The 72,089-nt window shown below is 36.2% G+C and overlaps 1 protein-coding gene and 1 non-coding gene across 2 annotated transcripts; both read right to left on the bottom strand.

Annotated features, from left to right (window-relative positions):
* Positions 1 to 26,212: 26,212 nt before the first annotated feature.
* LOC141676474 (phospholipase A1-IIgamma) lies at positions 26,213 to 28,339 on the bottom strand. Its single transcript, XM_074482128.1, has 2 exons — positions 27,464 to 28,339; positions 26,213 to 27,045 (listed from the first exon to the last, which is right to left on the bottom strand). The coding sequence occupies exons 1-2, from the start codon at positions 28,115 to 28,117 to the stop codon at positions 26,437 to 26,439; spliced, it is 1,263 nt and encodes a 420-aa protein (XP_074338229.1). The 5' UTR covers positions 28,118 to 28,339; the 3' UTR covers positions 26,213 to 26,436.
* Positions 28,340 to 55,326: 26,987 nt separating this feature from the next.
* On the bottom strand, positions 55,327 to 55,433 carry LOC141682045 (small nucleolar RNA R71). Its single transcript, XR_012559450.1, has one exon. It is a non-coding gene; the product is annotated as a small nucleolar RNA R71 (small nucleolar RNA).
* Positions 55,434 to 72,089: the final 16,656 nt, after the last annotated feature.

Genomic DNA, 72,089 nt, shown 5'->3' with positions numbered 1-72,089 from the left:
GGTCTTTGTTGGTTGATCAGCAACTGCAACAGAGAGCTTGGTAGGCTTATATGGTCCTTCATTAATTCTATCAAGTTATTCTGGATCTGTAGCTTCCAGAGACATAGCCATCTTCACTTTCCATATAGGATACTCATATGGTCTCAGTATGGGAACCATAATAGTCTCAAATCAACTGTGGGTTTGAGTGTTTTGAGTATCTTGGGTTTTAGTGGGCTTAGTTTGAGTTTGTGTTTCTTCGGGCATGATTGATTGTTTGGATCTTACTATATGTGTGTTAACAGAAAGGCTCTGATACCACTTGTTAGGTCACACAACACTATAGAAGGGGGTTGAATATAGTGTTTATACAATCAAATCAATTTCAAACACAAGTATGTAACAGTTATTAAGTATATTCAATAAATTATGTTACAATAGAATAGTTGTTCTCTCTCAATGATGAACAATATCACTAAGAGCTGCTAGGTTACAATTTATAATCTTTCTCGTGAATGATAACACATATAGTGTAAACCCTAAGTTGTCTTCCATTATTCTATATAGTATTCTATCAGTTCAGACCGTATTAAAGAGGTTCCTGAGACACGGCATGGTAGAGTCATAATATTAAGAAACGAGGTCCATCCGGATTCCCGGTTTCTGAAGGAGTAGCGGCCTCTATCTCCGGCTCTGGGATCACCTTACCTATAGCTAACCTAGACTAGAGGAGTCCGTCAACTTATATAGTACACAGTTACAAGATATCTTCTAATTGATATGGAATATAATTCTGTCTCCTAAAATATATCAATCAGATATCTTCTACAAGTCTTCTAACTCTTCATGCATATCTTCTATTGTTTTAGTCACGATCATTTCCTGTTAATCAGCTGCTTTCCTTATCTGAAGTATCCGCATTTAAGTCCTGATATAAATCCCGACGACCTTAAATTATGTTATAAGTCTGACTTCAGTAAGTTCTGATTTCCAGTAAGTCCTGATATTAAGTTCTGAAAACTAAACACCACAGATTAGACATGACATCTCAAATATATCTAACAAATGAATATTCAATTCTAATCATTGCCTATCAGTAAACTTGATTCCTTATATCATTTCAATTGATCATTGTTAATCTCAGTTACTGTCTTTGTGACTTGATGAGCTAGTTAGCTCACTCTTGCAAAACTGTTTATATTCTTTTCCAGTGAAAAGGAAACTGATGGTAGCGATGATCCCCAGACAAGTGTGCGAGCTAGGTATCCAGGTTGAATTGGAATAGACTAGCAGATGATGTTTGACTTGGTTGTGTTGATAGTTTGTAATAAAGTTTAAACTTCAGTTGTAAGATAAATAAACTGGGATTTGGTACGTTTGTGTAATAAATAAGATTGTGGCTTGTGGACATACTTTAAACTGCGTCGATCCGTGGAATATGGTAAGTAGGGTCATTGCATATATATTATTAAATTCATAAATAGGTATAAATATGGTGTGTGTTTGTGTGTGTTGTGGACCCCAAACTTCTGACCCGAGTTTGGAGGGCGTTAAAGTTTGGCATCAGAGCTACGATTTAAAGTCACTGCCGCAAGCCTAGATTGTCGGGAATAGGTAGAGGGTTAAGATTAGTATTAGGAAATAAAGAAATAGAGCGTCGAAAGGTTGAGTGCGACTAAATAGTAGGTTTTATTGTGATTCATGCCGAGATTTGATATTTTTATCTAGCAACCTGATTTTCATATAGCAACGATGGCAGATTCCTTTATTTCGACATCATCTGATTACTCGGAGCCTTTCGTCGGAGGACCGTCATTTGATCCACGTCCTGCTCTTCCGCTGGTGTCAGCCATAATACCTGTTGCGATGGATGCACCAATGTGAACTATTCCACCTCCAAGTATGAGACCACCTATTCGAGGACCTCCACTGCTAATTCTGACTCTACTGGACATTCAGTTGTGGGCGCGTCTTAGGATTTTGTTGGTTCCATTATAAATCAGATTCTCTCCTTCCCTATTTGTGAATTTTTTAATCTAAACATTGTTTCTTTTCTCGGTGATTCTATCAGATTATTGGGATAAACAATGCATATGCGCTGACTATTTGTCTGTATGACAAAAGAGTCCGGTGGGACACCACCGAATTATGTGTTGTAAACTATGCGGTACTAAGATTGGCCATCTTATGTACTTGTATGGTTGCTCTCAGTCATATCTATATCTTTTTCACTATTCCTTCTCATTCAATTTCCTTGATTTTGAAATTTCATTTGGAATTCTATGATAATGAATTTCTTCAGTAATCTCTAGTAAGAGGCTCTTCTTTTGGAACGAGAAGCCATGTTAGCATGGATCCGGGGATTTCAACACATTATCAGGACTATAGATGTCGACAGGAATGTGAGGGAATTTCGGAATGAGATTCAGGTGACCCGGAGAGTACTTGAAACTACACGACGGAGATGATGTGACAGCTGATATGTATAATAACGTGAGATATGTAAGATCAGACTTCTGGTGGGAATATAAATAAACAAGACTTGCTGACTAATGGATAGACCTGTTGCACCTTTGCCTTCAATAAAACGTTCTGCGCTTGTACCACCAAACTTTGATATACACCATTTCCTTTTCAGTATGATCATCTTCTTTACTATACCTGTTTTATCTTACTGCGCCAGATGTGAACTTTTGTGATAACATGTACCTTTTCCCTTAACTGTTTACATTCTGTAAAGAAGCATGCAATTTACTTAGTTCAATGATTGAAAATGTTTTCAAAAAGAGATATTTCTGTTTTATAAAAATCTTTTCAGAAAAAGGGATTTGATTTAAAGGCTAAATAAGTTGTTTGATTCTTTACAAAAAATGCCTCCTAGAAGAAACACCCGTGCTACCAACCAAAATGAAGAAACCAACAACAACAACAATACCCAAGACAACAATAACCAGAATGTGAATCCAGGTCCCATAGACCCAGCTGTAGCCCAGATTCTTCAGATCTTGGCCCAACAGACAGTCCACCTGACTCAACAACAGCAGAGGCAGACTAACCCTCAGGTAACCTTTAAGACCTTTCAGACGGTAAATCCACCAGAGTTTAAAGGTTCTGTAGATCCGATTGAGGCAAGGGTCTAGTTGAAGGAGATTGAGAAGGCATTTGCCTTAGTCAAGGTGAGGGAGGAACAGAAGATAGGGTTTGCAAGTTACTATCTGAAGAATGAAGCCACCTACTGGTGGGAAATTGTTAAAGTGTTGGAAGGTACTGATGATGTTGTATGGGATAGATTCAAGGAGTTGTTTCTCGAAAAGTATTTTCCTCAGTTTGTTCAGGACCAAATGGAATTGAAATTTCTGGAGTTAAAGCAGGGGGTATGTCAGTGACGGATTACGAAAGCAACTTTGAGGAATTATCTAGGTTTGTGCCATCTTATGTGGACACTGATAGGAAGAAGGCTAAGAGGTTTCAGCAAGGACTCAAGCCATGGATCCGAGGGAAGGTGGCCATATTTGAATTGGACCGTATGGGTGAGTTGTGCAGAAAGCTCTGATTGCTGAGACGGAAAGTGAAATGTCCCAAAAATAGAAGGAAGGTAAGAAGAGGAAGTTTGAAGAAAGTGAAGGATAGTCTCAAGCAGGGAAGTTTCCAAATTTCAATCAAAGGAAAGGCAATTTTCATCCCGAAAGAAATTTTAACAGGCAGAATCCATGCAATGGAGGAAAAGGTAACGTGCAGCCACTGGGAACCAGCCAACCCAGCAGAGGCCATCTATACCAGATTGTCAAGTCTGGGGGAAGAAACATGGTGGAGTTTGCAACAAATTGAATGTGGTATGCTATAGATGCAACCAGAGGGGGCACTATTCAAGGGAGTGCCGTAATCAGCCAGCCAGAGAGCCGGCCAACAAGGATTAGCCTACCAGAAATCAGGCAGGAAAGGTTCTAGCAATTGAGTATACCTGTTTCAAGTGCGGAAAGCCGGGACACATAGCAAGGGATTGCAAGGCACCAGTTTCAGTTAATAATACACTGCAAATCATGGGAGCTCCTCTAGTACTAAATGAACCTCCCAGAGCTAGAGTTTATGACATCTCTGTGAAAGATGCAATCATGGATACTGATGTTGTGGCAGGTACGCTTATTGTGAACTCTTTATGTGCTAAAGTGCTAGTAGATTCAGGAGCAACTCGATCATTTATTTCTCGAGATTTTGTTGATAAGTTGAATTGCCCAATTGAATTGTTAAGTGAGATTACGACGGTAGAATTAGCAAATCAGGAGCGTGTATTTGTGAACCAATGTGTAAGGACTATATGATTGAGATCTCTGGCAATAAGTTTGACGCTGACTTGGTACCATTTAAGCTAGGAGATTTTGACATTATTTTAGGAATGAACTGGGTATCTAAGCATGATGCTCAGATAGACTGTTGTAACAAAAAGGTGGTTTTGAAGATGTTAGACGAGAAAGCGGTGACGTTTAAAGGTCAAAAGCAAGCAAAGAAGTTCCTGACGATGATTCAAGCTAAGAAACTATTACGACCAGGATGTGAGCATTTCATTGCCTACGTGATAGATATAAGTCAGGAGCCATCAAAACTGGAAGACATTCCAGTGGTAAATGAATTCCCAGACGTATTTCCAGACGAACTACCGGGACTTCCTCCAGATAGAGAAATTGAATTTGTAATTGACTTAGCACTTGGAACGGAACCAGTATCTAAGGCCCCATACAAAATGGCGCTAGTTGAAATGAAGGAGCTAGCAAAGCAATTGCAAGAATTATTAGAAAAAGGAGTGATTCGACCCAGCATATCCCCATGGGGTGCACCGGTATTATTTGTTAAGAAGAAAGACGGAAGCATGAGATTATGCATCGACTATCGAGAACTAAATAAGCTTAGGATCAAGAACAAGTATCCATTACCACGAATCGATGATTTGTTTGACCAGCTGAAAGGAGCCAAGTACTTCTCTAAGATTGATTTGAGATCCGGATATCACCAATTGAAAATAAAACCTGAAGATATACCAAAGACAACTTTCAGAACAAGGTACGGTCATTATGAATTCTTAGTGATGTCTTTTGGATTGACCAATTCCCCAGCAGCATTTATGTATTTGATGAACAGAATTTTTAAGGAATATTTGGACAAGTTTGGAATTGTGTTTATCGATGATATTTTGATCTACTCCAAGCCAACGGAAGATCACGCGAAAAATCTAAGGACAGCTTTGGAGATTTTGAGGAAGAAGAAGTTATATGCAAAGTTCTCAAAGTGTGAATTTTAGTTACAAGAAGTCCAATTTTTAGGACACGTAGTAAGTAATGAAGGAATCAAAGTGGACCCGGTAAAGATTGAAGCTATTACGAATTAGGAAAGGCCTAAAACACCAACGGAAGTGAGAAGTTTCTTAGGATTAGTGGGATATTATCGACGATTTGTTCAAGATTTCTCGAATATTGTGATGCCTTTGATAAAGCTTAGCAGGAAAAGTGAGAAGTTTATATAGAAAATGCGAAGAAAGTTTTCAAGAATTAAAGAAGAGATTGATCACGGAACCTGTTTTGTCACTTCTAGATGATCAAGGGAATTTTGTTATCTATAGTGATGCTTCTCATAAGGGATTAGGTTATGTTTTGATGTAGTATGATAAAGTTATTGCATATGCGTCGAGACAACTGAAACCTCATGAGCAGAAGTATCCTACTCATGACTTAGAACTAGCGGCAATAGTATTCGCCTTGAAGATTTGGAGACATTACTTATATGGAGAAAAGTGTGAGATCTATACTGATCACAAAAGTTTGAAGTACATATTCACGCAAAAGGAGCTCAACATGAGACAAAGAAGATGGTTGGAGTTGATCAAGGATTATGATTGCACGATTAACTATCATCCTGGAAAAGCGAATGTGGTGGCAGATGCATTAAGCAGAAAGGAAAGACTAAACATGCTGACGATACCTGAAAAATTATACAGGGAATTTCAGAAATTGGAATTGGAGGTCAGAATTTGCAAGCATAGTGAAATAAAGATGTATAGCATGACATTTCAGCCAGAATTACTAGAGAAAATAAGAAAATGCCAAGAGGAAATAATGGATCAGGATATCAATTGTTTGGTTGGTGAAGAGTTATGCACTCAGAAGGACGATCAGGGTATTCTTAGATTTTCATCCAGAATTTGGATTCCACCAGTGACAGAACTGAAGAATGAAATTCTACACGAAGCTCACAACTCAAGGTATTCCATTCATCCGGGAAGTACCAAGATGTACAGAGATTTAAAAGAAAATTATTGGTGGCCAGACATGAAGAGAGAAATTGCGCAATGGGTCAGCAAATGTTATACGTGTCAGAGAGTTAAGGCAGAGCACCAGAGACAAGCGGATTATTACAACCATTAGAGATTCCAGAGTGGAAATGGGAGCATATTGCTATGGATTTTATAGTCGGATTACCAAAAACAAAAATAAACCACGATGCTATCTGGGTCATAATGGACAGACTAACCAAATCAGCTCATTTCTTACCTATCAATGAAAGGTTTTCACTGGATAAGTTGGTTCACATGTATTTGAAGGAAATAGTAGTTCGTCACGGAGTCCCTATGTCTATTATATCTGATCGAGATCCACGATTCAATTCGAGATTTTGGGAAAGTTTTCAGGAATGCTTGGGAACCAGGTTAAACATGAGTATGGCTTATCATTCACAGACGGACGACCAAAGTGAGAGAACAATCCAGACTATAGAAGAAATGTTACGTGTTTGTGCTATTGACTTCAAAGGAAATTGGGACGAGCATTTACCCTTAGTGGAATTTGCTTAAAATAACAGTTATTATGGCAGTATCGGAATGCCTCCCTATGAAGCTCTTTTTGGACGCAAGTGTCGATCACCAGTATATTGGGACTAAGTCGGAGAGTAAAATACTTGGACTTGAATTGGTACAACAAACAAAAGAGGTTGTGAATGTCATCCAGAAAAGGCTAATTGCAGCACAGGATCGTCAAAAAAGTATGCAGATCAATCCAGAAAGGACATGGAATTTAAAGACAGAAATCTGGTGTTATTAAAAGTGTCACCGTGGAAAGGATTGACTAGATTCGGAAAGAAAGGAAAATTCAGTCCTAGATACGTTGGAACTTTTGAAATAATAAAACGTGTCGGCAAAGTAGCTTACGAATTGGCATTACCCCCACACATGGAGTACATTCATAATGTTTTTCACATACCAATGCTTAAGAAATATAATCTAGATTCTAAGCATGTAATCGAGTATGAGCCGATGGAACCTCAGGCAGATTTATCATATGTAGAGAATCCGATAGAGATTTTAGAGAAGAGAGAAAATATATTGAGAAATAAAGTTGTAAAGTTAGTAAGAGTATTGTGGAGAAACCCAAAGGTTGAAGAGTCAACATGGGAACTAGAAATTGATATGCCAGAAAAGTACCCTCAGTTGTTTACTTAGCAGATTCTGAGGACAGAATCCTTTTAAGGGAGGGAGGACGTAATATCTGGGATATCGCGTGTAATTATTTTTATCAATAAATGATTATTATGTGATTATTATGTGAATTTTGGTGAATTATTTGTTGATTGATAATAATATTTAGATGTATATATGTGATAAAATGTGAGTTTGTTAATTTTATTATGTCCAGAATAAAATATAGATAATTAAGGTATTTTCTGGTAATTTTTGGAGTATTATATGATTTTATATTGATTTATGAATTTATTAATTATTTTTTAAATAATTATGAAATTATTTAAAAAAAAAGCCGGGAATCGTCCAACCTCAACCATTTTTACGTTTTTACAACCCGAAACTCTTCCGAAAACTTTTTCCTAACCTAATCTGGTAATTCCGGATATTTTCCGTGTTTTGACTTTTTCGATCCGGATTACGGTTTGACCCGTGCGCGTCCCGGCGCATAATTTTCGATACGATAATTATTTCAATATACCAATAAAACCCTTATTCTCAAAAGACGGGATAATATTACATTATTTCCGTATAAAGTGTTTTATAAAAGACCTGGTTGGGATAATTATCCAATACGGGTATTAAATCAGATCATTTTTGCAGTTACTTAGCGGCTAAGTAACTAATTTAACGATCCAAAATGATCCAACACGAACCAATATTCCATAAATATATATATCCTTTTATTATTTCATTTTACTCGTAATAATCATAATCGATCAGTAAATAAATAGGAAATACAGAGAAAAACCCTAAAAAAATGATATGTTCTTGAGATTCAAACGTACGAACGAAGGCGTTATCGAATTCCGATTCGGGCGTGCAACATATCAAAACGAAACTCTCGAAAACCTCTTTCTAAATCCACCATCTGTTTTTGGACAGAATTCAAGGTATTTTTCTGATTTAATTATTTTAATTCGAATTAATTATGGATTAAATTATGTATTTTTGTTCTTGATGTTTTTGATATGATTTGATGGCATAATCGTGTAGATAATCTTTTTCTGGTCATTTTGATATATTATACTTCAAATTTAGAGTTCAATAACATATAAAAATTGATGTTTAATTCTGGGAAATCAAAATTAGGGTTTTAATTCGATGAATGTTCTTAATCAAAATTGGGAACTTTTGATTCGTTGATGCTAGGTAGATTTGAAGGTTGCAGATGTGTAGATCGTGAAGTTTTGAGTCGATTAATATATTTGATTGTTGTGCTAGCTGTCTGTATCGATGTCGCCGGAAAATCAACTCATGGCGGCGTTGGAAAACTTCCGCGAGGTTTTCCGGCCGAACCACGGGTTGATTGATCGATTGGAGTGCAGAAATGGGTTCCTGGGAATTAGTATTACAATTCTGCTATGTTTAATGTTGTTCTGAGCAAGAAAACGTCGACCGACGACGGCCCGCGGCGGCACGGCGGAGCTCCGGCCGGCCAGACTCGCCGGGGAAGACGACAGGGGTGCTAAAGTGTTGTTTGCCCCCTGAAGTTTCCCCTGGCTTGCAAAACTAATATTATAGTTTTAAAAATTTACGAATTTTGGATTTCTGTTTATAAATTTTATAAAAACTATATTTCTGTTTACATTTTATTTTCAGAAAATTGTTTTAATTTTTTAAAATCCCAAAAATTCATTATTTAATTTCTGAAAATTATTTTTTTTATAAAAATAAATCTTAATTATTTAATTAATTAATTTTAGTTGATAATTAATTATTTAATTAGTTAACTAATTTAAATATTAATTGATTAAGTAATTTAATTAGTTATTAATTAATTTTAATTGATTATTTAATTAGATTTAATTATTTATCTTTGATTTAAAAATTCTGAAAAATATTTTCGAGCTTTAAAGTATTATTTTAAATTATTTTTAAGGCTCGATAATTATTATAAAATTATTTTAAAGTCAGACTCGGGTGTTCGAACTCTATTATTTAATTATAAAATGATTCGGAGTTCCGTTTTAATTCCGAAAAATGTTTAAAAAATTCATATTAAATACCTGGAAAATCATTTTAACCCCGAATCTTCTTTGAATAATTATTTTAGTTAAATATCTTACGTGCTACGTGTTATATGTGATCTGATTGATGCGTAATATGATTGTACGTGTATTGTTTGACTGTCTTATTCATAACTTTCAATCCGTACGTCGAATTTGGGTAAAATGAAGGGTAGTTAGAAGCTTGAAATGAATAGTATGTGATGAGAAGTAGTATTGATAAGTACATGTGATGTGTAACAGAGGAAGCGAGATGTAGAAAAGGAAAGCAGATAGTCAGTGAGTGGGAATCACTGGATAAGTGAAAGCGAATTGATAAGGCAAGCATTTCTTCTCCTCTTGATTATATTGCAAGTATTTTGGAACGTACTTCATTACATTGCAATTACTCTAAATGGTTATTATTCTATATTGCAAGTACTTTGAAGTACTTAACCCAAACCCTGATTTTTATTGATCTCGAGTCATAAGCCTGTTTCTTCATAAACCGTTGATTGTTGAATTCACATATACAAACCACACCTATACGATACTACTCCACAAATACATACCTACCACATATTGATTTCTGATACGAAATTGCTTATCATACCAACCCTTATATCTTGTGTAACAGAAGACCAATTCTTGTAACTCTTGAACCCTTGAGTCTTCTACTTTCTATTTCTTTCCTTGATTGAAACCCAACCTTTATGATTTCCTGGTCATTTCATGGAATTACAAACCATTCTATGTTTCAAAATAAATATTGTTTATGATTCAACTATTGAGTTACATTATTTATCATATTGTGATTCTAGAATTGGATTGTTTTTGAATATGGACCAAATTCGTGGTCACAGTAGGCCAATGTGTGCCTTGGATCCAGTATATAGAGCAAAGCTGGGAGCCTCGCTCGGGGTTAGTGCGTGACTGATCAGCAGCCTAACCTTGTTTTTCTTTAAAAATAAAAATAAATATCCAATTCTAATCATTCCTTATCAGTAAATTGATTCTTTATATCATTTCAATTGATCATTGTTAATCTCAGTTACTGTCTTTGTGACTTGCTGAGCTAGTTAGCTCACTCTTGTAAAACTGTTTATATTCTTTTCCAGTGAAAAAGGAAACTGGTGGTAGCGAGGATCCCCAGATAAGTGTGCGAGCTAGGTATCCAGGATGAATTGGAATAGACTAGCAGATGATGTTTGACTTGGTTGTGTTGATAGTTTGTAATGAAGTTTAAACTTTAGTTGTAAGATAAATAAACTGGGATTTGGTACGTTTGTATAATAAATAAGATTATGGCTTGTGGACATACTTTAAACTGCGTCGATCCGTGGATATGGTAAGTAAGGTCATTGCATATATATTATTATATTTATAAACAGGTTTAAATATGGTGTGTGTGTGTTGTGGTCCCCAAACTTCTAACCCGGGTTTGGAGGGCGTTACACGTCGGATATAAAATAATCCAGAATAGTAATTTATTTTTACTAAGCTATTCTATTTTGATGGATGATCAAACTCGATGGATAATGAACATCCGTCAAGATGTAAATTTTTACTTAGCCAAAATTTCATCTAAATCAGAAAAATCAATTAAGTTTCTGGTTGCATTTCAACTTGCAAAATTTTCAAAAACGATTTAAGAACAATTAAGCATACCTAACTCAGTTACCAATCTAGTAAAGGTGGATTCATGAAGTGGCTTGGTAAAGATAGATATCTGCAAGTTGCTTCTTACTTGGAACAAAATGAAGTTCCACAGTACCATTCATCACATGCTCCCTAATGAAGTGGTACTTGATATCTATGTGTTTTGTTCTTGAATGTTGTACTGGATTTTCAGTGATGGAAATTGCACTTGTGGTATCACAGAAAATAGGAATTCTGTCCACTTGTAGACCATAGTCCAACAATTGGTTTTTCATCCATAGAATCTATGCACAGCAACTGCCAGCAGCAATATATTCAGCTTCAGCTGTAGAAGTAGAAACTGAATTTTGCTTTTTACTGAACCAGGATACTAGCCTGTTTCCTATAAATTGAAAGGTTCCGATTATGCTTTTTCTATCAATTTTACAACCTACATAATCTGCATCTGAATAACCAGTTAGATCAAAATCAGAATCTCTAGGGTACTAAATGCCAAGTTTTGGTGTTCCCTTGAAATATCTGAAAATTCTCTTAATAGCTACTAAATGAAAATTCTAGGATCAGCTTGAAATTTGGCACAAAGATAAGTATCAAACATTATATATGGCCTACTAGTTGTTAAATATAAAAGTGAGCCAACCATGCCCCTATAGCTTGAAATATTTACAGACTTTTCAATAGTATTTAATTCAAGTTTAGTTGTAGTGGCCATGGGAGTTTTTGCAAATGTGCAATCCATTAGATCAAACTTCTTTAAAAGATCATAAATATATTTGGTTTGACTAATGAATATTCCATCACTAACTTACTTAACTTGTAAACCAAGAAAGTAAGTTAATTCTCCCATCATACTCATTTTATACTTACTTTGCATCAACTTGGCAAACTTTTTGCAAAGTTTTTCATCTGTAGAGCCAAATATAATGTCATCTACATAGATTTGAACAAGTATACTAGAGCCGTTAACATTTTTAAAGAATAAAGTTTTGTCAACAGTACCTCTTGTGAAGTGATTTTCTAAGAGAAACTTTGACAAAGTATCATACCAGGCTCTAGGTGCTTGCTTCAATCTATAAAGTGCTTTCAAAAGATAATATACATATTCTGAAATATTTGGATCTTCAAAACCAGGAGGCTGACTGACATAGAATTCCTCCTCCAAATCTCCATTTAGAAAAGCACTTTTTACATCCATTTGATAGACTTTGAAATTGGCATGGGCTACATAGGCTAAAAAAATTCTAATGGCTTCAAGTCTTGCAACAGGAGCAAAGGATTCATCAAAATCTATTCCTTCTTGTTGAAAGTAGCCCTTAGCAACCAATCTAGCTTTTTTCCTGACAATTATGATATTTTCATCCATATTGTTTCTGAATATCCACTTGGTGTCAATTGGATTCTTTCCTTTAGGCTTGGGTACCAGCTTCCATACCTTGTTTCTTTCAAATTGGTTTAGCTCCTCCTACATAGCTAAAACCCAATCAGGATCCAACAGAGCTTCTTTTACCTTCTTTGGTTCTTCCTTTAAAAGAAAGCTGTTATATAGACATTCTTCTTAAGTTTATTTCCTTATTTGAACTCTAGAAGATGCATCACCAATACTGAGTTAAAAGGGTGATCTCTAGTCCATTTTCTCTGTTGTGGTATATTAGCTCTAGATGAAGAGGCCTTATTGTTGTCTTGATGATTAGTAGAGTTTTGATGATCGGAAACTCCCACTGAGTTTATGGATCTTTGACTTGAAGATGGGTTTCTTTCTGACTGTGATCTTACTTGACTTCTAACTCCTATTGAGGGATCAATGGATGTTGTTCTTTTCCTGTCGACGAATGATGTTCTTTCCTTGTCGACGGATGATGCAGATTGTCTTTCGACGGATGATGCACTTGGTCTTTCGACGGATGTTGAATTATGTGCTTCATTAGGTATAGACTTTTCTGCATTTGATGAGTTGAAATCAGCTAGATACACATTTCCTTTTCTCACTCCAGTGAGAACCACTTTGTTGCTCTTCTTGTTGGTCACAACACAGGCTTCTGAATTGAAAGTGACTGAGTTTCCCTTACCACAAAGCTGGCTGATACTCAACAGATTATGCTTGAGTCCATCCACAAGGGCAACCTCTTCAATAATGACATTATCCTTTAAAATCAAGCCATATCCCATAGTATAACCCTTGTTGTCAACTCCAAAAGTGATACTTGGGCCAGCTCTTTCCTTGAACTCAGTGAGCAGAGTAGAATCTCCAGTCATGTGCCTTGAGCAACCACTATCCAGATACCAAAGATTCTTTCTGTTTCCCTGCACACATCAAAATCAAATCAAGTTAATTTTGGTACCCAAGTTTCCTTGGGTCCTGCCTTGTTAGCCTTTTTCTTTGGTTTCTTAGGTTTGACCTCATTTGACTTGGGTATTTCAGATTCATCCTTTATCATTTGAGTTGGACCTTTGAAACCATTCATTGAAGCAGAATTATCATGCACATTTTGGTTAGCATGAAATGGCATGCTATTTGCAAACATGTTATTCCAGTAAGGCATGCTAAATGGCATTTGAGGCATACTAAATACAGCATAATAAGGATTAAGTGTAAATGACATATTAGCAAATTGAGCATTTAAATTTTGTGTAGGAAAAACATTCATAGGCATTGCAGGCATGGAAGTCATGTTGGGAAAAGAAGAAGGTGCAGACATGGGAGTAGGCATAGCAAGTTTGCAATTAACAGACAAATAATTGACACTACCACACTTAACACAGATTTTTCTTGGTGCATATTTATCAGGTATGTAGTTGTTATGTTTGTTAATACCTACCTTCCCATTTCTATTATTTTTCCTTTTTGAATCTATTTTAACCTCAATCTTTTCCAATCTGTCATTCAATTGCATGATAGACAGATGCCCAACATTAACTCTCTTTTCTTTTCTCACTTGACTTGATTCTCCTGGAATAATGTTTTTAGAAACTGATCCATACTTTTCATTTAACTTAGCTAACTTAGCTTTGCGTAACTGGCTTTTTCTCAATCGACGGATGTGGTTCCTTGTTGTTAGGTCCCAATTTGTTTGTAGAAGGGGGGGTTGAATACAAACAGTACCGAATAATCGAATTAAATGCGGAATAAAAAATGTGAAACAAAATTCAAGTTAAATAAAAATATTATTAAACTTGAAAGGTGTTACAACAACTGTATCGATTACAAGGTATTAATCTCAAATCAATTATCACAAATCTAGAATAAATTCGACATGAACTTTTTCTATTTTTGCAATAATTAGAATCAAATGCTAAACGCGATTTGAGATTAAGTTCTAGGGATTTTAATCCGCTAGATTGATACACACGAACAAAAGAATGATTTCTAGTTGATTGGATTTAACTTTACAAGCTAGAAATTGTGATCTTGAATTAGCAGATAAGATGAAATATTTGGCTGCTTTTTCTCTCTGTTTGTTCTTTTACTTGTGTATGGATGGATGAACTTCTGCTGCTTCTTTTTCTTTTTAAGTAAACAGCCGAATGCAAATGAACTGCAATGATAATCCTGTAAGCTTGCATGACAATCGGTGAGACTATCCTTTTGAATTATCAAGACAATCATTTGAACCAGCATGACTTTCGGCAGGACAATCTATTTGAACTGGCATGACTTTCGGTATGACAATTGATTGTCATACCGATTGTCACATAAGTACAATTCAGATTGTCTTGCAAAGATTAATAACAGATTTTTAATCTAATAAAAATTCTAACAAGACAATTAAATGAATTAGCATGACTTTCGGTATGACTATTGATTGTCATACCGATTGTCATACTAATACAATCAGTTTGCCTTGTTTCAATTTAAATAGATTTTTAAACCAATTAAAAACCTGAAAATCCTTAATATTAATTCTGAATTAATTAATCAATTAATTTAATTAATCAATAAATTAATCTTTGCAGATATAATTTATTTTCTTAATTAAATTATATGACTTAATCAATTAATAGAGAATTAATACTAACCTTGAGCAGCATCCAATCTTCTGATAATCTTCTGAAAATCACTGAGACTTATGAATCAATTCCGTCACTTCAATGTTGACACTCGATGTACTGTCTGGTTCATGAGTGACTAACTTCCGTGACGTTTCTTCATGTCTTGACTTTGATACTCTGATTTTCTTCAGATTGAATCCTTGTAATTAATGATACTCTGACGAGATCTCTGTCACTTGATTAAATCCACGATCTTGATTTATATCACTGAGGCATGATCAACTTCTTGAACTTCTTCCAGTGAATTAACTCCTCAAGTCTGTAGATGAACCTTGTCTCTGAATCCTTTGACAGATATTACTTTGCGAGATCTCTCTGACGGTCGATCCACTATTTACTTATTACATTCTTATTTGAGTTGAGTTGAATCCTCGAATATACAAATAGGCTATGACATATGACTTACAATCTCCCCCTATTTGTTTGTTAGACAATAACACACAAATACCTAGAGGATAACTCAACTAACAAATAAGAAAAAGATATAAACATACATGCAAAGTAAATAGTAGAAAAGTTCTGGACTAGATTTAACATTTTCCAAATTCCAAGTAGATGTTCCTCTAGACTGAACATATCTTCAAGTAGTTCCATCTTCATTTGTACAACCACATTTCCTGTTGAGAAGCCCATATCTCTTGCTTCTCCCCCTATGAGAATCAACTGATTAAAGAAGATCACCTTCGTTTTACCACCTCTCCCGTATAATAGGATCCGCAGATAAAAACCAATGGTACTCCCCTAACAGCTTCTTCCCTTATCAGAAAATCACCTTGTGTTTACCACCTCTCCCGTACAATAGGATCCGTAGTTAGAAACAACAATGGTGTGGTGTAGTGTACATTTTTAGGATCTTTTTCTTCCTCCCTGCTATTTCTCCCCCTTAGTTGAGGAATCCTCCAAACTATTTCTTAAGCTTTTATCTCCCCCTTAAAGAAGGAATGTATGCCGTCGTCTGAAGGAGTTCTCTTATTTCACTTGGTTGGAAAAGAAATAACAAGTAGTTTCTCTTTCTTCCTCACTGTGAGTGTGTGATTGTGTTTTAGTGTACCTCACATGTGTTTCACTCTTCTCTCCACTCGTGTTTACACTCATTCTCACAAGTGTATCACTCTTCTCTCATAGCTCCATAATCCAGCTGTACCTGCAAGGAAAATCACCTTAGCCATCCTTAAAGGAGGTCACAGGTGGTGCAATGGGAGTTCACAAATCCCCATCCTTGTTAAACTCGTCAGATAAATCTGAGTCATAATCTACAAGTTGCTAGTTTCCCTTTTAGGGTTCAAGATTTGAATTCTGGGAAGGTAAACAATGATCCAACGATTTTAGCATAAAGATCAAAGTTCCCTTCTAATGTCTGTGAAGACACTTCCTTGTGACTCATCAGGTAATATCTGAATCATTGTCAACAAGTTGCCGATCTGCGCCTATGTCAGATCCACTATCCGCAGATGCATCCAGGGGATTTAAGCCTGGGGAGGTAGACACTGACCACTGACATATGGCTTTTGGATCAGTATCCTCTCCTAACACCTGTAAAGGCAATTGGTCCACTAACGAACCTTGAACAATCGAATCTGACCTTAAAATGGTCGAAACTCTTGTTTCCGTCAACTCATCTTTTGTGTGTGTAACCTCTCCTTGTGCATCAAGAATTGATTATGTTTGAAGTGGTGACACTACATCGGATACCTTGGCCGACAGGCAAAATTCAATAGACGCACCCTGTTGAGAGAATGAATCTAGTAACTGATTTAGTGCCTTTTCAGCCATTACATCTTTTTGAGAAGATGTATGGGGGCTAGCAGTTGTCTCGGTTTAAATACTACTCATCTATGTAGGAGACAGAGCTACTGGGTTGACTACAAAACCTTCCTTATGTGGTGCACTAGGCACTATCTCCCTCACGCTCATTCATACTACTTTTAGTGGTAAAAGAGTGTTGGTTGGTTCTGTTTTTGTGTTTGTCTTTACAGTCTGGGATAGACGTTGTGGGTTTTCAACCTCATGACTGTCAATGAAAGAAAGTCATTGGAGACTGAACCTGTATCATAGAACATATGGTAATAGAGAGAAAATGATTTACAATAGTGATTTCAAAAGATTTTACATGAAATAAGAAATCACTAATGTAGAAAGAAGTTTGATTTTGTTTTTCAATATGAATGAGTTTTTGATAAAACATTGATCACTTAGGGTAAAGTCTAAGTAATTCTCATTCATATCAAAAGCTTACAAATATCTGCAACATAATGTTAACAAGATATCATTGACCGATACTTGTCAAGTACTTTAGATACTAATTGTTATGTTGCATAACTATGACGACTCTACTAGTTCATATAAAATTACAATTTCTGTTAGAGTGCCATACCATGTCCTTGACGATTGCTTGAGCAGTATACTAGTTCATACCAACCTGAAGTGAGATTGTGAAGAAGAAATTGCATAGTCCAATAGATCTGCAGCTGCAAAGTCCATGAACTGTGGTGCACTGACTTCCTCTTTTGACTCACCAACCAGGAGTACACTTGTACACATCTTACTAGAGTACAATTCCAAGTGTAATGTGCAGCAAGTGCCTGATATGTCATAATATTCTCAAGTCTCGTCACTGGTGCTATATGTTAGATACTGCTTCCTGATAATAACCTAGCACAATATACAAAATTACAATGATAACATTCCCAGCTTGCAAACAGCCATATCCCTCAGATAAACCTTTGCTGTTATCTCCAAAGGTAACCAGGGGGCCAGCTTTCTCAATCCTCATTTGATAGCAGGGCTCTATCTCCGGTCATATGTCTTGATGATCCACTGTCAAGAATCCACACTACCGGTTACACCTGTATACTGCCCTGCACTTCAAATGGATTAGACCTTCTTCGGAACCCAAACTTGGTTGGGCCCGGCATACTTGTAGAATTGTCCTTTGTCAGGCAAAACAACATTTTTAATTTTAACGATCTCAACATCCTCAATGACTGAACATTTGACCTTGTAAACAGCCTTAACAAATTTCTGTTTAAGCTTAGGCACAAATGTCTCCTTTCTAGCCTTAGAAGGACTAGCAGTCTTAGACCTATCATGCTTCTTGTTATTCACATGCTGACGAGGAGTAGTCTTATCATTAGACACATGCTTACCATTAAAATAAGCATACATCATATTAAAAGCACAAGACATACAATTAGCAACACCACATGCTTTATGAGAGTGATTAACAGCAGGCAATTTATGCATGGTAGACATGGCATTATTGTTATCCAACTCATGTGTGTCTGAGTTAGTCTCAGTTGCTTTCACAACTTTGACTGGAACTTTCGACTCACTTGACTTGGAAACAATCTTCTCATAAGCATGATCCTCAGCACGCATTTCTTCTTGAATAACAGAAGAGGTCGCATCAAATGGTTCAGCAATTGATGCTTTATAGAGGGGTTCATCAACACCCTTAAGCACATGTGGTACTTCCCTCCCTTTAGCACAGACATGAGGAGGGGAGTTTATGCCTAATTCTCCAATAGCAGCATTGTAATCATAACCTATTCCAGATGTTTGATTAACAGCTTGCTTACTGTAGAACTCTTTAGCCTTCGAACAAGAATTGAAGTAGGCTCTAACCTTAGTCTCAAGACCGGTGATCTTGTCTTTGAGAATAGTTTCGAGTTTTCTATAACAGTCAACTCTATTCTCTAGAAAAGATACCTGTTCTTTTAATCTGTCTTGATTAATGTGCACAAGTCTTAATTCATTGACCTCTTTCTCAAGGTCTGTGATCTGTAAACTTAACAGTTCATTATCACGACGTGCACAATCTAAGTTACCTCTTAGATGATAAACCATTTCAGCATCAGAAAGTTTTACCTCTATTCTTGACGATGAAGCTTTTCCATCAATAGCCATAAGAGCAAGATTTCCTTCATCTTCATCTTCACTGTCAGTATCATCCCAGCTTCTTCCCTTTGCCAGATAAGCCCTTTCAGAGTTCTTTCTTACTTGCTTTGGCTTCCTACATTCTGTGGCAAAGTGTCCCAACTCATTGCAGTTATAGCATCTAATGGTGCTTCGATCAACCATCCCTGTTTTGTACCCACCACTGCTGGTGTTAGAGGATGAAGATCCACCTTTCTGGAATTTTTTGTAGTTGGACTTGTACTTAAGCTTGGGATTCCTCCTGAATCTGACATGGGAGAATCTCTTGACAATTTGGGCCATTGATTCATCTTCCAATTGCTCCAGCTCTTCCAAGGAATAAAAATCATCACTTGATTGATTTGTAGTAGGAGGATCATATTCTGCTACTAACTCATTTTCCTCACCCTTGGAAAACTGTACCATTCTTTCTAACTGTTGAGATTGTTGTTGTTGTTGACCTTCAGCTACAAGTGCAGTAGATGTGCTGACCATTCTATCCTTCCCGTAGACTTCCTTCTGTTGAATCTGCTCCAACTCATAGGTTTTTAACACTCCATAGAGCCTGTCCAAAGAAATCTCACTCAGATCTCTAGCTTCTCTAATGGCAGTGATTCTATGTTCAAGATGAGCTGGCAGTGTTAAAAGGAACTTTTTGTTGACCTCCCTGATTGAATAATACTTTCCATTGATGTTCAGGTTGTTGATCAACGCATTGTACCTCTCAAACACTTCAGTAATTCCTTCTCCTGGATTTGATTTGAAATGTTCATATTCAGAGGTTAGGATTTCCAACTTGTTCTCCCTAACTTCCTCTGTGCCTTCATTAATCACCTCAATAGTTTCCCACATGTGTTTGGAATTTTTACAGTTCATCACATGTCTGTTCATCAAGGGATCAAGGGAATCAATTAATATTAATTGAAGGCTGGCATCCAAGGAGGCTTCTTCCTTCTCAGCAGGAGTAAAATCTTCAGGCTCTTTTGGATAGGTTCTAGCTTCAGTAGTCACCACACCATCTATTATTACCTCCGGTTCAATAACCATCGGAGTTTTTATACCCTTCTTTAACAAGTTTGAATATTTGGGATTTGCAACTTGTAAAAATAATAGCATCTTCTTCTTCCACATGATATAATTCTCTTTATCAAATTGTGGAATTTTAACGGTTCCAACTTTATGTGAAGTCATTATGAATTTTTGAATAAATAAAAATTCAAGGAGTTGAAAAATCACAAAAGTCTAGGATCTTGATTTGTTCGTTAATCAGAAGGCTCTGATACCAATTGTTAGGTCCCAATTTGTTTGTAGAAGGGGGGGTTGAATACAAACAGTACCGAATAATCGAATTAAATGCGGAATAAAAAATGTGAAACAAAATTCAAGTTAAATAAAAATATTATTAAACTTGAAAGGTGTTACAACAACTGTATCGATTACAAGGTATTAATCTCAAATCAATTATCACAAATCTAGAATAAATTCGACATGAACTTTTTCTATTTTTGTAATAATTAGAATCAAATGCTAAACGCGATTTGAGATTAAGTTCTAGGGATTTTAATCCGCTAGATTGATACACACGAACAAAAGAATGATTTCTAGTTGATTGGATTTAACTTTACAAGCTAGAAATTGTGATCTTGAATTAGCAGATAAGATGAAATATTTGGCTGCTTTTTCTCTCTGTTTGTTCTTTTACTTGTGTATGGATGGATGAACTTCTGCTGCTTCTTTTTCTTTTTAAGTAAACAGCCGAATGCAAATGAACTGCAATGACAATCCTGTAAGCTTGCATGACAATCGGTGAGACTATCCTTTTGAATTATCAAGACAATCATTTGAACCAGCATGACTTTCGGCAGGACAATCTATTTGAACTGGCATGACTTTCGGTATGACAATTGATTGTCATACCGATTGTCACATAAGTACAATTCAGATTGTCTTGCAAAGATTAATAACAGATTTTTAATCTAATAAAAATTCTAACAAGACAATTAAATGAATTAGCATGACTTTCGGTATGACTATTGATTGTCATACCGATTGTCATACTAATACAATCAGTTTGCCTTGTTTCAATTTAAATAGATTTTTAAACCAATTAAAAACCTGAAAATCCTTAATATTAATTCTGAATTAATTAATCAATTAATTTAATTAATCAATAAATTAATCTTTGCAAATATAATTTATTTTCTTAATTAAATTATATGACTTAATCAATTAATAGAGAATTAATACTAACCTTGAGCAGCATCCAATCTTCTGATAATCTTCTGAAAATCACTGAGACTTATGAATCAATTCCGTCACTTCAATGTTGACACTCGATGTACTGTCTGGTTCATGAGTGACTAACTTCCGTGACGTTTCTTCATGTCTTGACTTTGATACTCTGATTTTCTTCAGATTGAATCCTTGTAATTAATGATACTCTGACGAGATCTCTGTCACTTGATTAAATCCACGATCTTGATTTATATCACTGAGGCATGATCAACTTCTTGAACTTCTTCCAGTGAATTAACTCCTCAAGTCTGTAGATGAACCTTGTCTCTGAATCCTTTGACAGATATTACTTTGCGAGATCTCTCTGACGGTCGATCCACTATTTACTTATTACATTCTTATTTGAGTTGAGTTGAATCCTCGAATATACAAATAGGCTATGACATATGACTTACACTTGTCTTTCGACGGATAGTCCTTTTGGTCTTTCGATGGATAACACTCATCATCCGTCGAGTCCACATCCGTTGACAGTCCTTCAATCAAATTGGAATCAAGCTTTTCTTTGCTCTTTTTCCAGACTACATCAAAAAATGACTCTATACCTTGAACCTTAGTGATTTGTGTGTGGACATCTCGAGAAGATTTCCATACTTTAATCACTTCTTGTTCTCGTTCATGCTGCTTCTTTAAAATCTCTTCTTTCTTTAAAGATTCAGTTAATTCATCCTTAGCAGTTTTACATTCAATTCTCAATTTTTTAAACTCAATAAATTGAGACTCTGACACATTATTCCTCTCACTTAAAAACAAATTGTTTTCTTTAATTTTAGCATTTTCCTTAGTGAGGGATTTAAGAGTTACACGCAAATGATATAGCTCAGTAGACATATCATTGATGGCATCATTGCACTCAGATTTAGTTAAATGTGCTAGGTTAGTGGTGATTACCTAATTGCTGGATGAACTAACTTCTGCTTCATCTGATTTAGCCATTAGGGCTAGATTGACATAGTTTGTTTCCTCATCTTCATCTAATCCATCTGTAGCCCAGTCATTTTCTTGTATGATGAAAGCCCTTTCCTTTTATTTGAACAACTCAAAATATTTTTGCTTGTAGTCAACAGGCTCAAACTTCTTCTTACTGAAATCAGACTTTCTACACTCACTAGCAAAATGACCAGCCAAGCCACATTTGAAACACTTGAGTTTAGACTTATCAACCATGTTTCTGTTTGGCTTAGGTGCTCCAAATTTTTCTTGAATTTGAGCTTGGCAAATCTCCTCGATAAGAATTCTAGATGCTCATCTATATTATCCATGTCATCTTGGCTCAACCGTTCTTCATTTTCAGCTACCATCCCTTTACCCTTGCTTTCACAAACCCTTGAGTTCGAAACAGATTCCACAACTTCAACCTTCATCTCTTTTTCCTTCTCTTGCTCAGCAACAAGTACAATGGATCCTCCTTTCTTCCTTCCTTTCTCCATCTTTCCATCTTGCTCTATTTCAAGCTCCCATACAGTCTTTCCAAGGTGAATTCCTTGTAATCTTGAGAGTTTCTTAAAAAGACTGTCATGGGCTTCCATTCCTTTGGTAGAGATCTAAGGAATTTAAGATTTGATTCTTTTATTTGGTAGACCCTTCCATGCAACTTAAGAGCATTCAGTAACTTTTAAAATCTACTCAATATGTTAGTGAGTGACTCACTTTCTTCACAGTGAAAATGCTCATATTGCTGAATCAAGAGGTGCATCTTGTTCTCTCTTACTTGCTCAATTCCATCACAGATAATTTGAATTGTGTCCCAGACTTCTTTGGCTGTTTTGCAGTTGATGATGTTATCAAACATATCACCATCAACACCATTAAACATTATGTTCATGGCCTTCTTATCTTTCCTGACTTGTTCAATGTTTGGATCAGACCATTCATGTCTGGGCTTTGGAACTGATGGCTCATTTTCTGTAGCAGCTCTCATAGGAACATGAGGACCTCTTTCAATATAGTCCACATAAGCTTCACCTTGGGAAAGAAGATGTAGGTGCATCTTCACCTTCCAGTGGTGATAATTGTCTTTGTGCAGAAATGGAATTTTCACTCCAACATCCTTTTTGATCATCTTGCTAATTATGGTGATCTTTATACTCTTTGTACTTCAAGAGCTTGCTCTAATACCAATTATTATTCCCAAATAATGCAACAAGAATTACAGAAGGGGAGGTTGAATGTAATTCTGGCTTCTTTTTCTGATTTTAAGAATGTTCATACTTAATATATAACTGTGTTTGATTTTGCAAGAAGTGCGGAATGAAAGTAAAATAGAAATCAAAACACAAAGTAATAAAACTCAAGACTTTAAAACTTTCTGGTGGATTTGAAATTATCCACCAGATATATATATATATATATATATATATATAAAGTTGAGAACTCTGTGATGCTTGAATAACACACAGCTACTTACAAGTTGAACAACAAGAACAACTGAGAAATTCTTTACAAATTTTGCTTTTTCTATTTCTCTAGTTTTTCTCTCTAACTTCAATAATTTTCAACTTGCTACTCTTGGTTTATATATTACCAAGTTACATGATATTAAGACAAGACAATAAGACAAACTAAATCTAGTCTAACTTCATGCCACTACATTACTCTATCCAGCATCTTTCAATATCTTCATAATTGCATGGAAATGGTAATGCTTCTTTGTTCTCTAAGTCCTGCAATTAGGTTGCCACATTCCATTTGCAAACACCCGACGCATGTGACTGTGTTGTCACTATCAACTGCTCTTTTGAATTTATGATCATCCGTCGCGACTATGTTGGTCATCCGTCGGGAGCCATGTTGATTATCCGTTGAGAGCCTTGTTGATTATCCGTCGAGAGCTTTTGTAGATCATCCGTCGGTAGCCTTTCTGTCACTTGACTCTATTTCACGTATACAGAATTACAAGACATCTTATATTTACAATTAGCTAACCTATTTTGTATATCAATCTAGAGTCAACATGACTTAAGGATTCCTACAGCATCTACTCAACTGAACCATTGTTGTTTGTAGAAATGTGCTGCAATACTTATTGTTACATAAGCTACACTCTCAGTGGATGTTCAGTTGTCATCCGTCGGAACTATAAAGTTCATTCGTGGGACTATATTAGAACATCCGTTGAGAGTTACAAATACACTAAGTTAAATCTACTAAGGTGTTTTGTTCAACTTATCATCAAGTCCACAACATAATCCTAACATCCCTCGCATTCTTTTCACTTTCAGGTCACGGTTGAAGACATATTTACATAGGCCGAAGACTGTTCATTCAGTCGAAGGAATCTGGGCATAACATGCAATAATCAGAATAACGCCAATTGCCACATAAATTGCCATATCACAAATGAGGCTGATGAAAATGGCTAACGTTGGTAGAAAATATAGCAACCGACCATGTGAATATTATTTCTTAGTGATAATTTCTTACTACAATTTTATTATTTCCTATCAAATATTTTCTATTAGCACGGTCACAAAAATATATTTTTACACGTTTTTAGTGTAAAAGTTTACTCCAACTCATCTCTACAAGTCACACCATATAAAAAATTGCACGAAATTTGGTGTTTCAAATATTATCCTTATATTTTTTAATTAAAATAAATTATTTCATTATACCCAGAAAAGAAGAAAAATATGCTTCCAAAAAAAAAATTCTTTTTCAATCTGAAATTATTAAGAGTGCAAAAAAAATATGCCATTAGATGTACCACTGTACACCAAAAAAGAGTGCAAGTCGGACATCTTTACATGCTTATTAAGAGAGTCTTCAACGACGGGTGTCAAGAAGCGTGCAAATGTTGTAACTTTACATTTTTATTAACATTTTTTATTGAAGTTATTTGATATCATTGGAATATTAAGTGAGTTGACATATCATACTAATTTTGGGATGTTGAAAATTGGCATCGCATAAAATAGGATAACAAATACTTTAATTTGTGATATTAATGATATATAAAATATTATATATCCCTATTATATTATATTATATTTTTTTTTGTTATTTTAGTCAAGTTGGCATACTGGGTGTACCGCTAATTATTAGAATATTTTTTATAATAAAGGTGTTAAGAATGATACGAAATAAATAAAAAATGTAAAAAAATTAATATTTTTCATTATTTTTTTAAATCTGGGCACCCTTCATTAGAGATGCTGCATTGCCCCTAATATCATAAGCACACACTTTAATCATAAACCAATATTAAGTACTTTTGGGGAATATTATCCCTGTGCCCTGGTGCTTCTTCTTTTGAGATCTATAGATATTACCATGGTGAGCACTACAAGAAATAGAGTTTAAATGGACCGTTATACGATTCAATTTTTCGGGTCAATTTTGTTATGCATATTGGTTGTTTTTGTCGGTCTCATTAAATGGTTGAAATAGACGATCACTTTTATTTGACATGAAAGAAGTCAAATTTTTCCGTCCCAAAAATGAGCCCGAAAGAAATTTGAGTTGATTTTATTAGTCGATTTAAGACTAAAATATCCATGACAAAATACGGTCGGGTTTAACCCTTGACTAGTAAGGATCGATTGCGTCTCATCAGTTGAAGTTTTGTTTCTTAATGCAGGGGATGCATCGATGGCTGTTTTTTTCCGTCAAATTCATCCACACTTTTGATCGGTGTTGAGGGGGCGTTAGAGCATAATCACTCTCAAGAAATATTCAGCCATCACTCTCAAAAAAATATCGGGTGAAATGCGCCTATGTAGCACTCATTTTTATTTATAAATAGAAAGCATTTTTAAATAAATACCAAACAAAAATTTATGAAATGTATATGTTTCACGGGCTCAAACACATGCTAAAACATAGGAGACACAGTTAATAGATATTTCATATATTTGACATGTTAACAAATAGTACAGCAACACATTTTATGATATATGTTAAAACTATATGTTTGCGGAATGCAACACCATTTGGCAATCAAAGAAAACTCTGGACCATATCTTCAACCCATAAATAATAAAGAAAAGAATGATTAATGAAAAAACAATATCGACCTTCTGAAATTAATGTTTACAGTGCTCTCAAGCAAGGTCATGATAAATCATCAATTTCATGATCCATCAGTTTCCACGAACCGTCATCTAGTTGAACCATTCCCTTGTTCTTTTCGATCCACCACGATACAGGAACACCGTACTCATCTTTCAAAGATTCAGTGCTCTTATTAACTAGACTGATATCTCGATCAACTTCCAACTTGAATCCTCCTTTGGACCCTTGCGTTCCTGCAACTCCGTGCATATAACCCTCCATGTTGTGCCAGCTTGATAAGTTTCCTGGGCTCTTCAAGTAATGAGATTTAGTAGTATCGATAGGTAACTCTTGGCCTACATCTGAGTAACCTATAAAAGGATAGTTTGGAACAACATCTAAGCTATTTTTAACACGGAGTGCTCGAAGATCACTCAAATTTGAGAAAAACTCTTTGAAGCTTGAATCTCCAATTCGAGGACTGGCAAAGACTATAGCTGTCACCGGACATGATTTATTTGGCTGGCCTTTAGGCTTGTTGAACGCATTAGCAACTATGTCAACTGCATTCAGAGTTGCAACTGCTGCCCCTAGACTGTGACCTGTGGTGGTTATGCTTATTTCTTCATTCTTGTATTCTTCAACTAGTCTCTGAACCTCTATAATAACCTATAAAAAGATTTACCAGCTAGGAATTTAGTTGTTCCTTTATTATAACCGAATATATGAACTTGCTTTGATTAAATTAATATTCGGTCATTTTCACTAAGTAACTTTTATTCGTCTTTGTTGTGTTGTGAATAAAGTACACATATATCTTACCAATGTGATAAAGTTTTAGTCCAATAATTGCATCAAATGACAACCAAACAAATTTGCATGCATGGAAAAACTTTAAGAGTAATGATATAGTTAACCAAAACTTTTCCAAAATTAGTTATACAATGATATAGCCTGATAATTAAAGAATTCTAATTCGTGTACGCATATGTATGAACGCGGATATTATATTATAACTAGGAAAATTACCAATATTTGTAACAATTTCATCACCAAATTAATTTAAATAATCCATAATTGAACTAACCTGATCCCTGGCACTACTCTTATTGAACTGTGATTTAGGATCAGCTGAAGTATAAATAGAGTGCCATCCTTTGTGAACCTTGACATCATTATCATTACCAAATATTTTGGGATCCGAAACTAAAACAAATTCAAAATCATTCACCCACTCCAAGGTTCTAATAGTTCCTCTCCAAGCAATAACAATGTCCCTCCTCCCAATTGCCTCCTTGCCTTCATCCGTAGCCACCGCAACATAACCAATCCAATTTGATTCCTTGCTCCAAGCCTCTCGTGAAACCGGTATAGTTATGAACGAATCAGGCACTGGAATCGACGAGGTCGCGTACAAATATTTAGTCACCCGATACTTAAAAGGATTGTTCACATCAAGCCCTACTTCTGAGAAGAGATTTTTCTTGGAATATCTGCTGCCTCCTTCGTATTTGGATGCCTTCTGCGAGTTGAAATTGTCGTAGGCTGCTTGACTCATTTCGCCATAGTGAATAATATATCTACGAAGATCAATGTCCAATGGATCCAAGAGGTGGTTCCAATTGCTTTCACCACTTAAAATCCTCCATCTTTTTGCAATAATGCTGGACTTTTTTGGTTTTGTTTTGCCATGAAATGTTCTGTCTTTCTTTCTGAAACATTTTATTATAAGTGACTTCATGCATGCCTACTTTTCTCAATCGATGAACTGTTTGCATTGTAGTTTCAATTCGCTAGATCAATATATATACAAGTAGATGAGGATATATAATAATTGGAAAGTAGGGTTTGGACAGGTTGTCATGACTTGCGGTTAACTTCTACATACACACTTATCTGGGTGCTACAGAAGTGTGTAATAATAATACAGGCATAATGAATGATGATTCAGACATAATCTGAGTAGTAGAAATTATAATGACTTGAAGAATTATAATATGACTTATATACACCCAGGAGTGTGAAGTGTGTTAGGTTAGTTGATTTGTCTTGAAGCAAGTACTTATATTACGTGGAGGGTTTCTTAATAACGCTAAGCCTTTCTGTCTTTCAAGTTAAGACTTTTATTGGGGGTTCATGATCCCGAATAATTTGTATAAATATGATATCTCAAAGCCTAAATATTTAGTTTAAAAACTAGCCAGATTATATTATACCCTCGAATGAGTTTTTAGTATTTCATTAATTGGACCCAAAAGATAGGATTTTCTTTTGTAATATATACTTTCAATTAATTAATATAATTATTGATGCCAAGATGAATTTGCAATAATCAATTTCGACAGGATTTTAACGTTAATTGATTTACAGCGAACCCCGTTTTAATAAGTTAAAGTTGAAATTGTGTTGTCAAAAGTGTGGGACTTGCCTTGTAAAGCTAGGCAAGCATCTTAATATTCTTTCAGTTTTTAACTTTGAAGCAAAGAATATCTTATTGTTTGTCCTGCATTTTATCTGCATGGTTGCTTCATCTTATATATTTTGGAGTTTCATATATCATAGATTCATTATGTAAATACACCAACGCTAAAAAATTTCCCATTCCAGAATAAGCTTCTCAAGTTTTTTTTGCTAATTTATTAGACACGTGCAGATAAGATATGGAATTCTAGACCTCCCAAAGACGTATAAGAGTTCAACATGTACCAACACTTTGTTGGCAGAATAAGCTCGAGTTATTATTGTATAATTAAAAGCAAAAACTTCATGTAAGCGGGGATATAACTTGTTGATGTCTGCACTTGAAAAAATATTAAACATTTATTATCGGATTTGTTTTATTCATAAAAGGAATTAGGATTCATGTTTAATGGTGTTTATAAGAGGTAAGCAGGGGTATTTATAAGAGGTAAGCAGAGTCCGCCATTTTTATAACTGACGGTACAAATAACTGAGAGGATGAAAGAGGCTAATTTAGTAACCTCGTTACGGGTATAAAATCTTTCACAACATTACATGTGTCAGGTTATAATTGGAAGAAGATTCTTTGTATTCATATAAATAGCTCCAATTATAATATGTCACATAATTCACCATTTTATTTTATACAAAAAAAATTATTCTCTCAATTTCATTTTAATTGTTTCATGACTTTTTTACACACATTTTTAAGTGCTTTAATTACATAGTTAAAATTATAATTTTCAAAACTTTCTTTTTAAGAACAAAAATATATAACTTAAGCTTTTATATACAAAAAATAAACTTTTAAAAATGATAATTTTTACTATGCGATAATGCATCTTGAAATATGTGTAAAAAAAGTTAAGCGACGGTTAAAATAAAACAGAGAGAATATACAATTTTGTGCATTGTAGCACTACACTTGATATGGAATAAAAGTGACCTTAATTGCATAATAAAATGTTGAATTAATTAGACCAGATTTAGTCTGAAAGAGAAGTCCAATTAATGAGGCCCGAAACTCTACATATTTATCAATTTTGTAATTAATAAATACGGATAAAATCAACTTGTAAATAATATTTTACTAAGGACATAATTCCACGAGTATCGACCACTAATCCTCCATTTTAAAATTCCAAAGTCCAATACAGGTCTGAAACTTGTCCACAAAGTTTCCAACACTAATTTGTAGGTTGTCAATACCAATATAAAGGGTGTCACCCCTACCATTCAAAACTACATTTTTTGACTTGATCCTTGATATAGAGTAAAGTATGTAGGCATCTTGTGAAGGCAGAATCGAGTCATGAAACACGAGAGCAGTCAATCAAGGGCCTTGAGCTCACGAACTCTAACATTAATTACAACATATTTTTCTACTTATAACATTTTCCGCCGGATGTGGGGAAAAAACATCAACCATGATAATCACACGAAGCAGAAACAATGATCCTGACGGAACATCAGCTGAAGCTACTTAAACGATCTCATCTACCGTTGAGATTCCACCTCACTCGACTTACAATACTCAAGGAACGGATAATTCCCTCATCCCACCACCTGGATCTCAGCCAATCCTGACCCTAGGGACAAATTCTCGAAATTCAACTCTAAACGTTCCTTTGGGAACACAACCTGTTGGTTTTGAGATGTCAACCGTGATGCACCATAAATCAGTAAACCCCACATATGGGATGTCATTATACCCTTAGGTTGAAGGAAGTAGGTTGTCTCCACCTCCTCAACCACAGCAATGGAACGACCATAATTACATTAAAGGTTTTGGCTCCACTCATTGATGGACGAGATTTTTATGTACCACATACCACTGAGGAGAGCGATCAGTCAACTGGCGAAGACTCTCATCACATGAGGAGGCGTAGGGATAAAGAGCCCGTTGGAGGGAGGCGCCCCAATTTTCAGAAAACTCAAGGGATGGAGTCCCAAACTTTTTAGGAAAGGATATATGCTCATGAAACGGAGTTCCTGAGGCTTAAGAAGGACATGGAGATTAGTCAGGCCAGGCAGCCACCAAGGCCCAACCGGGCTGGAAGTGCTAGAGGAGCTACTTAAGTCATTGACTTGGAGAAGACTCATGGGAGAAGGACGGTGGACGCTCCTCGAGGTAACCCTATTGAATATTTACCCTTGAAGATCTTGATGATCCAACTGCCCTTCACCATAAAAATCATAAATACATATATCACAAGAAAGTTTAAGATGCCCATCATAAAGGCCTATGATGGGACTGGAGATCCGGAAGATCATGTGAGGAATTTCTTCAATGCACTACTATTGCAACCTATAACGATTCTATCAAATATCGAGCCTTATCTCAAACCTTGTCAGGCATGATCTGCCGCCCCCTGCCAATTCAATTGGATCCTTCAGAGATCTAAGCCAAGCCTTTATTAAGAAATTAATCAGTGGTAGAGTACATGAAAAGAGTTCAGTATCTCTCATGGGCATTGTGAAAGGAGTAAAGGAGTCCCTTTGAGACTACCTAAATCGACTTATAAAAGAAGCCTTGAAGGTCTCAAATCTTGATGATAAAGTGGCAATGATTGTCCTGCAGCAAGGAACTATGGATGATTTTTTTTCAAGATGTCCCTGGCCAAATTCCCACAGGAAAGCATGTTACAGCTTCAAAACAGGGCCAAGAAGTATATCAGGGTTGATGAGATTATGAAGAAAACAGTCGTAAGCAACGAGCCCACTGGCAGCAAGAAGCGCAAGATCGAGAGCTACTATGATGCGAAGGACAAGTATCCTCGGGCTAACAAAGATTATGATTCACCTCCAAAGAAAGGTGGACCCAGGAAAAATTCACTTAATATGCAAGATTGAATGCTCCCGGGAGTTAAATTTTGATGGAGATTGAGAAGGATAGAGATGTTCGTTGGCCAAAGCCTCTGAAAGTCGATCCTGCCAAATTTGATAAAAGTAAATATTTTTGATTCCACAAGGATGTTGGTCATAACACCAATGAGTGTCGATAACTGAAAGACAAGATCAAGTTCCTTATTCGAATCGAAAGACTGAGCAAATACACTGGAGATGGTGAAAGGTGTGAAAGGAATAATAACGGGTGAAGGAATTACGAAGAGAAAAGGAGGGATTATGATGACCAAAGGAGAGACCAAGATGATCAGGGGAGAAACACCTAACCGCAAGGCCCGGTGATCAATATAATCTTTGGACGACCAAATGTTGTTGGCTCCTCTAAAAATTCAAGAAAGGGTTATGCTCGAGAAGTCATGCACATAGTTGGAGAAGCCCCGAAATGGGCAAAGACTGGAATATCAATATCGTTCAATGACTTTGATTTAAAAGGGGTGAAGTTTCCTCATGACAATCCTATAGTCATAACACCTATCATCGGGAACAAAACTGTAAAGAGAGTCCTTGTAGACAATGGAGTGTCGGTGGATATTCAGCTTTATGACACCTTTATTAGGATAGGATACAATGATTCTTAATTGACTCTGACTGACATGCCAATTTATGGATTCTCAGGGGTTGAATGTCCCGTTGCGGGAATAATTAAACTTCCATTGGCAATTAGAAAGGAGCCAAGACAAGCTACACAAATGTTGAACTTTGTGGTGGTTAAGGATGTATCAACTTATAATGCAATTCTTGGAAGGAAGGGAATACTCTCCTTCATAGAGGTACCCTCTTCCTACCATTCGGTAATCAAGTTTCCCACCAGAAATGAGGTAGGAGGGGAAAGATGAGACATGAAGATGCCAAGAAGTTGTTATGTAGCTTCATTGAGGGTAGACGGAGCTGGGAGCAATTTTTGCTTATTGAAGACATAGATGTCCGCGAGAATGATGGGAAACGAGGGAAGCTAGTGGAAGACTTAATCTCGGTCCCTTTGGCTCCCGAGGATATCGAAATGACAACTTTTATTAGAGCATCGTTGGAGGAACCCCATAAAGGGAAGTTGGTAAAATTCTTACAGGAAAATAGTGGTGTTTTTACATGGTCAGCAGTTGATATGTAGAGTATCGATCCTGAATTAATAACTCGCAAGTTAAATGTTGATCTTGATCGGAAGACGGTGAAGCAGAAGAAAAGAAGTTTTTTCCCCTGAGAGCCAAGACGCCATAAAGCAAGAATTAAAAAAGCTCTTCGAAACTGGTTTTATCGAGTAGATACAATTCCCGGAATGGTTGACAAATACTTTAATGGTAAAGAAGGCGAATGGAAAGTGGAGAATGTGTATTGACTTCACTGATCTGAATGATGCATGCCCAAAATTGCTATCCGCTGCAAAAGATAGACACTTCGATAGATGCCACTACGGGGCACGAGATATTAAGTTCCATATGTTAGATATTGAGTACAACACATATTGGGGGTGAATGTGTTTCTTTGGATATTTATCCTTTTTAATTTTTTTGGATATATGGTGAATAAAGCAGTTTCTAATTTGTAGAGATATTGTGTTAGCAATAATAAAACAACAAGCACATTATTTCAAAACTCACTTAATTTGTATTGATTAAGTTTATCTTCCTATAAATTATGTGTTCTTAAAAATATAAGAACTCAGCTTCTTCCTTGAGAGAATACAAAAATATATGAATCTATTTATTACACTAAACTAAGGACCGGTGCATGCTTTATACACTAGCAGCACGGGTTTACAAAACTTGCACTAAAATATACTAAACTCTTTTCTAAAGCAACCTTTTTCTATTTCCATTTCTAGCTTAGCAAATCTGTGCAGAATTTTGCAGGTCTGTGACCATCATTTGTCTAGTTAATCTTGGCCCTTGATCATATATTCTTTTTAGCTACTTTGTAGACTTTTCAATCTAGTTGATAGATCATTTGTTGACTGATAATCTTGAATCTTAAATTTGTTTGTATTCTGTATTTGAGAGGCATATCGAGATCTCTAGTTTGTTCTATAGAGAAGTGATATCTCGATAAGTATAATGACTTATCGAGATCTCTGAGTTCTCTATAGGTATATTTGACTTGTCGAGGTCTCTTGATCTTTGCCCGTTAAATGACTTGTCCAGGTCTCTTGATCTCTACATGTAGAATTGACTTATCATTATCTCAGGGATCTCTATATATATTTTGACTTGTCGATATCTCTGAGATCTTTAATGAGAAATTGACTTATCAATATCTCCAGTCTTCACATCTTTATTTGACTTGTCGATAACTCTGAGTTCTCCACATGCGGAAATGACTTGTCGATTATCTCCAATTTTCACATCTTCATTTTGACTTGTCGATATTTTTGAGACTTCTCTATAATCCATTTTAGACTTCTCGAATGACTTTTCTATATTGCTTAATTTGTGACTTGTCGATATCTTAACTTGAATGAAGTCTTTGTTGGAGGAATGAATGAAGATAGGTTTGTGATTTTCTTCAGTGTGATATGGCTTTATCTGATAGGTATTTTCAGTAAGGTGTTTGTAATTTACTTATACAAGTATTTTGGCTTTTGAGGTAGGTTTGGTTGAGATAGTATTTAGATAGGCTTGGTGGTTTGAGTTTGTGAGATTTGGATTTATTAGACATGTTTCTTGATACTTTCTTCTCTCCCATTTTCTTCCTTCTGCTATCATACCCCCTCTTCCTATCATCCTTCTTCTTCTCATCTTGTTGTCATCCTTCTTACTGCCAGTTGCCTTGATATATTGACTTGGATTTGATTTAAAAGGTTTTTGTTCATCATTTTTCTGCTCATCATCATCCAAGTCATCTTTGGTGTTGAATTCAGTGTTTAATAATATGGTGTCAGCATTTTGTAGGAATCTCCCCAACATTCTTATCATTTCCTCATTTTCTTCAGTCTTGTACTTCTTTATCTTGAGGTCAATTTCCAATGTCATGATCAATCTTAGATTACCCCTCACACAATTTTTGGGGATTGTGAAATATTTGCACTTCTTGGTTTGAGAAAAGATGTAGGCCACTCCTTTGCTTGGATGAAGATAGGCTTCTAGAAAAATAGCTATCTGAGCTTTCTTGAGTTCATTAAGCAACCGAGTGTCCTCTAGAATGACTGGATTAACTCTATCAATTATTACATCCAGCTCAGATGCTATCATGGATTGAAGATTTGAGAGAGACACATGTAGACACATGTCCAAACCACGGTCATTAAAATTGGCCACTATCCTTTTCTCCTTGAAGTTTTCAACCTTTACAATCACCACTCTTAGAAAATTGATGTTGTTGGCCAAGGCTCTCTTGTAGGTGATGTAGTTGTTGTGAAGAGAGACTATTAGAACTGTTAGTAGATCATTAAACTGCTTGTCTTGACAGGGTCCTTCTGCAGCTTTCTGGAGTCTGTCTTTACCCATTCTCTTGAGAAATTTTTATTTGAGTAGAGCTTTGACCAGAGTGATTAGTAGATTTTCTAGCTTCTTTTGATTGTGCATATTTTCCAGCTTCCTTTGATTGTTGAATTCTAGCTTTTATCTCCCCATTAGTCTTGATAGCAGGCAGGAGTAGTGGAGTTAGAATTTCTGGCCTCACAGTTTCAGGCAAGGCGGGTAGTGAAACATACAAGGCACCCATAATAGCTCCCAAAGAGACAGAATTCTGCATTTGGAGATGTTTGTGGAAGCCTACTAGGGTCCTTATGTCATTTTGTTGACTCTATACTAGAGTAGTGAAAGCTGTGACCTGAGTTGTGAGTGAATCATTTGAGGCTTGAAGATTTAAGACATATTATTGTAGAGACTGGATTTGGAGATTTGTTGAGGTTGAGATTGGTTGCTGTGAGCTTGAGAAGAGAGGAGCACCAAAGGTGGAATAGTTTCTTTTATTCTTTGCATCAGTAAGGCTGATGATTCATATCTGGCTTGATGAAGTTGGTCCAACTTGATTCTTGTGTCATTGTTGCTAGTGATTTGATTTTGGATAACATCATGAAGAGCCAAAAATGATTAATTTAAGTTCTTGATACTTTACTCCATACTTGTCATATCAAACCTGGTCATCTGCTCAGCAAATTTGTTGAATTAATTTTTGATTTCTACCCGAGTGGGCACAAAGTCATCCAATTTATCTTTCACCAATCTCCTGATACCGTCTTAATGACTATCTGGTGTTTTTTGCAATGCTTTACCAATTAGGTGAAAAGCTTTGAGTTATGCCTTGTAGATATCTATAACAGCATTATATACTTCATGTGGACTGAGATTCTTGGAATTTCTTCCTAGGATAGTGGCATACTCTTCTCTAAACCTAGCCAAAACCTCATCCATTTCCAAGCTGAAATCCTTAGATAGCCAAGCATCTACATTCACATCCTGCTCAGCTTTATTTTCAATCTTCTGTTGCTATTTTTCAACATCTTCTTTGTAAGATAATAAGATTGTCCGATAATTCTGATTGGACATATCATTTATAAGTAACTGTTGGGTAATGTTAGCAAGACCAGATATTTGGTCCACAAGAAGATTATTCATTGTTATTGGCTGAGTCTGAGCATCCTGCAACCATTGTGAGATGAGGAGTGAAGGTTGTTGAGTAGGGTTGGAGGTAGATGGTATATCTGTTTGGTTTGAGGTAGAGGGTTATAAAGAGGTAGGTGACCTTGTGATTGGAATTACAGTTGAACTCACAGTAAAAACTGTGATTTTGACTGTGTGTTGCTCACCAGTAATGGGAGCCTCCATTGGAATTGGAGAGGATTTGACCAGTTTACTGTCATGTACCATGGCCTCAAACCTTTGTTCTTTTTGCAAAGAACTGGCACTTTAATGTGCTTGACTTGTCTTCCGAATAACTGGATCATTGACAATTGGACTCCTAGCTTCAATTGACAAAGCAATTTCAGCTAGGGTTTTGAGGGGAGTTGCCCTACATGAGGAACCTCTAATTGAATTGGAGAGGATTTAAATAGCTCCCCCTCAAGAGTACTACCCTCAAACCTTTAAATATGTGAAGATTGATTTGCACATGAAGGTGTATTTGGTACTACCACAGGGTCTTCAGTAAAAACTGATGAAACCCCTGTGTTAGTGTTAGTGTCATCAAGGTCTACCCCAGAGTGTAGCCTCTCACCAACTGAATGTTGTTCCCGGGTGGTGAGCACAGTTTCATGAACTGTGTCACTTGATTTTGACAACACTTGAGAAGTGGATTCAAGTCTCAAGTGTTTCATTGTAAGTAGAAGAAATTTGAGAGATTAAATTAATGATTTGAGAATTGAGTGTTGGCAGCTCCCCCTAAATATATGAGGGAGCTTCAAATGATGTGCTCTCAGTGTGTGTGTCATCCTTATTTCTTCTTTCATACACTTGAGTGTGCTCAAGTTATGGTGCAGACTCTTTACAAGATGCACTAGGAAGAGTGCTTTGTTCAATAGAGACACCCTGTTGAGAGGATGCTCCTAGAGTCTGTTTAAATCCCTCTTTTCCAACTACATCCTTTTGGGAGGCAGAGGTGGTCGATTGAGTGGTCAGCTCAGCTTTCTTAGACTTCTTCGGTTTCTTGACCTGGTTAGACTCTATTGTGTTTGGTCATCACCACTCTAATTAATAACAGTTAGGGTTTCCTACTTTCTCTTATTTTTACTCACCTCACCCTTTTGAGAGGATGAAGTGGTTGTTTTCCTAGCTTATAATGGTAGATAATGAAGGGTCTCAGTTGTGGAAGGCCCCTGTTAGTGTTCCTTTGTTTGTACTTCCACGGGTACATGAGCCATAACTGTACTAGTTTGAATATTAGACCTCATGTTAGGCATTGGGTAAGGGTAAGTCCTATATTTGTTCTATCAATACCATTAAGTAAATGAATGTCTTGAACTTTATAATTTAAAGTAGACATTATAAACCTAGGAAAGAAAATTTCCTTACCTATTGTGGCCAAAGGCAATGTGAGCCTTGTGCTAAGTTCCTCTAGAATCGAGAGCCCCACATTAATGTGTCTGTTGTGAGCCATGGAGAACACAAGCTTCTGGACCACACTTTAGATGTTGTCATGCCCTGTCTTCCTGCAAGTAAAAGCTCTCATAATGGAATCAAATAGGAATGACCATTCCCTCATAAAATGCTTCTTATTCAGGCTAGCAAGGTTGATCCTTTCACTATAATTGATGAAGTCCATGAATTCAGCTAGTTCCTCTTGAGTAGGTACCTCCACCATTCCATCAATAGGGATTCTCAGAGCCTTGTTGACATCATCCTCACTAAACTCCACATGTTGGCCTTGAATTGAGAAGTTCACCATTAGAGATATAGCTTAAATCTCATGCACAACTGTCCTAACCACAGCTGAGTTCCATAATTTATTGATAACATCCATGTACAAAATGGGATTAGCAGTTAGGGCACCTGCGAAGTATATCTCAGACAAGAGCTTGACAAAACTCTTGAAGTTATCAGGAGCTTGATTAGCATCTTTGAAAGCAAGGTAGTCGGTGCCCTCCTTTGGGATGAAAGCTCTAATAGTGTTTGATGCCATTGATATTGTTTGAATTGGATTGGATAAGAAATTTGAAAGAGAAAGAGTTTAAAAGGAGAGAGAACGATTAAGATTAGCAAAAGCTAGGTTACTTGAGATATCGAAAGCGTAAAGAGGGGTTATGTTGAGATGTCTGGGTATTTATAGTAAAAGGTAAGTGACTTGTCGAGATGTAGAAATAAATGTTTAGAATTTTCTTATCGAGAAGTCAGGTGAAAGAATAGATAGATATCGTTAATATCATTTTCATGACTCTTATCGAGAACTAGATAATTGAAAGAGATGTGTCCTAAGTCCAATCATGTATGATGATTTAGGAATAACTTTTATGTAATCTGTTTTGATTTCATTGATATTAATAAAAGACTTATTTTGGTTTTATTGCGGGCTTTATCTATTTAAGTATTTAAATAAGATGTACCATAGTTTAGAGTAAAGCTTTTTATGGATTATGATGAGATCATAATAATGAGACCTAAAAGATGATAACTCTGAACTTAAATAGTTCCTGGTCATAGGATTACTAACTGGTAATTAGTAATCCGCAAAGATCGGTACATACTCTGTTTGCTTCATTATGGAGGATGTCTGTTCTCATAGACATTTGTGTGGTGACACTATAACTAGTATGCATGTGCTTATTATAGAATAAGTTCACTGAACATGACTCACACAGCTGAACAACTGATGGAGTTCACTCACGTGTCAGCAGATGCTCACATAGTGATAGTTGTACAAGTATCCTTAGACTTGAGGTCATCATAGTCATCTTGTGTACACTGAACTATATTTTGGTTTAGTTCTTAGTCTCCAGGGACAATAATAAGGGCTCTACTAGGTGTAGGAATTTGTACACGAAGATAGTGTATGATCAATAAAGGATCTACCCCTTCCAGTGAAAGGAAGAGAATGTTCAATGCTGATCCACTTATGCTAGTTCAGGAATCTCTGGCCAGAGTGAATGAAATTAGAAAGGAGTTTCTAATACACATTAATTAGAACTAAGCATATTGAATGGGAAAGCATATGATTAAATAAGATAGGCTTGACACGAGTTCCATGCCTTGTATTTAATCATGACATTGCAGGATAGAAGGAATTAATTATACGGTAACTATTCACTGAATAGGTTCTTGGTATTCTAAGCAGTGAATTCGTATTATCCGGATAATCGCGATATGCTGAGAAGTATCCCTCACGATGTAGAATAAATATGATTAATTTATTAATTAATCATATTTAATGAATTAGAGAATTTATATAAATAATGATAAAATAGTTTATTATTATTTATTTCTACTACCGGCTTAATATTGAACCTACAAGGTCACACCATAAAAGAGAATGATTTAATGGTGGAGGAATTAATTAATAATGGCTGGTAATTATTTATTTGTGAAATAAATAATTAATTAGAAAATTTAATAATTGATTAAATGAAATTTAATTAATTATAAATTAATTAAGAAAAGTTCTTAATATTATTAATTAAGAATTTAATTTTTGGAAATTAAATCAAGTAAGAGAATTATTTTTCTAAAGTATTTAGAAAAAGGATTAATGATTAAAAGGTGTTTTAATTATTAGTTAATTGGTTAATAAAAATAATCAATTAAAGGGTTAATAATAATAATATTTTATGGGAAAATTTTCAGCTGAAATTTTTCCTATAAATATACAATTATAAACCTTATTTGCCTCAACCCAAATAAAAACCCTAATTCAAAAGAAGAAAAGAAAGGGAGGTAACTAATTCTCTCAACCTCTTCCTCCCTCCATTATTTTGATCTCTTGGTGGATACCAGTGGAGTGCTTCACAATTGAGGAGCAGCTGCTAGGGATCTCCATTCATCGTTCTTGGATCGCTATTAAAGGTTAGTAATCGATCCCTCGATTAATTCACGATTTGTATGCAATTATATGGATTTTATATCAAGAAAATATTTTACCATGATTCTATGATGTATAAAATCCTACAATGGTATCAGAGCATAGGTTGTATGCATATAGATCTGTGATAAAAATTTCAGAATTTTATGATCTTGTATGAATTTATTATGATTTTTGCAAGTTATATCATGGATTAATTATGATTGATTAGAAATTGTTTCTCAAAATTGTTTTGACTATAGATTTGGGTTCTACAAGTGTTGTAGATCGTCTGAGTATTTTTTTCATAATTTTCTGATGTGTGGATTAATTATTATGAATTTTTAAAGTTGTTTTAATTAAAATTCGTAATTAAATATGTATATATATATGTAATATGTTATGTATATATATGTTGTATCCTGCTGTAAATAAAGGAAAGGGTGTTCTGATGTTGATGTGTGGCACGGCCTTCAATGATGGCGGCGGCTGTTGATTAAAAAAAAAGCGGCTGAAGATACCGCGCGGCTGGCTAGCGCGCGTGGGGGTCACGCGCTCCTGTGTCACGCGCAGCGCGTGTAAGACACGCGCGGTCAACTGGTCAGCACTGATGATAACGTCATGCTGACGTCATCAGATGACGTCATGCTGACGTCAGCTCAGCTGTCAGGGCGCGTGAGGCGCGTGTGCACGTATAGGCGCGTCAGTTTTCTTCTTGAGGCGCGTGGTAGGTCCGTTTGGGGCGTTCTTGGTGCCGTTGGATTCGTCTTTTCGAGACGCATCTAATGGTATATTATATTATATTTTCTGAAATTGTTTCGTACTGTTTATAGCTAACAGTAGTGTATTAAAGTTATTTTTAATTGTTTTAATTACTTTTAAATGCTTCATGTGATACATAGAGATGTATAATGCTTAGAGTAATATGCTACATGATTTAACATGCACACCTTTATGTTTATTCATGCTTATATATGTGATATATGCTTAACTTATCATGCGATGATAGATTTAGGTGAACTTAATTAACATAAGGCGTATGTTAGACAATCTAGTATAGTGAAATTGTTTCATGACCTTAATATAAATATTATGAATACAATCATGAGATTCTTGTGTTTATGAAACACGTAATTAAATATGAATTTTCAATATTGAGAGAAAGGATGATTCTATCAAAATCAGATTTCTATATGTAAGAAATGGGTATTAAGTGACGCCTCTTGACAATGCTCCCCCCGATCTGGGAATCATCTGATTATCGATTATTGATTTGAAATATTTAATTTAAAAGGAAGAATCTCTTTATAATATGATTATGATTGTAACATAAAATAATACCTCTAAAATTTAATTAAATCAAGTAGTAATTGACCAATGACACAACGGGCTTGTGTCGGTAAAAGCCTTCCAACATGGTAGAAAGTAGTTCTTATTTTTAAATCATTGTCATTTCATGCTACAGCCGAGGGCTTTGATTTCGAAATAAGAAATACTTGTCTATTACATAGAGATGTGTACATTGAATTAGAATCTAAAGGTCGTTACGTGCTGCAGCCGTGGGCCGTTGGAGTCTGATTCAATTGTACGAAATGTTGGGTTAGACTTGACTTAGAATATTGAGTCTGTCGTGCTACAGCCGTGACTCAATTATTCAAGAGGCTAAAGTTTTATTAGGGAAAAACATAAGATGTAATTGACAAGAGTTGTCTGTCTATTGAACATCACATGACGTTTCATGCTACATCCGAGGTTGTGTGATGGAATGTAGGATCCCTATTCCCACTAACATTATGAATGCTTAATTTTTCACTTAAGAGGGTTATATAATTTAGATAAACTAGTGGGAGCCACTTATGAATAAAGACCCGATTCATATAGTATTTTGAAATGAAATTGAATATTTGCTAATTGTTGTTATGTGTTCATCATTTACAGATTTACTATATATGTTATGTCTTCTGCACTATGACTCCGGAGTATACTAGATGCTCACAAGTTGACTGGTCCTAATTTTGCTGACTGGCTTCGAAACTTGAGAATTGTTCTCAGGGTTGAGAAGCTGGAATATGTGCTTGACTCACCTAAGCCTACTGAACCTGCTAGCGATGCACATAATGATGAACATGTTGTGTATCGTAAGTGGATAGATGATGCAAATGTTGCTCAATACATCATGCTAGCTTCTATGAACATTGAGCTACAGAAGCAGCATGAGCATATGGATGCTCACACTATCCTTATGCATCTACTAGAGTTATATGATGTGGCAGGGAGGACAGCTCGATATGAGATATCGAAGGAGCTGTTCGGTTGTAGGATGTCTGAGGGATCATCTGTGAATGACCATGTACTTAAGATGATCAATTTGATTGAATGTCTTGGACAACTTGGTTTTGCCATGGATGGGGAGCTGAGCCAAGACTTGGTCTTGCAATCACTTCCGGGTTCGTTCTCACAGTTTGTTATGAACTTTCACATGAATAAGTTGGATGTCAGCCTGCCTGAACTCCACAACATGTTGAAGACTGCGGAATCGAATTTTCCCCCTAAGAAGAGTTCTGTTCTTCTAATTGGTGAAGGTTCCAATCCTAAGAAAAGGAAGAAGAACCCTTCCAAGAAGAAGAAAGTAGGTGAGAAAAAGCCGGTTCCACCAAAAGCTGAAGACCCCAAGAGCAAAGCTGTTTGCTTTCACTGTAACAAGGTGGGGCACTGGAAGAGGAACTGCAAGGTTTACCTTGCAGAATTGAAGAAGAAGAAGGGTAGTGAGACTACCGCTTCTGTTTCAGGTATGTTCATGATTGAATTAAATATGTCATTAAATCAAATTTCTACTTGGGTATTAGATACCGCCTGTGGTTCTCATATTTGCAATTCGTTGTAGGGACTAAGGAGAAGTAGGACTCTTGAAGAAGAGGAGGTGATTCTACGGATGGGAAATGGAGCAAGAGTTGCTGCTGAAGCTGTAGGATCATTTCATTTACATATGCCTACGAGCAAGACTATTGTTTTAAATAATTGTTATTTTGTTCCCTCGATTGTGAGGAATATTATTTCTATTCCCATGTTAGACTTGGCTGGATTTTCGTTTGTTATTCAGAATAATAAATGTTCAATTCTTAGAGATAACGTTCTTTATGGAAGTGGTATTCTAAATAATGGTCTGCATATATGTGACGTAGAGCATAATTTACTACAAATTGAACATACTAATAAAAGAAAAAGGGATGATGAAAATCTCACTTTCTTGTGGCACTGCAGACTTGGTCATATTAGTGAAAATAGACTGCGGACATTGCATAAGGAAGGGTTACTTGACCCCTTTAATTTTGAATCATATCCTACATGCGAGTCTTGTCTATTGGGTAAAATGACCAAATCTCTATTTAGTGGACATGGAGAGAGGGCTGTAGATTTGCTAGGATTGGTACATACAGATGTGTGTGGACCAATGTCTATGCAAGCAATGGGTGGATTTTCATACTTCATTACTTTCATAGATGATCGATCTAGATTCGGATATGTGTATTTGATGAAACACAAGTCTGAAGCCTTTGAAAAGTTCAAAGAATATAAGTATGAAGTGGAGAAACAAACCAAACATAGTATTATTACTCTTCGATCAGATCGAGGTGGTGAATACTTGAATGGAGAGTTTCTAGCTTATCTCAAAGAAAATGGTATAGTCTCCCAGTGGACTCCTCCATATAATCCACAGTTGAATGGGGTATCTGAAAGGAGAAATCGAACTTTGTTAGACATGGTTTGGTCCATGATCAGCTATGCGAATCTTCCAGTATTCCTGTGGGGTTATGCATTGGAAACCTCAGCATATTTACTGAATAAGGTGCCTTCCAAATCTGTTCCTCAAACTCCATATGAGATATGGAAAGAAAGGAAACCGAGTCTTAAACACGTTAAGATTTGGGGATGTCCAGCTTATGTCAAGAAAGTTGACCCAGATAAGCTGGAATTTTGATCCGTAAAATGTAATTTTGTGGGATATCCTAAAGAGACTTTAGGGTATTACTTTTACACCGATCATAGGATGTTTGTCTCCAGACATGCTACCTTCTTGGAAAAGCAGTTTATCCTTGAAGGAAACAGTAGGAGCAAAATTGAACTTGATGAAGTTCAAGAAGCACAAACTACTACGGTTCAAGTGGAAACACCTATTCAGACTGAACAACCTTCTGTAGAACAGCCCATTCGTAGGACAAGGAGAGTGTCTCGCCAACCTGAGAGGTATTATGGCCTTGTTATTGAGAATGACAATGAATTGTCAATCATTGATGAAGACGACCCTATGACCTATAATGAGGCTATGAGTAGTGTTGACTCAGAGAAATGGCAAAGTGCCATGAAATCTGAAATGGAATCTATGTATACCAACCAAGTATGGACTTTGGTTGAAGCACCTGAGGGTGTGAAGTGCAAATGGGTATACAAAAGAAAGATTGGAGCAGATGGCCAGGTGGAGACCTATAAGGCCAGGCTCGTGGCAAAAGGATTCAGACAAAGGCAAGGGATTGACTTTGTTGAAACTTTTTCACCTGTAGCCCTGTTAAAATCAATTCGGATTTTGCTTGCGATTGCTTCTTACTACGACTATGAGATCTGGAAAATGGACGTGAAAATGGCCTTCCTCAATGGGAAACTGGAAGAGGAAGTGTATATGACACAGCCAGAGGGTTTTCTTTCCAAGGGAAATGAACACCTAGTGTGTAAGCTGCTGCGAACCATATATGGTTTAAAGCAAGCTTCTCGTAGATGGAACATCCGTTTTGATGAGACAATCAAAGAGTTTGGTTTTATCAAAAACATAGATGAACCATGTGTCTACAAGAAGGTTAGTGGGAGCGCGGTGACATTTCTTATATTGTATGTGGATGACATACTTCTTATAGGAAATGATATACCGATGCTGCAATTAGTCAAAGTGTGGCTATCGAAGAACTTCACTATGAAGGACTTGGGAGAAGCATCCTACATTCTCGGTATGAAGATCTATAGAGATAGATCTAGAAGAATGATATCTTACCCAGGATACATACATCCAGAAAGTGCTTAAAAGGTTTAGCATGGAAAACTCCAAAAGAGGTCTCATACCGATGAGCCATGGAGTGTCCCTTTCCGAAAAGATGTCTCCTAAGACACCTGAAGAAAGAGAGTGTATGAGTAAGATTCCTTATGCTTCAGCAGTAGGATCTATCATGTACGCGATGTTATGTACTAGGCCTGATGTTGCTTATTCAATTAGTGTGACGAGCAGATATCAGTCTGATCCAGGTGAAGACCATTGGAAAGCAGTGAAGAACATCCTTAAGTACTTGCGAAGTACTAAGCATATTTTTCTTGTTTTTGGTGGTGAATCTGAGTTGAAAATAGAGGGTTATACTGACTCTAGTTTTCAATCAGAAAGTGATGATAGCAAATCCATGTCAGGGTACGTGTTTACTCTGAATAGTGGTGCGATTAGTTGGAAGAGTTCCAAACAGTCTACAACGGCTGACTCCACAGCGGAAGCAGAATATATAGCTGTAAGTGTGGCTGCAAAAGAAGCCATTTGGATGAGGAAATTTGTTTCTGAGTTGGGAGTTATTCCTAGCATTGAGGAGCCTATTGTGTTGTATTGTGATAACAACGCAGCAATAGCACAAGCTAAGGAACCAAGATCTCATAAGAATTCCAAGCATGTCCTGCGGCGCTTTCATCTTATTAGGGAGATTGTTGAAAGAGGAGATGTCAACGTCAAGAGAGTTGACACACATAACAACATAGCAGACCCTTTAACAAAGCCACTTTCTCAAAGTCACTTTGATCGTCATAAAGACAAGATGGGTATTAGATACTAGAGTGATTGGCTTTAGTACAAGTGGGAGATTGAAAGAGATGTGTCCTAAGTCCAATCATGTATGATGATTTAGGAATAACTTTTATGTAATCTGTTTTGATTAAATTGATATTACTAAAAGACTTGTTTTGGTTTTATTGCGGGCATTATCTATTTAAGTGTTTAAATAAGATGTACCATAGTTTAGAGTAAAGCTTTTTATGGATTATGATGAGATCATAATAATGAGACCTAAAAGTTGATAATTATGAACTTAAATAGTTTCTGGTCATAGGATTACTAACTGGTAATTACTAATCCACAAAGATCGGTACATACTATGCTTGCTTCATTATGAAGGATGTCTGTTCTCATAGACATTTGTGTGGTGACACTATAGCTAGTATGTAGGTGCTTATTATAGAATAAGTTCAATGAACATGACTCACACAACTGAACAACTGATGGAGTTCACTCACGTGTCAGCAGATGTTCACATAGTGATAGTTGTACAAGTATCCTTAGACTTGAGGTCATCATAGTTCAGGAATCTCTGGCCAGAGTGAATGAAATTAGAAAGGAGTTTCTAATACACATTAATTAGAACTAAAAATAGTGAATAGGAAAGCATATGATTAAATAAGATAGGCTTGACACGAGTTTCATGCCTTGTATTTAATCATGACATTGCAGGATAGAAGGAATTAATTGTACGGTAACTATTCACTGAATAGGTTCTTGGTATTCTAAGCAGTGAATTCGTATTATCCGGATAGTCGTGATATGCTGAGAAGTATCCCTCACGATGTAGAATAAATACGATTAATTTATTAATTAATCACATTTAATGAATTAGAGAATTTATATAAATAGTGATAAAATAGTTTATTATTATTTATTTCTAATACCGGCTTAATATTGAACCTACAGGCTCACGCCATAAAAGAGAATGATTTAATGGTGGAGGAATTAATTAATAAAGGCTGGTAATTATTTATTTGTGAAATAAATAATTAATTAGCAAATTTAATAATTGATTAAATGAAATTTAATTAATTATAAATTAATTAAGAAAAGTTCTTAATATTATTAATTAAGAATTTAATTTTTGGAAATTAAATCAAGTAAGAGAATTATTTTTCTAAAGTGTTTAGAAAAATGATTAATGATTAAAAGGTATTTTAATTATTAGTTAATTGGTTAATAAAAATAATCAATTAAAGGGTTAATAATAATAATATTTTATGGGAAAATTTTCAGCTGAAATTTTGCCTAAAAATATACTATTATAAACCCTATTTGCCTCAACCCAAATAAAAACCCTAATTCAAAAGAAGAAAAGAAAGGGAGGCAACTAATTCTCTCAACCTCTTCCTTCCTCCATTATTTTGATCTCTTGGTGGATACCGGTGGAGTGCTTCACAATTGAGGAGCAGCTGCTAGGGATCTCCATTCATCGTTCTTGGATCGGTATTAAAGGTTAGTAATCGATCCCTCGATTAATTCACGATTTGTATGTGATTATATGGATTTTATATCAAGAAAATGATTTACCATGCTTCTGTGATGTATAAAATCCTACAATAGTATCAGAGCATAGGTTGTATGCATATAGATCTGTGATAAAAATTTCAGAATTTTATGATCTTGTATGAATTTATTATGATTTTTGCAAGTTATATCATGGATTAATTATGATTGATTAGAAATTATTTCTCAAAATTGTTTTGACTGTAGATTTGGGTTCTACAAGTGTTGTAGATTGTTTGGGTATTTTTTCATAATTTTCTGATGTGTGGATTAATTATTATGAATTTTCAAAGTTATTTTAATTAAAATTCGTAATTAAATATGTATATATATGTAATCTGTTATGTATATATATATATGTTGTATCCTGCTGTAAATAAAGAAAAGGTGTTCTGATCTTGATGTGTCGCACGGCCTTCAATGACGGCGGCTGTTGATTAAAAAAAAGTGGCTGAAGATAGAAACGGGCGAAGGACCGCGCGGCTGGCTAGCGCGCGTGGGGGTCACGCGCTCCTGTGTCACGCGCAGCGCGTGTAAGAAAATGACACCTCACATCAATGTGCTTTGTTCTGGAATGATTGACTTGATTAGCTACAATAAAATTTCAGAATTTTATGATCTTGTATGAATTTATTATGATTTTTACAAGTTATATCATGGACTAATTATGATTGATTAGAAATTTTTTCTCAAAATTGTTTTGACTGTAGATTTGGGTTCTACAAGTGTTGTAGATCGTCTGGGTATTTTTTCATAATTTTCTGATGTGTGGATTAATTATTATGAATTTTTAAAGTTGTTTTAATTAAAATTCGTAACTAAATATGTATATATATATATATGTAATCTGTTATGTATATATATATATGTTGTATCCTGCTGTAAATAAAGAAAAGGGTGTTCTAATGTTGATGTGTGGCACGGCCTTCAATGATGGCGGCGGCTGTTGATTAAAAAAAAAGCGGTTGAAAATATAAACGGGCGAAGGACCGTGCGGCTGGCTAGCGCGCATGGGGGTCACGCGCTCCTATGTCACGCGCAGCGCGTGTAACAAAATGGCACCTCACATCAATGTGCTTTGTTCTGGAATGATTGACTTGATTAGCTATAATAGAAATAGCACTAGTATTATCACACATAATTGGAATTTTGTGTAACACTAGGCCATAGTCCATTAGCTGATTTCTAATTCAAAGCACTTGAGCACAACAATTTCCAATAGCTATGTATTCAGCCTCAGCTTGTTTCTTACTGTATGAGGATACAAGTCTTTTTCCAAGAGACTAACAACTTCCACTAGTGCTCTTTATGTCAACCCTGCATCCAGCAAAATCTGCTTCAATGTATCCAACAGCTTCAAATCCAGTTCCCCTGGGATACCATAATCCCATGTTTGGTGTTCCCTTCAAGTATCTGAAAATTCTCTTCACGGCCATCAAATGTGATTCTTTTGAATTGGCTTGAAATCTTGCACACAGACATGTTGCAAACATGATGTATGGTCTACTAGCAGTCAAATATACCAAAGATCTAATCATTCCTCTATGAAATGTCTACACTTTTTCCTTTCTTATCTTCATCCAACTTTGTAGCTGTAGACATAGGTGTTAATGCAAGTGAACAATCAACCATTCCAATTTTCTTCAATAAATCTGTAACATACATCGTTTGGCTGATGAAGATTCCATCACTTCTTTGACTGAATTGAAGTCCAAGAAAGTAACTTAGTTCTCCCATCATGCTCATTTCATATTCACTCTGCATGAGTCTTGAGAATCTTTGACATAACTTTTCATTAGTAGAACAAAAAATGATATCATCCACATATATCTGAACTAGGATCATATCACCACCATGTTGCTTGTAGAATAGAGTCTTGTCAATTATTCATCTTGTGAATCCATGTTTAAGCAAAAATTCTGACTATGTGTCATACCAAGCTCTAGGTGCTTGCTTGAGTCCATAGAGAGCCTTTAGAAGTTGATAAACAAAATTTGGAAATTCAGGATCTTCAAAGCCAGGTGGTTGTCGCACAAAAATCTCTTCTTCCAACTCACCATTAAAAAATGCACTCTTTACATCCATTTGATACACTTTTAAGTTTGAGTGTGCAGCAAATGCAAAAAAGATCCTTATTCATTCAAGCCTTGCAACTGGAGCAAAAGTTTCATCATAATCAATTCCTTCTTCCTGTGAGTAGCCTTTTACAACCAACCTTGCTTTGTTTTTTGTTATAATTCCATTTTCATCCATTTTATTCATGTACACCCACTTTGTTCCAATTATGCTATATTTTTTATGCAGGAACCAACTTTCAAACCATGTTTCTTTCAAATTGATTTATCTCTTCTTGTATAGTAGATATCCAGTCATGATCAAGTAGAGCTTCCTCAATCTTCTTAGGCACAACTTGTGAAAAAAGCATGCATATAAACATTCATTAGTAGTTGCACTTCTAGTCCTCACGCTAACATTTAGATCACCAATAATTGCTTCTCTTGTGTGACTCCTATATCATTTTATAGTGTGATTTTGTTGACTTTAGTTTTCTGTATTTTTTTCACTATTGGCATAACTTGCAGAACTTTCTTCTCTTTCTCCCTCTGAGTTTGTGCTATCAAATTCAGGTGTATGAGATGAGTTTTCATTCTCATGATTCACTTGCTCAGTTGACTCTTCAATCATTTTGTTGCTTGTGTTGATTTCAGCTTCATCTTTAGAATCACTATCAATATTGAGATTTTTAAACTTAAGGGCTTCAGCTTCATTTTCATCAAGGCATTTCAAGCCTGGACACTTGTCATCATCAAAAGTCATATATGTTATTTCCATAATTTTTTTTTGTTCAAGCATATAGACTATGTATGTAGTTCTTTCCAACGAATATCCTAGAAAAATTGCTTCAAAAACTTAGAGTTAAATTTTCCCACATATTCAGAGTTGTCTTTTAAAACAAGACACTTGCTTCCAAACACATGCAAATGCTTCACAGTAAGCTTCCTTTTTGATAATATTGAATAGGGTGACTTTCCAAGATTTTTGTTAATAAGATATCCATTTTGAGTGTAGCATGCATTGTTGATAACTTCTTCCCAAAAACTTGTTAGCAACTTGGCATCTTGCAGCATTGTTCTAGAAGCCTCTACTAGAGTTTTATTCTTTCTTTCAACTACCCCATTTTGATGAGGTCTTCTTGTAGCTGAGAACTCTTGAACAATATCCTTATTCTTGCAGAATTCATGCAGAATTGTATTCCTGAATTATGTGCCATTGTCACTCCTCAATCTTTTCACACAATTTTGATCTTCAGCTTGCTTCTCAAGTTTCTTGATGTGTTCAATAATGATATGTGGAGTTTCATCCTTTGAATACATAAAATCTACCCATGTGTACCTTGAGTAGTCATCCACCATCACAAGTGCATATTTCTTTGTAAAAATAGAAAAGACATTGACTGGTCCAAACAGGTCCATGTGAATGAGTTACAAAGGTGTATTTATGGAATTCACAGCTTTGCTCTCGTGACTAGACCTCTTAATTTTGCCATTTTGACAAGCCTCACAAACTTCATTTTGAGTAAACTCCAAATTTGGAATGTCTCTCACTAACTCCTTTTTCACCAAGGTATTGATTGCTTTATAATTCAGGTGAGAGAGCTTCTTGTACCACAACTTTCTTTGCTCAATAGATGCCTTGGTGTAGAAGAAACATACACCATCCTTATTTGCTGAGTAAAAATCTGCAACAAATAGGCTTCCCTTTTTGCTCCTTTCAAACAACTTCACCAGTGTTTTTGCTAAAAATTAAGCATCATCCTTTGTGAAATAAAATATTGAATCCTCTATCTATGAATTAACTAACACTTGGGAGATTCACTTCAAGACTAGCTACCAATATTACATCTTCAATGACAATATTTCCAGAAACCAACTTGCCATATCCCATTATAAATCATTTGATGTTGTCTTTAAAGTCACCAATGAGCCAACCATCTCCTCATATTGTGATAGCAGGACCTTATCACCTATCATATGTCTGAAGCATCCATTGTCTTTGATCGATATGACCTTCTTCATTTTTCCCTTCATACAATAAGGATTAAGTGTGTTTAGCTACCCAAGCAGTATTGGGTACTTTCTTCCATTTAACAAAAATTGCAGAAGTAGAGTTTGATGATTCAGAAAGAACAATGTTCAAATTTTGATTTATAGTTTCCTTCTTATCTGTAGACTCAAGTTTAGAATCTTTTAGATTTACTAGCAGTCTATAACAGCTTGCCAGTACTTTCATATTACAAGGAATGCAATCAAATTTATCACAGAAGGAATAGGGATCTTCAGCCTTTGCTTCATTGTATTTGCATGCTCCATCTTTTGGCTCACTAACAACCTTTTTATAAAGGTGAGTTAGGTGATTTGTGGAGCCACACTTTTGACATTGTTTCCTGGGAGTATCTGCAACAAATACAAAGTTATTGCTTTTGTTCACTCCAATTTTCCTATTCCTGTTCATCTTTTTCCTTCCTGCATTCTCAGTCTTGATTTCTCTGATTGGCTTCTTCGAAACTTGATCTACCATGGCCTTCTTTTCAGTTTTAGGAGTTGGAGTTGTTTCCGTGCATTTCTTCTCATTGTCTTCATCTGCAAGCTCTTGCTTGATAACCAACTCAACTTCACTGAAATTTACTTCATATGCCTTGAACAAAGGTGCATCAACTTTTCTCTGCATAGCTGGGACATCTTGACTAAAAATTGATTTACCTTTATCACCTTCATTTTTCTTGTTGTTGTTCAAGGCATCATAGTCCAAATCAATAGCTACGTTAGCACATGGTTTGTTCTTCTCATGGTATTATCCAACCAACTTAGATGCATTCCTGAATGACTTCAGTTCCACCTTATTCTTCTCTAACTTTTCCCTCAACATAACTTTAATTTCACTAGCACACTTCAGCTTGTTTTTCAGGTATTCATTTTCTTGCTTGACAGTTCCAAGCTCAACAAACTGCAGTTCCAAATCTTGCTTCTCAATCTCAAGATTCTCATTTAACTTTGACAGTCTACTCACTTCCTCAGTAGCTGCCACCATGCTTGTGTGGATATGAAATATCTCTACACTCATCTTTTTAACAGTTTTTTTTATATTGGCTTGTATTTAAATCAATGGTAGTTAGAGTTGGTACCTCTAATTTTGATGAGGATGATTCTCCTTTCTCAAGAGCCATAACTGCATAGTTTCCAAACTCTTGATTCTCATCTCCATAATCAGTATCATCCCAACTCTTCCCTTCAGCTATGTAAGCCTTTCCTTGTTGTTTCTTCAAGAGAGCTTCATATTTTGCTTCTAATTCTAGATAGGCTTTATCATTCTTCACTTTCTTTGGCTTCCTGCACTCAGTAGCAAAGTGACATAACTCATCACAGTTGAAGCACCTTAACTTTGATCTATCAACAAATCCAGTTTTGTAGCTACCTTTGCTAGCTGAGTTATACTAAGCTTTTGGTTTCTAGTTGTTGTTGTTGGAAGACTTTTCCTTGTTCTTGAAAAACCTTGGCTTTTTTACCCTTGTGTTAGAAAATTTTCTATCCAAGTAAGCCATAGATTGATCTATCTCATCTAGCTCATCAAGGGTGTAGTATTTATCTTCCTCTAGCTCCAAAACAACTTGTTTTTGGGGTCCCTTTGTTGAGTGGAATTTATGACACTTTATAATGCTCTAATAAGCTTTAAATTGATGTGTTTGTACTCAGGTTGTTAAGTGTTTTAACGTGTTTTCTAGTGTTTTTGCATTTTAGGCATTAATCTATGAATCAGGTGAATTAGCATTGTTTTAGTGCTAATATAGTATCCAGGTGGTGTTGGAATAAAAGCTCGTAAAGTCCGGCTCGAGGCTGCAAGAAAAGGAAAAAGAAAAGAAATAATTTTTGGCAGAAGCCTAGCGCGCCCGCGCTAATCAAGCACGCGCCCGCGCCAGAACTTCAGAGTGCCAGCGCGCCCGCGCTGATCAAGCACGCGGTCGCGGCAGGTCGGGATGCAGAATTCCTATTTTGAATAGAAGACTGATTTTCTGGGTATCTATGCTGATCAGGGCTACTATATAAATAACTCTAGGTTGTTTTTAATAAAAAAGGAGACAATTCACAGCTAAGGAGAAGACAACAAGAGACCTATGGCACGAATCAACAAAGGCGAAGACGATCTAGTTTATTCTTGTGAATCTTTGTTTTGAGCTGTAATTTTGGATGATCGTTTCTTGTTTTGTTGAACCTATACTCTTGTGTTATACTTTGTTATTTATTCATTATAAAGACTACGTTGTTATATCATGTTTTCATCAGAACCCACGGTGATGATGAGTCCGATTATGGGCTAATCGTTGTCGTGGAGTTTTAGCAGATTTATTTATGGATTTCTTTAGTTAAATTATTTCGATCCCTTAGTATGTGTTGATTGTATGATATCCTAGTATTGGTTGCACGGATTCGTCTTATGAGCGTCGCGAACTTATAAGATAGTGTGTTAATTCTTAATGAAGCGAAGGTGAATTTAAGAATTTAGAACTTGCCATACTAGCATAGGTTCATGTATTCGTTATGAATGATTCGTAGGTAATTTTAACCATTTTACTTGCCCTGTGTAATCAAGATAGATAACTTATACTTAAACAGTTATATTGTCAAATTCTATAGACATATAGGGTCTCAATATAATTGGTGTCTATTCAACTTCTATCTCTTTTGTGGATGTCTGGTAGTATGGTACTCGTGCAACGAAAGTTGGCGTTTATCAGTTTCGTGTTGTCTGATTAGTGTCATCACCATTGTATTCTAAGGTTAAGGACAATAAGGATATTGAATAAAGTATTTAATGAATTTATAATCCCATGTTATTCATATATATTAATTCAGTCAATATTAATCTCGTAGTTATAATTATTAGTTTAATCCTTAGTTATAAACAACCTCAATCTGTTATCATCTTAGCATTGAATAATAACCATACATTGTTTCTTAAGTGCGTGAATTAATTAGTTAACCAATACAGTCTCTGTGGGAACGAATTAGAAAATATTCTATACTACTTGTGAACTCATATACTTGCGTGTATTATTAGCGCGTGTTTAGCGACTAACAAGTTTTTGGCGCCGCTGCCGGGGACTGCAGTGTCAATTTATAGGTTATGTGCTTTCCATCAGTGGTCGTTATAGTTTATTGACTCGGACATTGTTACTTATTTGTTTCCTTGTCTTATTTCAGGTACTCTAGTGAGGGTGTATGCATACGCGTTCGCGTACTCGTAAGAGAACACTGGATAAGGCCGAGGAAGAAGTTGTGGTAGTTAGTAAGGAAGTTTTTTAGGAAGAAAAGAAGGTAGAAGAAGAAGAGAAAGTTGAAGAACCAGCTGTATTAGAGATGGGTGATCAAGCGGAAAATCCTAAGGCTTTGATGGACTATTCTCAGCCTAAGATTAATAACATTCAGTCAAGCATCATCAGGTCAGCCATCAGGGCTAACACTTTTGAGATCAAGTCAAGCATGATTCAAATGATACAGAACTCAGTTCAGTTTGGGGGTTCTCCTACTGAAGACCCCAACATGCACATCAGGGATTTCATCAAGATCTGCGACACTTTCAAGTTTAATGATGTGACTGAAGATGCTATCAAGCTACGCCTCTTCCCATTCTCTCTGGGGGACAAGGCTAAGTGTTAGTTATATTCTCTACCAGCAGGGTCTATCACCACGTGGTAGGATCTTGCGCAAAAGTTTCTCACTAAATTCTTCCCCATGGCAAAGACTGCTACAATCAGGAATGCTCTTACCTAGTTTGCTCAGCAAACAGGAGAATCTCTGTGTGAGGCTTGGGATCGATATAAGGAGATGCTAAGAAAGTGCCCACATCATGGCATGCCTGATTGGATGATTATTAACTGCTTCTACAATGGATTGGGTGCTACTTCTAGACCCATGCTTGATGCAGCATTAGGAGGAGTGTTGTGGGCTAAGAGCTACGATGAAGCTTATGAACTTATTGAACTGATGGTTGCTAATGAGTACCAGAATCCTTCCCAGAGACTGACTCAGGGGAAAGTCGCAGGAATTCTGGAGTTGGACGCAGCAACTGCTAGTGCTGCCCAACTTATGGCTTTGACGATGAAGGTGGACAGTTTGGCTAATTATGGATTTAATCAAATCACTATTGTCTGCGAGTTTTGTGCTGGTGCACATGAGACTGATCAGTGCGCAATTTCTAGTGAATCAGCTCAGAGCAACTTTCAGCGATCGCAGTAACCAGTGCCAACCACCTATCATCCCAACAACCGCAATCACCCTAATTTCAGTTGGAGCAACACTCAAAATGCGGTTCAACAACCTTATCAGCAATATTTAGCAACCACAATATGCACCTAGAAAGAAACTCCAGCTGCAACAAGCCAATGAAAAACCTGAATTAGAGGAGTTGAAGCTTATGTGCAAGAGTCAAGATGTTTCTATCAAGACCTTGGAAAATCAAATTGGGCAAATTGACAACGCCTTGCTAAATCGTCAGCCTAGTACACTACCTAGTGACACTGAAGTTCCAGAAAAGATGGAAGCTAAGGAATAGGTAAAGGAAATCACTTTAAGGTCTGGAAAGGTTGTGAAACTTGAGCAAACTCAAGAGTTGACTAAAGAAGTTGGGGCTGAGAAAGAAGTAGAGCAACAGGATGAAGAAATGGAACCAAGGAAGACTATTGTTGAGCACACTCCTCCTGAGGGTAATACAGGGGAGAAAGAGATCTATCCTCTACCACCTTTTCCTAAGCGGCTGCAGAAGAAGAAGCTGGACAAGCAATTTGAGAAATTTCTGGAGGTGTTCAAAAAACTTCATATCAATATACCTTTCACTGAGGCTCTTGAGCAGATGCCTAGTTATGCAAAGTTTATTAAAGGTATTCTCTCTCGGAAAGTGAAGTTAGATGATTTAGAGACTATCGCTCTTACGAAGGAATGCAGTGATGTGCTGCAACAGAAATTACCTCCGAAACTTAAGGATCCTGGAAGCTTCACTATTTCATGTACTATTGGAAAAGTATCTTTTGATAGATGCTTATGTGACTTGGGAGCTAGCATCAATCAGATGCCTTTGTCAATCTTCAAGGACTTGGACTTACCTGATCCCAAAATGACTTATATGACCTTGCAGTTGGCCGACCGTTCTATTACATATCTGTGAGGTATTGTGGAGGATGTCTTGGTCAAGGTTGATAAACTCATCTTCCCTGCCGATTTCTTCATTCTTGATTTCGAGGAGGATAAGAAGATTTCCATAATCTTGGGGAGACCTTTTTTGGCGACTGGCCGAACCTTGATCGATTTGCAGATGGGTGAACTCATAATGCGAGTTTTGGATCAGGATATTAATTTTAATGTTTTCAATTCTATTAAATTCCCTACTGATAATGAGGAATGCTTAAAAGTGGAGTTAGTCGATTCGGTGGTCACATCGGAACTTGATCAATTGCTAAGGTCTGATGCCTTAGAGAAAGCCTTGTTAGGTAATTCAAATAGTGAAGATGGCGAAGGTGAAGAATAATTGTAATATTTGAATGCTTCTCCCTGGAAAAGGAAGATAGATATGCCTTTTGAATCTCTTGAAATGGAGGAATTAAACAAAGCTCCTAAATGCCTCGAGCCATCTATTGAAAAAGCTCCAACTCTTGAGCTTAATCCTTTGCATGAGCGTTTGAGGTATGCATTTTTAGGTGATGCATCTACTTTGCCTATTATTATTGCATCTGACCTTTCAGGGAGTGATGAGAAAAAGCTTTTGAGGATTTTGAGAGAGTTCAAATCGGCAATTGGATGGACTATAGCAGATATCAAGGGAATCAGCCCTTCATACTGCATGCATAAAATTCTTCTAGAGGAAGGTAGCAAGCCTACGGTCGAGCAGCAAAGAAGACTTAATCCAATCATGAAGGAAATAGTGAAGAAAGAAATTCTTAAGCGGTTAGATGCAGGGATCATCTACCCTATATCTGACAGTTTATGGTTAAGACCGCTTCAATATGTGCCAAAGAAATATGGTATTACTGTGGTAGAAAATGAGAAGAATGAGCTTATTCCTACTAGAACAGTCACGGGGTGGAGAGTTTGCATGGACTACAGGAAGCTGAACCAAGCCATTAGAAAAGATTACTTCCCTTTTCCCTTCATTGATCAGATGCTTGACACGTTGGCCAGTCATAAGTATTATTGTCTTCTGGATGGTTATGCAGGTTACAATCAGATTTGTATCGCTCCAGAAGATCAGGAGAAAACTACCTTTACTTGTCCATTTGGTACTTTCGCCTTCAGACGAGTTTCTTTTGGTCTGTGTGGTGCACCAGCCACATTTCAGAGATGTATGATGGCAATCTTTTCTGACATGATTGGCCAGAATGTGGAGGTGTTCATGGACGACTTCTCAGTTTTTGGTGATTCTTTTGATTGAATACTTGCAAATCTTGGAAATGTTCTCAAGATGTGTGTTGAGACCAATCTGGTTCTCAATTGGGAGAAATGTCACTTTATGGTGCGTCAGGGCATTATTCTCGGGCACAAAGTTTCTAGTAAGGGTCTTGAGGTGGATAAGACCAAGGTGGGGGTCATTGAGAATCTCCCTCCACCCATTTCTGTTAAGGGAATTCGCAGTTTTCTTGGACATGCGGGTTTCTACAAGCGTTTCATCAAAGACTTCTCAAAAATTTCAAAGCCATTGTGCAGTCTGTTAGAGAAAGATGTTCCTTTTAAATTTGATGACGAGTGTCTTGCAGCTTTTAAGACATTGAAGAAGAGTTTAATCACGGCACCGGTCATAACTACACCTGATTAGAATGAACCTTTTATTAGGTCACACACACACTGTAGAGGGGGTGAATACAGTGTATAGTACACTCAAATCGAACTTTAAGAACTTAAGTAACAGAAAACAAACTTTATTGAAACAATAAACTCTGTTACAGTATGGAACTGTTACCTCTCAGTGATGAACAATATCACGAGAGCTGCTAGGGTTACAATGAATAATCTTCTCGAATAATGATAACACTTATAGTGTAAACCCTATGTATGTGTTTATATACTACACAGTTACAAGATAATCACTAATTGATATGGAATATAATTATGCTTCCTAAAATATATCAATCAGATATCTTTTCTTCCAAGTATTCCATTCTTTACAGAATTCCTTCTTCATGCATATCTCTTCTTATGTTTATCTTGATCTTCTTTCCTTTAATCAGCTACTGTCCTTCTCTGATCATCCTTCAGCACTTAAGTTCTGATATCTAACTTCTGATGATTATCTCCTGATAATATAAGTACTGATATCCTTAAGTCCTGACTTCCAGTATAAGTACTGATCAACAGTTAAGTACTGATTTGTCCTGTTAAGTAAGATCTGAAATCTAAACATAAAATATATTAGCCATGACATTATCAAATATATCTAACAATCTCCCCCAACTTGTAAATTAGCATAGTATACAAGTTTAACAAATATTTGATGATGTCAAAAACATTAAGTACAAATGTATGAGAATTAGACTAGATAACTACAACTTACAGTCCTTAAAGCTTTTACCAATTTCAACTTCTGATAACAACTTCAGTCTGTATAAATATCAAAATTTAAGCAGTTGTAGATCTTCGACTTGGCTTCATTTTCTTCTAATCTCTCTGATGTCAGGAGTTGTTCTGAGATAGTTCTTCAACAAACATTTCTCAGCATATCTGAGTTCATCAATCATTCTCCTTTTGACATCTTTAAGCTCTGCAGTATCTTCACCAGTTTGAAAGATTGCAGCTCTGAGATCATTGATCTTTGCTTTTCTCAACTCCTGATCTAGTCTTATGACATAAGCTTTGTCAGACTCCAGATTGAATTCAAGTCCCTTAATACCAAGATATGTTCTGATCTGTGCAGTATTAGGCTTCATATCAACAATATCACCATTGTGATCTTTGTACTTTGGAACATATGTGCTGTCAGACTTAACAGAATAAAGCCTTTTCTGTCTCTGAATCTGTTCTTTTAAGTAGTTTGCAGCAGTCCCTGTTATTCTGTCATCCACTTGAAGTAAGAAAAGTACATGCTCCAATTCTTCAAAATACTTCAATGGAATGACATTTTGTCTTATATGATAAACCCTACCATCTGTCATGAAATACAACATGATGTATTCTTTCAAGTAGGTATGGTAAACCATCTGTAAAGATTCCAGTTGATTCAATCTCTCAGGAGTTGCTCCAATACCTGGTTCACTCAAGAAAGTTGGATCATTGGTAGTGTTGTGTACTCTTCTTTCATCAGCACTTCCCAATCCAGTTTTATCTCTTGCTTCCTTTCCAGTAACTACTCTTGCTTCAAAACCACTTGCAGTAGTCTTCAAAGGTTGAGTCTGTTTTGCTTTAGTGAATCCTGGTAGGAGTGTCTTTGATCTATCTTCTGATATCAAGTTAACTTGAGCTATGTCAGAGGTTACTTGCTTCTTCTGAATATCAGAACTTACAATTTCTTGACTCTGAACAACTTGAGCCATGTCAGAGGTTGTTTTAAGAACTTTTCTTGAAGTCAGAGCAAGATCATCCTTTTCATCAGTAATTTCTTCATTCTCAGGAGGTACATAAACCTTGATAGGTTCACCAACCTTTTCTTTACCCTTGGATCTTGGATCTATCTGTGGTTGTGATCTAGCCAATGTTGCTTCAGTATGTGTCCTTTTTTTGATCACAATACCTTTGAGTTTTGGAAGTGGCTTTTTACCAGAAGCTTCAGATTTAGATATTACTTTCTCTGATTTAAGCCTGGCTTCTTCTTCCTTTAAACTTTCCAAGTCCATTCCTGGATTTTCTTAAAGAAATAACCGTCTTGACATTTCCTCGTCAAGATCTAAAAGTTCATCAGAACTTAACTTTTTACCAGCAGCAGAACTTATTCTTTTCCCAGTATCAGAACTTGTCATGTGACTAGCTTGTCTTGATGTGAATCCTCTACCTTGACTATGACCTCTACCCATTCCAGAGTATCCTTGGTCATCTTTTTCATTATCCTTTCCTGTCAGTGTCTTGTCAGTCTTGCATTTGGACTTAATCACTTTCTCCCTCTTTTTGGCATCAGCAGGTAGTAGAAGAGAGAGAAGCAATTCCACTGAGGATTGGATTTCAGTTAGTTGTGATTGCTGAGAAGCTTGATTTTTCAGAATTTCATCAATCTGAGCTTGTTGATGATCTTCAGTCTTCTCAATATAAGCAATCCTGTCAATGGTAGGTTGGAAGAACTTTTTCTTATCAATTTTCCAAACTTGTTCCTATTTGATAAAGTTCTCCTGAATCTTGTGTAGCTATGCACGAGTAGTTGAATGAAAACCTTGTAAATGTTTATTACTCAATGCAGTGACTCTAAGCTGAGTTTTGAAATCATCAGAATTTAACATTTCATCAGCTTTAGTCAAGTGCTCAGCAAGATGTTTTTCAGTTGGAACACATGAAACTGAGTTCCATTCCTTAGTCCACTCTTGACCTGCAGGAGTTTCACTCCAAGGTACTGGTGCTTCCTCGATAATAAACTGCTTAACCAATTCAGACTTAGGAAGAGTCTGTTGAGGAGTAAGTCCTGAAGGACCTGCTTCACAGCATCTACAGTTGGAGCAGCATCACCAGTATCTCCAGCATGTGCAGCATCAGAACTTAAAGAATCAGTATCTGCTGATAAGACAACAGTGTGAGTAGCAATGGAGGCTTCAGCATCCTCTAATTTCTGATCGGATACTAAGTTCTGATCAACAGCCATATCCTGATGCTCACCTAAAGTCTGATCATTAGCATCTTGATGCAGAGAAGGTGTTGTTGATAACTCTGGAGTTTGAACAGCATCAGTAACAGGTGTTGTGGAAGGAATATTTGTTGGTGGAGCTTCTAAGAGAATTACTGCAGGCACAACCAAGTTTTGAACATCAATATCAGCACTTGTGCCTGGATCAACAGAAAACACAGAAGGTGTGTTAGCCTTTTCAGAAACAGCTTCCTGAGATGGAGTTGATGGAGAAAAAGTGACTGGAGCAAATTCCTTGTCTTGTGAGATCAGAGATTCCTGATCCCCTTCCTTAGCTGCTTCCTCTTCATCATCTGAAATTGGCCTTTTTGCCCTCTGTTTCTTGTATCTCGTTGTTGATTTGGATTCCTTGGGAGTTTCAGGAACTGTCATTCGTCTAAGCCGTTTGAGAAGCCTAGATCCCCCAATTCCAGGATCCTTCTGAGAAGTGACTTTCTCAGCTTCACCTACAACAGGTTTTGAAGAAGGAACATGTTCCTCAGTATCAGATTCATCTCTCAGTACAGTCCTCCTCCTCTTTTGAGGTGTTTGAGGAATAGTTTTTGTCCTCTTTGGCTTGTAGGATGAGGGTTGAACAGTCTGTGAAGTAGAGAGATAGGATTTGAGATAAGTCCTGAGGGTAGGTTGAGTAGTATGAGTGGTAGGTGCTGAGGATGATGGTTTTTGGGTGTTTGTGGTTGGTTGGACATCAGAGTAAACAGATCTATAAGTATCAGGATCAGCATTTACTAGGATCTGTTTTACAGACTGAGGAATCTGTAAAGGTCTAACCACTGTTTTCTTAGTATCAGCATTTACCAGATCATTAAAATATCGTTTTGCAACTCTAAAAGGTGGGGTTAAGGAACTGACTAATTGAGGTTCATCAGTACAAAAAGTATATATTAGTTAACAGAATCTAGCAAAATAGACAACATTTCTATCCTCTGTCATCCTATCCCCAATAGAACCAATTATTCCAGTTGCAAAATCAAAATGAGTTTGATGGATAATAGCATACCCTATGTGCTGACTCAGAATTGGGATAGCATCAAAATTCGAACATTTGTTCCCAAAAGCTTTGGTGATGCAGTCAAAGAAGAAACTCCATTCTCTTCTGATATTAGCCCTTTTTAACTGCCCAAGCTTTGCCAAACTCTTTTCATATCCCAAATCAGCCATTAACTCGTGAAGTGCTGATTTCTCTGGAGTTGAAAAGGTACAATTTTCTGGGAGATGTAGAGCTTTGCGTATTGTACTAGGAGTGACTACAAAAGATGAATCACCCACTTCAAAAACAATACTGGGAGTGCCATGTTTACCACCATCATCAAAGTGCCCAGTCCTCCAAAACGTCAGAACTTGATGACTCAAAAAGACTTCAGGCTGTGTTAATGCGTACCCAATCTCACTGTGTGCAGAAAGATCTTGCACAAAATGCAATTCAGATGGAGCTTCAGCATGATCAAGAATTGCAGCATAGTTGTTTGGAACAAACTTAGCTCCATCAATGATTAAATCCTTAGGTGCCATGTGAAAAATTGAGATTCAAAAGTGCCTGTTAGGTGTTTGATAAAATGTCTGTATGAAAAACCAACGTGAGAAGAAGGAGAGTAAAAGTAAGTAAAGAGAAAAAAAATATGAAGGAAATAAAAGATTAAAGAAATCCTCTCTTTGTTGTACTTATACTCTGAACAAAAATGTTACCGTTGGACACTTGTCAGACATGCAGTAATAACGGACAGTTACTGGGCTCGAGAAAACAGGAATCATTACTTACCCATTTGCCTAGTTTCAAGGAAAAACCGTTCCATTTCAACATATTCTAGTTCGAACTGAGACTGTTACCAAATTTTATTCACAGATAAGCCAAGTAAAGGATTAGACTGAGAAATCAGAACTTAGACCTATACCAGAACTTAACAGTCATCAGAACATAATTTCTTAACTCGAAAAAGGAATGCCCATCTTAGTAAATCCTCATACAAGTTCTGAGTTATAGACTTCAGAACTTAATCATCAGAACGTGTAACTAGAACTTGTCCTCAGAATTTATGCAAAGTGACACAATGACTATTTATCTAGAATAACAGAGACCTCCACAGTAATTTTCATCATTCAGATGGAGTGATTAGTGTGTGCATTAAGCTAAATAACAGACAAAGAGTAAAGTCTGATTCACTTCAGTACATCTTAGAAATAAGGCATAACTAAAATTTTGCTAAAGAGCTGTCATTGTCCTGAAACCTACTGATGAATGAGTTCATGCTTGAGTCCACCTCAACTGTTTTGTGCTAATTTTATGCATCTTTTGAAATTCTATTTTACAGTGGCTTCTCAGTGTAAGTGAGTCATGACTGCTTATCAGAATTTATGCTATTATCAGAGTATTTCTCCAGTAATCATAGAGTGTGAAAAGTCACCAAGAAAATATTTTACTTTTCTAATGCATATTTACTTAATACCAGCAATGCACTTGGGTCGTCCCTTCCAAATTTTTACTCTAGATCTCAAAGGAGTACCTGATTTTATTCTGTGATCTTTTTGCTTTTTCTTTTGATAAGTGAGGTTTATCAGCACTTAGTACATTCAGCAGTTTTACTAGTATCAGAACTTAACAGATGAGTAGCATTATTCTAATTTGTGACTTAGTAATAAGATATACAAAGTAAACTTAACTAAGCTCAATTATCAGAATTTGCTAGTGTCATAAGATTTCCACTGAAATAATTACTTCTTACATGGAATCATTTGTTTATTGAAGACTACTAGGTCAGTATCTAGCACAGTTATCCTCATAGGATTGAATAGTTACTTGAACAGACATATCACTTATCAGAGTTTAGAAACATATATCAGACAACAGTCAGTACTTAAAAACATTTATCAATTAAGCACAGAATACACAATGAGATTAATTCTGTAAATACTGAGCATAAAGTCTGATAACACAGAACAAGACTAAGCAGATTTAGAGAAAGAACCTAAAACCATTCCAAGTTCATTTGCCAATCTTGTAAAAGTAGCTTCACACAGTGGTTTTGTGAAGATATCTGCTAGTTGTTGATCTGGGGGAACAAAATACAATTCCACTGTACCTTCATCCACATGTTCCCTGATGAAGTGGTACCTGATGCTGATGTGCTTTGTCATAGAGTGTTGAACTGGATTACCTGTCATAGCAATAGCACTTTGATTATCACAGTAAATAGGGATTTTGAAATATGTTAACCCATAATCTAGTAACTGATTCTTCATCCAAAGAATCTGTGTACAACAGCTTCCTGCAGCAATATACTCTGCTTCTGCAGTTGATGTGGAAATTGACTTTTGTTTCTTGCTGAACCAAGAAACCAATCTGCCTCCAAGAAATTGGCAGCTTCCACTTGTGCTTTTCCTGTCAATTTTGCAGCCTGCAAAATCTGCATCTGGGTAACCTATTAGTTTAAAGTCTGATTCTCTAGGATACCACAATCCCAGATCAGCTGTTCCTTTAAGATATTTAAAGATTCTTTTCACAGCTGTTAAGTGAGGTTCTCTTGGATCTGCTTGAAATCTTGCACAAACACAGGTAGCATACATGATATCAGGTCTACTAGCAGTTAGATAGAGTAGAGAGCCAATCATACCTCTGTAATCAGTAATATCTACTGATTTACCAGTATCCTTATCCAGTTTTGTTGCAGTGGCCATAGGAGTGGATGCACTTGAACAATCTTGCATTCCAAATTTCTTCAGCAAGTTCTGGTGTACTTGGTTTGACAAATAAAAGTGCCTTCTTCATTTTGCTTGACTTGAAGGCCCAGAAAATAGCTAAGTTCCCCCATCATACTCATCTGATATCTTGACTGCATCAGTTTGGCAAACTTCTTGCAAAGTCTGTCATTTGTAGATCCAAAGATGATATCATCAACATAAATCTGGACCAGAAGTAAGTCCTTTCCATGGTTGAGGTAGAATAGTGTTTTGTCTATTGTTCCTCTGTTGAATCCACTTTCCAGAAGAAACTGAGCTAAAGTCTCATACCATGCTCTAGGAGCTTGCTTAAGTCCATAAAGTGCTTTATCAAGCCTGTAGATATAATCTGGATGTTTGGAATCTACAAAGCCTGGAGGTTGTTCAACATATACTTCCTCCTCCAATTCTCTATTGAGAAAAGCACTTTTCACATCCATTTGAAAGACTGTAAACTTTTTGTGAGCAGCATAAGCCAAAAATATCCTTATGGCTTCTAACCTAGCAACTGGTGCAAATGTTTCATCATAATCAATTCCCTCCTGTTGAGAATATCCTTTTGCGACCAGTCTTGCCTTATTCCTTGTAATTATGCCATCATTGTCAGTTTTGTTTCTGAATACCCATTTTGTACCAACAACAGATCTATTCTTTGGTCTTGGCACTAGAGTCCAGACTTTGTTTCTTTCAAATTCATTTAACTCTTCCTGCATTGCTTGCACCCAATCAGCATCTTGAAGAGCTTCTTCAACTTTCTTTGGCTCAGTCTGAGAGAGAAAAGAATTGTAGAGACATTCATTTGAAGTACCTGTTCTAGTTCTGACACCTGCATCAGGATTTCCAATTATCAAATCAGGTGTATGTGATTTTGTCCACTTCCTTGCAGATGGAAGGTTTTCTCTAGAACTGGATGCTCCCCCATGATCCATGCTATCTTCATTTTCTGATGCTCCCCCTGAAACTGTGCTCTCTGAGTTGGATTCTTCAGTATTTAGATTTTCAGCACTATCAGAACTGTAGAGTACAGTGTTGAAGCTATCAAAACGGTGATTGAGCAGCCTGCGAGGAAGGTGGGTCAGGAAACTTAGAATGATAAGACTCTGGAGGACTTTGATATGGATCTCATCGTTGCTACACTCTGTATGCCTGATACTCATTGGAAGTTCAAGAGGGGCACTACTGATTACTCCATGTTCCCTGTTTCATGCATGAACAGGTTTGCACGGGCTTGGAACTCTTTTATTTGTGCTAACATCATGCCATCTTCGCATGTGCATGAGATTACTGTGGAGCATGCTCGTCTGCTATGGGGTATTCTTCAGGGTGATTATATTGATTTGGGGATGGTGATATATCAGGGGATTTTGAGATTTTTGAAAGGAGGTACTACAGGTGCCATTCCGTATTCGTCTATTGTGATGAAGTTATGCGTGGCGGTTGGTGTTCATTGGCCAGCACATGAGCAGCGGCAGCTTCTCGGTGCTCCTATTGACAGTTCTACGATATAAAGCATGCAGGAGTGGTACGGAGGGAAGCCCGATCCTAAGGGGCTTGGGTATTCATATGATCATCTTCCAGGTGATGTGTTTATGGAAGCAGCTACGGCAGGAGGTTCTTAGCATACCCGTCGAGCAGCTTGGAGAGCTCAGTATGGAGAGGAGGCTGGTTCGTCACAACAGCAGCAGCAGAAAGAGGCAGCAGGAACAGAGATGAGAGCTGGTTTGAGTTCGACGCATTATAGGCGTCTTGCAAGGAGGATGGATGCGATGCACGACATCCTTAGTCGGTTTGCACACGATCTCACCCAGGCACTTGGGACAGCTTTTAGAGCCACCAGTGTTGATATCCAGTGGCCAGTATTTGGTGAGAATTCCGTGTATCGGCCTCCGAACACGCTTGACACTCCACCCGTTGAGGATGAGGATTCTGATTCGCAGTAGGTATGCTTGATTCCTTACTATTACCTTCACTGAGGACAGTGAATATTTTAAGTTTGGGGGTAGTAGTGAAGGAATATGTTTATGTGTAAGTCTCATATAGTTGCATGTTCATGATAGTTTAGTTCATATAGTTTGCATATTTTGCCATGTAGTTTTTTTTATTTTATTCTATTATTTTTTGTAGTTTTATGATATTTTGTTCATGTATTTTCATGTATTTGCATTATGACATGATCCCTTAGATAATTTTTCCTATTGATTGGTGATGTTGATGCTAGTGTAGTGATATCGTATTTAGTGATGTTGAGTCTTATTGGATTGATTTGCATGCTGGAGACACTTGTATTTCACTAAGTCTTAAAGGTTGCTAGAGTGCTAGATCATGGTTGTTAAGTGGCATTTATGACACTTTATAATGTTCTAATAAGCTTTGAATTGATGTGTTTGTACTCAGGTTGTTAAGTGTTTTAACGTATTTTCTAGTGTTTTTACATTTCAGACATTAATCTGTGAATTAGGTGAATTAGCATTATTTTAGTGCAAATATAGTGTCCAGGTGGTGTTGGAATAAAAGCTGCAAAGCCCAGCTCGAGGCTACAAGAAAAGGAAAAAGAAAAGAAATATTTGTTGGCAGAAGCCCAGCCCGCCCGCGGTGATCAAGCGCACGGCCGCGCCAGGTCGGGATGCAGAATTCCTGTTTTGAATAGAATACTGATTTTCTGGGGTTCTATGCTGATCAGGGCTACTATATAAACAACTCTAGGTCATTTTTAATAAAAAAAATGAGACACTTCAGAGCTAAGGAGATGACGACAAGAGACCTATAGCACAAATCAACAAAGGCGAAGATGATCTAGTTTATTCTTGTGAATCTTTGTTTTGAGTTGTAATTTTGGATGCTCATTTCTTATTTTGTTGAACCTATACTCTTGTGTTGTACTCTGTTATTTATTCGTTATAAAGACTACGTTGTTATATCATGTTTTTATCGGAACCCACATTGATGATGAGTCCGATTATGGGCTAATCGTTTTTATGGGATTTTAGCGGATTTATTTATGGATTTTTTTAGTTAAATTGTTTCAATGCCTTAGTATGTGTTGATTGTATGATATCCTAGTATTGGTTGCGCGTATTCATCTTATGAGCATCGCGAACTTATAAGATAGAGTGTTAATTCTTAATGAAGCAAATGTGAATTTAAGAATTTAGAACTTGCCATACTAGCATAGGTTCATGTATTCGTTATGCATGATTTGAAGGTAATTTTAACCATCTTACTTGCCCTATGTAATCGAGATAGATAACTTGTGCTTAAACAATTATGTTGTCAAATTCTATAGACATGTAGGGTCTCAATATAATTGGTGTTTATTCAGCTTCTATCTCTTTTGTGGATGTCTGGTAGTATAGTACTCGTGCAACGAAAATTGGTGTTTATCAGTTTCGTGTTGTCTGATTAGTGTCATCACCATTGCATGTTAAGGTTAAGGATAATAAGGCTATTGAATGAAGTATTTAATGAAGTTAAAATCCCATGTTAGTCATATATATTAATTCAGTCAATATTAATCGCGTAGTTATAATTATTAGTTTAATCCTTAGTTATAAACAACCTCAATCTGTTATCGTCTTAGCATTGAATAATAACCATACATTGTTGCTGAAGTGCATGAATTAATTAGTTAACCAATACAGTCTCTGTGGGATCGAACTAGAAAAGATTTTGTACTACTTTCGAACTCGTATACTTGCGTGTATTATTAGCGCGTGTTTAGCGACTAACACCCTTGTTCTATTGCTCCACAACATGAATTATTGGAGTTTGAGCATCTTGGTTATCTTCACTCTCTTCAATGTCATTGACAAGTAGGGAACTAGATCCATCAACCACATGTTCTTGGTTTTCTTTTAATGACTTTCTTTGCAACATTTCATGCTCATAAGTTTTCAAGATCCCGTATAAAACTTCCAGTGTAATTCTGATCAAGTCTCTTCCTTATCTAATAGCTGATATTTTCTGTTCAAGGTGGTCAGAAAGAGCTAGCAAGAACTTTAGGTTAACCTCCTCAGCTTCATAATATTTAACACAAAGTTGCAAGCCATTTACCAGTTTGTTAAACCTTTCAAAAACTTCAGTAATTCGTTCCTTGGGCTTTACCATGAAACCCTCATACCGAGACACCAATATTCTCCTTTTATTTGATGTTACTTCCTCTATACCTTAACATAAAATCTCAATCTTCTCCCAAATATGTTTGACTGTGTCACAATTGACAATATTGTTGTATGTGACATTGTTAAGTGACTTTATCATAATTAGTTGCAGGACACTATCCAGAGAGACTTTTGCTCTTTCAGGTTCAGTGTATTTTGAAAGGTCTTTAGGAGCAAAATGAGCTGGGATGACCATTTCTCCATCAGTAGATTCATCAACCCTTTCCATGGGATTAAAAGGGCTATTCTTAAGAATCTGGATGTACATTGGGTTGGTCATCCTTATGAACAGCATCATCTTCTTTTTACAAAGTGTATAGTTGATTTTATCAAAGGATGGTATCTTGATACTGCTTATCTTTTGTGCACTCATACTTCCAAGATCTTTATCTATTTTCTTTCAGCTTTTGCTTTGATACCACTTGTTAGTTATTGAGGACAACACAGGGGGGATGAATGTATTTCTTTGGATTTTTATCCTTTTTAATCTTTTTAGATATTTGGTGAACAAAATAGTTTCTAATTTACAGAGATATTATGTTAGAAATAATAAAAGAACAAGCACAATATTTCAAAACTCACTTAATTTATATTGATTAAGTTTGTCTTGCTACAAATTCTGTGTTCTTAAAAATATAAGAACTCGGCTTCTTCCTTGAGAGAATACAAGAAAATGTGAATCTGTTTGTTATACTAAACTAAGGATCAGTGAATGCTTTATACACTAGCAGCACGGGTTTACAAAACTTGCACTAACGTGTACTAAACTCTTTTCTAAAGCAACCTTTTCTATTTCCATTTCTAGCTTAGAAAATCTGTGCAAAATCTTGCAGATCTGTGATCATCCTTTTTCTAGTTAATCTTGGCCCTTGATCTTGTATTCTCTCCATCTACTTTGTAGACTTTTCAATCTAGTTGATAGATCGTTTGTTGACTGATAATCTTGAATCTTGAATTTGTTTGCATTCTGTATTTGAGAGGCATATTGAGATCTCTAGTTTGTTCTATAGAGAAGTGACATCTCGGTAAATATAATGACTTCTCAAGATCTTTGAGTTCTCTATAGGTATATTTGACTTGTCGAGGTCTCTTGATATTTGCACGTTAAATGACTTGTCGAGGTCTCTTGATCTCTACATGTAGAATTAACTTGTCGATATCTCAGAGATCTCTATATACATTTTGACTTGTCGTTATCTCTGAGATCTTTAATGAGAAATTGACTTGTCGATATCTCCACTCTTCACATCTTTATTTGACTCGTCGATATCTCTGAGTTCTCTACATGCAGAAATGACTTGTTGATATCTCCAATCTTCACATCTTCATCTTGACTTGTCGATATATCTGAGACTTCTCTATAAGCCATTTTAGACTTCTCGATAAGTCATTCTGGACTTCTCGAATGACTTCTCTATATTGCTTGATATGTGACTTGTCGATATCTTGACTTAGAACATTTTTCATAAAATAGTTTTATTCAACTCAAGCTTCTTCACTTTTCTCTGAGGCATGACCATAACTTGATCTTCTTCCAGAGTCTATTCCTTAGCTTGAATCTGTTTACAGGAAAACATTCCAGTCTAATCTTTTAACCTTTTTACAGTCTCAAGAAATATAATACAAAATATAAAATTGATAATCAAATAACTAAATATTAGGGTTGTCAATGTGACTTAGTCTTTTTATTACATAGACATGTATTGCACAATACAAATTTGACTCAAAAGATTTTGAAGCAATTTTTCTGGGATATTCATTGGAGAGAACTGCCTACAAGGTCTATGTGATAGATCAAAAGAAGATTATGGAAAGCACAGATGTGACTTTTGATGATGACAGGTGTGCAGGGTTGGAATGCCTTGATGAGAATGAAGCTGAAGCCCTTGTTTTGAAAACCTCAATATTGATGGTGAAGATGAAGTCAATGCACAATAGATGTTGAATGAAAAAATTACTAAACAGGAAAATCATGGGAATGGAAGCTCATCTCAAACACCTGAATTTGATAGCACAAACTCAGGGGGAGAAAGAAAAGAAGGATCTAGCAGTCATACCAATAATAAAGAAAATGATGAAGGCACAAGTCAACAAACTCATACAAGGAAGTGGGATAGGAGTCACACTATAGAGGCTATTATTGGTGATCCTACTACTGGTGTGAGGACTAGAAGTGCAACTGCTAATGAGTGCCTACATGCATGCTTTCTGTCTCAAATAGAACCCAAGAAAGATGAAGAAGCTCTAATGGATCCTGATTGTATATCTGCAATGCAAGAGGAGCTTAATCAGTTTGAAAGGAACAAAGTTTGGGAGTTAGTTCCTGCACCAAAGAATAGAAGCATTATTGGAACAAAATGGGTGTTCGGAAACAAGATGGATGAAAATGGTATAGTTACTAGAAATAAGGCAAGGTTGGTTGCAAAAGGCTACTCATAAGAAGAAGGAATTGATTATGATAAAACTTTTCTCCAGTTGCAAGACTTGAAGCAATAAGGATTTTTCTAGCATTTGCTGCACATTCAAATTTAAAGTGTATCAAATGGATGTCAAGAGTGCCTTCCTAAATGGTGAGTTAGAAGAAGAAGTTTATGTGCAACAGCCACCTGGCTTTGAAGATCCAAAATTTCCAAATTTTGTGTACAAATTACTCAAGGCTCTATATGGACTAAAGTAGGCACCTACAGCTTGGTATGATACATTGTCAGAATTCCTACTGAAATATGGTTTTACTAGAGGTATTATAGATAAGACTCTCTTCTACAAGAAACATGGTGAAGATATGATCCTAGTTCAGATTTATGTGGATGATATCATCTTTGCTTCTACAAATG

This window comes from Apium graveolens, chromosome 8 (assembly GCF_009905375.1).
Source record: "Apium graveolens cultivar Ventura chromosome 8, ASM990537v1, whole genome shotgun sequence".
NCBI lineage: Eukaryota > Viridiplantae > Streptophyta > Magnoliopsida > Apiales > Apiaceae > Apium > Apium graveolens.
The sequence above is the reverse complement of the archived record's forward strand: the minus strand, read 5'-3'. Positions and strand labels throughout refer to the sequence as shown.

Bases quoted from the DNA above. Each gene is read 5' to 3' on its own strand.
- LOC141676474 (XM_074482128.1), bottom strand. From the start codon at position 28,117: ATGAAGTCACTTATAATAAAATGTTTCAGAAAGAAAGACAGAACATTT. The intron at 27,046-27,463 runs GTTAGTTCAATT...ATCTTTTTATAG, and splicing joins AGAGTAGTGCCAGGGATCAG to GTTATTATAGAGGTTCAGAG.